This window comes from Canis lupus, chromosome 22 (assembly GCF_003254725.2).
Source record: "Canis lupus dingo isolate Sandy chromosome 22, ASM325472v2, whole genome shotgun sequence".
In the NCBI taxonomy this organism is placed as follows: Eukaryota; Metazoa; Chordata; class Mammalia; order Carnivora; family Canidae; genus Canis; species Canis lupus.
In genome coordinates this window covers 3,475,957-3,548,045 of record NC_064264.1, presented here as the reverse complement: position 1 = coordinate 3,548,045, position 72,089 = coordinate 3,475,957, and the positions used below count along the sequence as shown (strand labels likewise).

The 72,089-nt window shown below is 42.3% G+C and overlaps 1 protein-coding gene and 2 long non-coding RNA genes across 3 annotated transcripts; 2 read left to right on the top strand and 1 right to left on the bottom strand.

Moving 5' to 3' along the window:
- Window positions 1–23,507: 23,507 nt before the first annotated feature.
- LOC112678891 (proline-rich nuclear receptor coactivator 2-like) lies at window positions 23,508–25,282 on the top strand. Its single transcript, XM_049099234.1, has one exon. It carries the CDS (start codon window positions 23,660–23,662, stop codon window positions 24,077–24,079), a length of 420 nt encoding a protein of 139 aa, XP_048955191.1. The 5' UTR covers window positions 23,508–23,659; the 3' UTR covers window positions 24,080–25,282.
- An 18,016-nt stretch (window positions 25,283–43,298) lies between these two features.
- Window positions 43,299–48,321, bottom strand: LOC112678892 (uncharacterized). Its single transcript, XR_007404844.1, has 3 exons — window positions 46,769–48,321; window positions 44,106–45,928; window positions 43,299–43,864 (listed from the first exon to the last, which is right to left on the bottom strand). It is a non-coding gene; the product is annotated as an uncharacterized LOC112678892 (long non-coding RNA).
- Window positions 48,322–49,782: 1,461 nt separating this feature from the next.
- Window positions 49,783–62,296, top strand: LOC125753312 (uncharacterized). Its single transcript, XR_007404843.1, has 2 exons — window positions 49,783–50,497; window positions 61,038–62,296. It is a non-coding gene; the product is annotated as an uncharacterized LOC125753312 (long non-coding RNA).
- The last annotated feature ends 9,793 nt before the right edge of the window (window positions 62,297–72,089 follow it).

Sequence of the window (72,089 nt, the reverse complement as noted above, 5' to 3'; positions counted from 1 at the left end):
TGAGCCAGAGGTTGTGAAGGATTTAGAAAATATAACTTCCCCTCTCTTAATAAATTGATGGTCTAATCATTTTAGTGTAAAATTTGATGATGTAAAGAATAACTGTAATGGGCAGTGAAATTTACTTGTTCCTGTCAGGTAACATCAAAAGCAAAAAGCAAGAAACTGACAAACAGTATAGACCAAAGATAGACCAAAAGCAACAATTCTGTAAAAACAGAATAATAAGTCAACACAAGGTACAGATGACTGAAGAGAAGCTAAAATCATAGTCATGAACCAAAATATAACACTGTTTAAAAAAAATAGGAGTTAAGATGACAGAGTAGTAAGGAGACCCTGAGCTTACCTTTTCCCTTAAACACAGCTAGATCAACATCAAATTATTTTGAACTAGGAAGTCCATATGGGGATTAAGAAAACAATCTGCACAATTGGAACGAAAGAACATGACAGATGCAAGTCTTATCTTATCAAACAAATCAAAGCTCACCTAGTTAAAGTTCCAAACACACCCCACCGTAAGCAAGAAGGAAATCTGTAGAGGACTGATCTGTGGGAAAGAGCAGCCAAAACACAACAGCAGAGTGCATACAACATACACGAGAAACACAACCTGAAGCACTTCCCCGGACAGTGTAAGACCCCTTCTTAATATGGTATTACTCTTAGGAGCAAGAAATAAAACAAGCTTTCATAATATGCAAAACAGAAACCTAGACTTAATGACAAGACAGAGGAGTTCTCCACCCGCCCCCCCCCACACACACACACACACAAAGATCAAAAAGAAATCACAGCCAGGGATTTGCTTAAAACAGAGATAAGGAATATATCTGAACAGAAATTTAGAACAACAGTTATAAGATACTATCTGGGCTTGAAAGAAGCATAGAAGACACCAGAGCAACCCTGGCTGCAGAGATAAAAGTCCTAAAAATTAGTCAGGCTGAAATAAAAAAAAAAATGCTGTAACCAAGATACAAAGTGACTGGATGTAATCACAATGAGGATTGAAGAAGCAGAGGATAGAATAGGTGATATAGAAGATAAAATTATGGGGAAGAAATGAAGCTGAAGAGGGAAAGGAAACTATTCAATCACAAATACAGACTTACGAAACTCAATGATTCCACATAGCACAATAGTATCTGTATCATAGGAGTCCAGAAAGAAGAGTGGGGAAAAGGAGCAGAAGGCTTATTTGAACAAACTATAGCTGAGAATTTCCCTAATCTGGGGAAAGAAATAGGCATTGATATCCAAGAGGCACAGAGAATCCCCTCAAAATCAATAAAAACAGGTCAACACCAAGACATACCATAGTGAAATTTGCAAAATACAAAGATAAAGAGAGAATCGTGAAAATAGTCAGGGACAAAATGTCCTTAAGCTATAAGGGTAGACACATGAGGTTAGCAGAAGATCTGCACAGAAACTTAGCAAGCTAGAGAAAGTGGCATGATATATTCAACATGCTAAATGTAAAAATACTCAGCCAGGGCTTTCATTCATAATAGAAGGAGAGACAAGAGTTTCTAAGACAAGCAAAAACTAAAGGAGTTCGTGAACACTCACTCAGCTCTGCAAGAAATACTAAAGGGAACCCTTTGAGTAGGAAAGACCAAAAGCAACAAAGAATAGAAAGGAGCAGAGATGATCTACTGGAACAGGGACTTTACAGGTATTACAATGGCACTAAATTCATACCTATCAATAATTATTCTGAATGTAAATTGACTTAATGCTCCAAGTAAAAGACATAGGGTATCAGAATGGATTTAAAAACAAGACTCATCAATATGCTGCTTATAAGAGATTCATTTAGACCCAAAGTCACCTCCAGATTGAAAGTAGGGGGTGGAGAACCATTTATCATGCCAATGGACATCAAAAGAAAGCTGAAGTAGCCATCCATATCAGAAAAACTATATTTTATTTTCTTAAATAACTGTGTCTTTTTAAGATTTTATTTATTTGAGAAAGTATGTGTGTGTGTGTGTGCGTGCATGCATGCGTGTATGAGGGGAAGAGCAGAGGGAGAGGAACAACCAGACCCTGTGTTGATACGGACTCATTCCCATGACCCCAAGACCATGATCCAAGATAAAAATCAAGAGTGGGACACTAAATCAACTGGACCACCCAGGTACACCAGACAAACAAGATTTTAAACCAAACACTAAAATAAGAGATAAGGGCACTGCATCACAATAAAGGGATCTATCCAACAAGATCTAACAACTGCAAATATTTATACCTCTAACTTGGGAGCAGCCAAATATATAAATCAATTAATAACAAACTTAAGGAAATTCATTTATAATATTATAATGATAGTTGAGGACTTTAACAACCTACTTACAGCAATGGACAGATAATCTAGGCAGAAGATCAACAAAAAAACAATAACTTTGAATGATATGCTGGACCAGATGGGCTTAACAAATATATTCAGAGCATTTCATCCTAAAGCAGCAGAATACACATTCTCCTCCAGTGCACATGGAACATTCTCCAGAATAGATCACAGACTGGGTCACAAATCAGTCCTCAACAAGTAGAAAAAGATCAAGATCATACCATGTGTCTCTTCTGAGCACAATGCTATGAAACTAGAAGTCAACCACAAGAAAAAAATTGGAAAGACAACAAATACAAGGAGACTAAAGGATATCCTACTAAAGATGAATGAGTTAACCAGAAAATTGAAGAAGAAATTAAAAATACATGGAAGCAAATGAAAATGAAAATATGACAATCCAAAACCTTTGGGATGCAGCAAAGGAAGTCCTAAGAGGGAAGTATATAGCAATTCAGGCCCTCTTCATGAGGCAAGATAAGTCTCAAATATACGACCTAATCTTACACCTGGAGGAGGTGAAAAAAGAACAGCAAATAAAGCCTAAAACCAGCATAATACGGGAAATAATTAAGATTAGAGCAGAAATCAATGATATAGAAATTTTTTTAAAAGACGAGATCAACAAAACTAGGAGCTGGTTCTTTGAAAGAATTCACAAAATTGATAAATCCCTAGCCAGACTTATCAAAAAGAAAAGAGAAAGGACCCAAATAAATAAAATCACCAATGAAAGAGGGGAGATTACAATCAACACTGAAAAAATACAAATAAATATAAGAGAATGTTATATACGCAATTATATACGCAAAAGTGGGAACATCTGGAAGAAATGGATAAATTCCTAGAAACGTATAAACTACCAAAACTAAAATAAGAAGAAATAGAAAATTTGAAGAGACCCGTAACCATCAAAGAAATTGAATCAGTAATCAAAAATCTCCCCAACAAGGGGTACCTGAGTGGGTCAGTAGGTTGACCATCTGACTCTTAATTTCAGCTCAGGTCTCGATCTTGAGGTTGTGAGAGCCACATCAGGCTCTGCACTCAGCAGGGAGTTTGCCTGAGATTCTCTCTCTCTCCCTCTGCCTTTCCCACCCTGTTCTCTCTCCCTCTCTCTCTATCACTCTCTCATAAATAAATAAATGAATAAATAAATAAATAAATAAATAAATAAATAAATCTATCTTTTTAAAAAATCTCCCAAAACACAAGAGTACAGGGCCAGATGGCCTCTCAGGGGAATCCCACCAAATATTTAAAGAAGAATTAATATCTATTCTTCTGAAGATGATCCAAAAAATAGAAATGGAAGGAAAACTTCCAAATTCATTCTATGAGGCCAGATTACCTTTATCCCAAACCAGACAAAGACTCCACTAAAAAGAAGAATTACAGACCAATATCCTCAATGAACATGGATGCAAAAATTCTCACCAAGATACTAGCTAATAGGATCCAACAGTACATTAAAAGAATTATTCACCACAACCAAGTGGAATTTATTTCTGGGCTGCATGGGTGGTTCAATATTTACATATCAATCAACATGATACACCACATAAATAAAAGGATAAGAACCATGTGATTCTCTGAATAGATGCAGAAAAAGGAATTTGACAAAATACAGCATCCTTTCTTCATAAAAATCCTCCATCATGTAGGGATAAGGGTAATATGTCTCAACATCATAAAAACACATGTGAAAGAACCACAGTGATTATCATTCTCAACAGGGAAAAACTGAGAGCCTTTCCCCTAAGATCAGGAACATGACAGGGATGTCCACTCTCACCACTGTTATTCAACATAGTCCTAGAAGTCCTGGCCTCAGCAATCAGGCAACAAAAAGAAATAAAAGGCATCCAAATCACCAAAGAAGAAGTCAAACTTTCACTCTTTGCAGACATCATGATACTCACTGTAGAAAACCCAAAGACTCCACCAAAAAATTGCTAGAACTGGTACAGGAATTCAGCAAAGTGGAAGATATAAAATCATTGCACAGAAATCAGTTGCATTTCTATACATTAACAATGAATTAGCAGAAAAAGAATTCAAGGAATCGACCTTATTTACAATTGCGCCAAAAACCCATAAGACATCTAGGAATAAACCTAACCAAGAGATGAGGATCTATACTCTGAAAACTATACCACATTTATGAAAGAAATTGAGGAAGACACAAAGAAATGGAAAAACATTCCATGCTCTTGGATTGGAAGAACAAATATTGTTAAAATGTCAATACTACCCAAAGCAATCTACACATTGAGTGCAATCCCTATCAAAATATCACCAGCATCTTTCACAGAGCTGGAACAAACTATTCTAAAACTTGCATGGAACCAGAGAAGACCCTGAATAGTGAAAGGAATGTTGAAAAAGAAAACCAAAGCTGATGGCACCACGATTCTTGACTTCAAGCTGTATTACAAAGCTGTAATCATCAAGACAGTATGGGACTGGCATAAAAATGACACATAGATCAATGGAAAGGAATAGAGAACCCAGAAGTGGACCCACAACTCTATGGTCAACTCATCTTCAACAAAGTAGGAAAGAAATCCACTGGAAAAAATACAGTCTCCCCAACAAATGGTGTCTGTTGGGAAAACTGAACACAAACAGGCAGCAGAATGAAACTGGACCACTTTCTTACACTATACACAAAAATAAATTCAAAATGGATGAAAGACCTAGATGTAGGACAGAAAACTATCAAAATCCTAGAGAACACAGGCAGAAACTCTTTGACCTCAGCTGTAGCTATTTCTTACTAGATACATCTCTGGAAGAAAGGGAACCAAAACAAAAATGAACTATTGGGACTTCATCAAGATAAAAAGCTTCTACAAAGCAAAGGAAACAATCAACAAAATGAAAAGTCAACAGGAATGGGAGAAGATATTTGCAAATGACATATCAAAGGTTAGTATCCAAAATCTATAAAGAATTTATCAAATTCAGTACCCAAAAAAACAAATAAACCAGCTAAGAAATGGGCAGAAGACATGAAAAGACACTTTTCCTAAGAAGACATCCAGATGGCCAACAGACACAAGAAGATGCTCAACATCACTCATCATCAGGGACATACAAATCAAAACCACAATGAGATATCACCTGGGCTCTTTCCATCGTTTGGTTATTGTGGACATTGTTCCTATAAACATTGGGGTGCACATGCCCCTTCAAATCACTACGTATGTGTGTATCCTTTGGATAAATACCTCGGAGTGCAATGGCTGGGTCCTAGGGTAGCCCTATTTTTAACTTTTTGAGGAAACTTCACACTGTTTTCCATAGTGGCTGCACCAGTTTGCTTTCCCACTCAAAGTGTGAGAGGGTTCCCCTTTCTCTGCGTCCTCACCAACACCTGTCCTTTCCTGAGTTGTTCATTCTAGGTGTGAAGGTCTAAGAGGATATCTCATTGTGGGTTTAATTTGTGTTTCCCTCATGCTGATTGATGCTAAGCATGTTTTCATGTGTCTGTTAGCCATTTGTATGTCTGCTTTGGAGAAGTGTCTGTTCATGCCTTCTTCCCATTTCTTGACTTCAGTTTTTGTTTTTTGGATGTTGAATTCCACCTTGTAAGTTTTGGATACTAGCCCTTTTTCCTAATATGTCATTTGTGAATATCTTCTCCCATTCCATAGGTTGTATTTTAGTTTTGTTGTTTCCTTTACGGCGCAAAAACTTTTTATCCGGATGAAGTCCTAATAGTTTCTTTTTGCTTTTGTTTCACTTTACGTAGATTTTGCCAAGAGGAAGTTGTCAATTAAGTTTCAAATACGGTATCTTCCAACTTGCAAAATTTGGTGTTTCCATGAAGCTGTCTTATTCCTGCCCCTACTGACTATGGAAGCCTCCCACTCTCCCTTCTGTATTTGCCACAATCCAAACTCAACAACTTTCATGCCTATCAAAAGCCAGTGCATGCTTTCTTAATAAATATCTTACAAAGGTACACAAGTTGTTACCTAAAATTAGAGATAAAAGGTAAAAAAGTAACCTCTTCAAATCCCAATGATCTCTCTTACCATCCCTAGGTAAATAACTAGATATGCCATCAGCTTTTAGAGCAAACCCCAATTGCCAAGGAAGGACTGAATTTTTCGGCCTTTATCTTTGTGTTTGTCTTCTACTTGCCCAAAGGTACAGGACCAATTCTTTAAGCATTACCAGCTAAAATATTATCAAAGAAGGGCCAGAAAGTTATCAATAACCAAGAAATATTCAATAGAAAATTCAAATGCAGTTGACCCTTGAACAACATGGGGGTAGGGACTCTGGACCCTACACAGTCAAAAATCAGTATATAATTTCTGACTCTCTCACAACTTAACCGCTAATAGCCTACTTTTTTTTTTTTTTTTTATTGGTGTTCAATTTACTAACATACAGAATAACACCCAGTGCCCGTCACCCATTCACTCCCACCCCCCGCCCTCCTCCCCTTCTACCACCCCTAGTTCGTTTCCCAGAGTTAGCAGTCTTTACGTTCTGTCTCCCTTTCTGATATTTCCCACACATTTCAATAGCCTACTTTTGACAAGAAAACTTACTGATAACATAAACAGTTGGCTAACATATTTTATATGTTACATGTATTATGTAACTGTACTGTTACAATAAAAAGAAAATGTTATTAAGAAAATCATAAGGAAAATACATACTATATGCATAATAGTACTGCACTCTATTTATCCAAAAAAAATCTACGTACATATATCCACTTATAAGTGGATCTTCATAGTTCAAAACATCTGTTGTTCAAGGGTCAACTGTAATTGAGTAAATTTTTGAGCTGGTAAGACAAATGAAAACTTGCTAAAAGATAAGGATTTTCCATGCTAGAGGCTAATGTGAAGTTGATGATCACATTACTGAATTTTTCATACTATACCAATTTTTGACTCTGGCCATTTTTTTTTTTTTTTGAAGTTTAAGTAGAATACAGAATTGATGCAATTTAAAGTTTAAGAAGTATCGTCAATTTTTAACTTAAATGTATAATGTTAAAAGCATTTGTATTTTTTAAGAATGGTCTTTATTTTTTTGTACTGTTGTTGCCATAATCAGGCGGCACAATTTGATTAATATTCAAAGAAAAATGTAGAAGCAAAAACTGAAAAATTTGGTCCAAGTTATTTAATTTGCGGGAAGGCAGAAAAATAGTGGATTTCCAAATGTATTGCCATGCAAATAAAATTAAGTAATTGAAAAAGTATATTTCCTCTTCAATACAGCTTCCAGAATTGGCTAATTTCTCATGCCATCACTGTGTAATAAATCAATGTATTATGCCACGGTCTACAAAATGCAAATTTTCAAAAGACTCACCATTACCCTATACCTTTCCCTACCAGATTTGAGATTCCTAAGTATTCCAAATATTCCTAGTGTGAGAACAAAATCCTGTCTTTGATATCTATTAGTAAAGATAGATTATAGAAAAATATGTGCATGTATGTGTACCATAAGAGACGCAAACATGCATAACCCAAGGAAATTATTTGATTTAAGGAAATGAAACACAGGCTGTGATGTAGGAAATCTGAATTCCAGATGCAGCCAATCCATAAAAGCCCACCAGGCTCTCTACAACATTTGTCCTCATTGTGAATAGTAGACCCTACATTATTATCTGTCAGAACCCTGGTTACTTTCTTCAGAGCACTTATCCAGAGTTGATAACATTTGGTTTCTTCATTTGTCCCCTTATTTGCCCACCTCCTGTTATTAGGATATAAGGTGGTCTTCCTTTGCTCATTGTCAGAGCCCCAGCACTGAAAACAATTCCCAGTCACAGATTCCAAACAAAAACCTTTGTTGATTGAATAAACGAGGGGAGACTTTGTCCCAAAAAGTTGGCTAGGATCTCATTCGACTCTGCATGGGAGAAAGAGGTGGTATTTATTCAAATAATTGAAATATTTCTTCAGGATTCTAGTTATAATGATTGAGAAAGAAGGAAGAGTAGCCCCTGACATGGAGAAGCTGGCCTGGGGCTCACAGCTAGACTATGTGACTCTCCCAGAAGACATAAACAATCTTACAGAATATCAACCTCAGACAAAGCTACTCTGAGACCATGATAAAATGGAACAAAGTCAGGCCATTTCATGATGTTGGCAAAGCTAAGGAAAAAAAAAAAAAAACAGGTCACTGTGCCACCCACAAAATGCCAAGCATCTCATCTCTCTTAGCCAAAATGGGTGGCTGCTACCTCTTTACCACGTACAGCTTTATCCTCATTCCAGCTTCCCCTTCCTGTAGATGAGATTCACTGAGATACCCAATCACTTTCCAACAGCACCCAATCTAGAGGCAATTCCTGCTTCCTTAGACCCTCCCCTAAGTCACCCAATGGAAGTGCAAAGCCTCCAAAGTTTCCCTCTGACACCCTCTTACTGAGACACCCATCATTTCCCATGGTGAGTGTCTTCCTTCTCTGCTACAAGTAACTAATCCAACTTGCTCAACTATAGGCATGGTCTTGGTGGCCTCTGGGTAAGGGGCATTAGCAGGGCATGGCAAAAAAAAACAAAAAAAAATGAGAAAAGAGTAAGAAGTTAGAATTTAAGAGTGGACATAAAATACCAGCTACTGCTGGATATTTTATTCATAATAGAATAATAATAGCTAACATCACTGGAGCCACGATGCTATGCCAGGCACTGCTATATCTCATTTAATTTCCACTACAACTCTATGAGGCAGATTCTAGTACCTCTCCACTCTGCAGACATGGAAACTGAGGCTTCGTGAAGTAATTTGCTCATATCCACAGAGCTAATAAGTGATAAAATCCGCAATCAAACTCAGAATCCAAAACATTATCCTGACTGCTGTGCTAGTGGCTTATTTTCAGAGGCGGTTAAATTTTAAAGTATTGTCTTTCTAAACTCACTTGACAAAGAGAGTGTTCAGTGTGAGAAAGGACTCTAGTAAGGATAAGGATTTCAGCATCTGTTCAGAATATCCTGGGGAGGGGGGCGGGCTCCAAGCCTCTGCCAAGCCACCCTGTGACTTCTGTACTTCCAAGTAGCTTAGTCATTGGCACTACATTTGCATCACAAAACTAGCTTTCAACTGGTATATTTTTTTAGAGCTAAAGTGACTGTCTTTCTGACGACATAAGTGTTTCTCTGCTAGATAGAATACAGGTTTTGTTCCTGCCAAAGGAAAGATCATCCTTTCAATAAAAGCAACAGACTATTTTTCCAACTGTGCAAGACTGTTCTGCAGCCAGCCCTGAGTGGAGTGACTCGACGGACCACCTCTTTCCTCTCTGAACTAATAATGACTGGAACAATTGCATCCCCCGCTAAAACGGGGCAGAAAGTTGCAGGATCTGTACCCTGAAGGAAATCAAAAGAAGTGTCAACAATGTAATATCTACTCAAAACGTTAATTCTTTTTCTTCTCTCCTCTTTGTAAGGAAATCTGCATATCTTGTTGAAGTTCAATTATTGCTCTCAAACGCCAACCTGAGTGAGGCCCTGGCTAGATTATGAAGATATTTCTGATGCACTCAGGCCTGCATGTAACAATAAAAACAGGACCTGCAGAAAGCCAGTCAATAGGCTCTTTTTTTTTTTTTTTTTTTTTAAGAGAGAGAGAGCACTCAAGGGGGTTGGGGATAGGGAGCCTGACACAGGGCTTCATCTCACGATCCTGAGATCCTGAGCCAAAATCAAGGATGCTTAACCAATTGAGTCACCCAGGCACCACGAGACCCCTTTCCATGTCACCCATTTGGCTTAATTCTATTGGGACAAAGTAGGTATTTACCATAAAACAAAGGAAGAAATCACAGAGCAGAGATAGTTTCCTGCTCAGGCCTGACATGAGTGGCCAGAGTAAGACAAACTGGCAAAACAAGAAGGCTGGTAAAGTTCCTGAGATAACCAGACTCAAAGAAGTTTCCAGGAGTAGGAAGATTCCTGAGGAGGAGGAGATTTTCTACACTCAGAGTCCATCTTTGCAAGTTGCTTGCTCTTCTCTAATAATTAAGTAGCTGAAGCCCAGCCTATAGACCGAAGTCAAGTAATTATTCCACAGAACACACTAATCTGTCTTCATACAAACTATAGGCTAGGTAAAAGAAGCCACTATTATCTGAGGAGCCTGTCGCATCATTTTACATCATGAAGAGGTCTTGTCCTTGGTAAAGGTTGGGAACCACTGGTCTCCACCATTATTTCCCTACTCTAACAATTTCATGCAAAACAAAACTTAAAAGCTTATTAAAATCAATGCTTGTTGAGCTGCAATTTAATTTCTCCAAATCTGCAGCTCTCTAAGGAAGGTCCAGGTCACTGAAATATGGAAAAAATGTAATGAAACAGGAACAATTAAATTCATTTTAGACAAGGACCATTAGACACCTAAAGTAAAAGTAATCTACTGAGTGTTTCTTAACATGATTCCAACTACAGTCAAGAACAAAGGTGTTCATATATTTATAGTCATTTTTACTTGTCCCTGGCTCTGGTGCATTAGTTCCTATTTGTTAATTTTTTCGATAATGAGTCTTCTCTGATAGGAGTCTTAAAACAGTAGGAGAAGATGAGGACCTAGAAGACATTTGCACTCCACTTTTCATTATAATATAAATTAAAATAACAAAATATACAAACCAGTCCTTCAGATGTATTCCAAACAGCATTTCTGAGATTCTGAGGTTCATCTCTGAGTATCTCATGCATTATAGTTACTCTCTTATCTCCTATTTTGTCTTACGTTCTTCTTAAATTCAGATTCTATTTTGTCTTCTTAAAATTCTACTTAAATTTGTAGACATTCTCAGAAACTCCTGAGGCTTCTTGAGATTTCCTTTAAAGAAATTACAGGAGGGGAGCATTACAGGAGGGGTGGCTCACTGGTTGAGCATCTGCCTTTGGCTCAGGTCATGACCCCGGGGTCCTGGGATCATATCCCACATCAGGCTCCCTGCATGGAGCCTGCTTCTCCCTCTCCCTGTGTCTCTGTCTCTCTCTGTGTCTCTCATGAATAAATAAATTTTAAAATCTTAAAAAAAAAAAGGAAATTACAGAAGGAAAAATACTTAAGAACAGTGATTGCCCTGGATGCTGAGATTTTTATTCCTTCATTTTACAATGGGTATGTGTTTCTGATAATCAGAAAAAAAAAATATTAAAAGTGAAATGTGGAAATAAGAACACTCTTTCCATAGTAACTTGCAAACACCACCGCTTTCACTAACCTTCCCCCCTCATCAGGCATTCAGATCTCACTGCCTTCGCACAATGTTTGTAAGAAAGTATTTGTACTGACATTTGGTAACAATGGAAAATCCAAGGTCTGTCCTTGTTGCAGAGATCACAGAGAACTGGTCCTTCCACACGTCTTCCTTGTTGTTCTCCACAATCAACAAGGGTGGGGTTTCTTTTTTTACTTTTTCTGCTTCATGTCCTTTCTTTACCATTAGAAAGCAGGACTTAGCCTTCAGAGGCAGAAGAGTGACCCTGGATCTGCATCCTCCAGGCTTGGTCCTTGCCTGCTAGATCAATCTGGGCATTTCTCTCCCATACACATCTATTTCTAAAACCTCTTAGCTGTGCTAGAGAGACAGAAGGCTACAAGGGGAATCTTAGTTTAAAAGAAATATTTAAAAGCTTCTGGTTCTTATTTGTAAATATATTATCCCTGTTGCACATTTTTCCTTTTCTTTTGTGATCAATATTTTGAATATTTACATATTATTAACAAGGCTTCCAGGAATAGAGCCCTAATTTATAACATTGCTTTTAGAGGAAATAAGGATTTAATGCAACCATCATACAGAATCAATTAACTAGCAAGTTTGAGGCATAAAACCCAGTTTCATTCTCCCATTTCCATCTCTTTTTACTTTTTATTTTAACCCTTCTTACAGCAATGACTTGCTGTCATTCCTCGGCCAGCCTCTGCTATCCTTTTGTGCAAGACAAACATGGAGCAGTGCAGTTCTGGTTTTTTATGAAAAGGCTAGTACAGAGGTAAAAGACAACTGACACTGTGCCTCACTCTGGGGGAAGAAATACAATTAACACAAGCATGCCCAGGCAGGCCTCTCCTTCTTATATTGATAAGAAATTAGACGCTCTAACATTAAACTCCAAAGCAGTGGTGATCCCATCACAGATAGAGCCGGCCATACAGAAGAAGTGACAATGCAGGTCCAGGATCTGAATATCATCAAGCATCTTGAAAGCTGCTTTTCCCTTTCTCTGTTTGATGCCAAGTAGAATAATTCTCCCTCCCCCGGGAATTTGCTCAGACTGTGAAGGGCTTATAAAATCCGGTGACAACCTAGCATCCCCGGTAACTCCAGCCAATTTCATTGCTTAGGTACTCTGCATCTGCCTTGAAAAGCTGGCCACTCCCTCCCACGCTGCTATTCTAAACCTCAGGCTTTCACAGTACACAGCACTCTGGTGCACACGTAGACAGGACTACTGTTATTTCTAACTTGCTTCTCTGCAGTTCAAAGCTCTCCATCTCAGCAGGACTTCATAACGTAAGAGTAGAGCACTAAAAAAAAACCTAAAAAAAAAAAGAAACTAAAAAAAAAGAGTAGAGCACTAATGATCTTTGTTCAATCTCTGTTCTTATAATAATCAGGAATAACTGGGCCTGGCTGCTGACCTTTCTAGGTCCCACCTTCCTTCCCACCTCCTTGGCCTTACCCAAGCCCCGCTTTGTGAGTATTATTGGTCCTATTGACCTGCCTCCATTCAGCTCTCTATGGTGCTTGGAAACATGCCACAAGCATTACTGTGTGTTGTAAGGAAGACGCTTTTCTATGGGTGGTGTGTTTGATTCCCGCAATTCCTGACATTTCTTTTCTTTGAAAAAATGACTTTTTGTGATCTTTCATATTAGAATATTGACAAAATCAGAGGGAGACAAAATGCAGGCTAAGAAATATCAGTAGAGTCCTTTACTGGGTTGGTGTGAAAGAAGTTAGTAATTATTTGTGAAAAGAGGAAAACAAGAACATGGCTCTAAGGACCACTAAATGATGTAGGTATATATTTAAAACATTGTAAGATGCTAAGAAATATTTAAAGGTTAAAGAAAATAAGAAAATATTCTATATAATTAAGATAGCAAATGCCCTCACATGCACCATCATGTTTATAGCAACAATGTCCACATTAGACAAAATATGGAAAGAGCCCAAATGTCCATCAACAGATAAATGGATAAAGAAGATGTGGGATATATATAAAAAGTGGAATATTACTCAGCCATTAAAAAGAATGAACTAGGGTGGTGGAAGGGGAGGAGGGTGGGGGGTGGGGGTGAATGGGTGACGGGCACTCAGGGGGGCACTTGACGGGATGAACACTGGGTGTTATTCTGTATGTTGGTCAATTGAACACCAATAAAAAATAAATTTATTAAAAAAAAAGAATGAAATCTTGCCATTTGCAATGACATGGTTAGAACCTGAAGGTATTATGTTAAGCAAAATAAGTCAGTTACAGAGAGAAAAATACCATATGATTTCACTTCACTCACATGTGAAATTTAAGAAACAAAACAGATAAACATAGGGGAAAGGAAGGAAAAATCAAATGAAGTAAAAAATAGAGAGGGAGACAAACCATAAGAGACTCTTAACTGTAGGGAACAAACCAAGGGTTACTGGAGGGGAGACAGTGGGGGGAAGGGATAACTGGGTGATGGGCCTTAAGGAGGGCACTTGATGTCATGAGCACTGGGTGTTACATGCAACTGATGAATCACTATGCTCTACTCCCGAAACTAATAATACGCTATATGTTAACTAAATTGAATTTAAATAAAAAATATTCTTAAAAGAAATAGCAAATGCCCCTTACAGATATGGGGCACTTCATTTTGCAAGTTACTGAGGGAAGGCATAGCACTATCAGTTAGGATATGCTGAACTGTAAGTAGCAGAAACTTTGATTCTACTGCTAAATAAATAAGGAAGTTTATCAGGCAACATAAGAGAAAGTCCGTAGATCTCTGCAGCCACAAAATGAGTAGAGTTCTGGTTCTGGGTGCCTGTTAACCATTCATTCATTTGACTCTGATGTCTTCTATGTCCTCAGGTTAACTTCCCTCATAGTCACAAGATGACCACCCACAACAATGGTAACCATAGGCTGCCTTGTTTATTTCTTGCTGGAGAGAGACAGACAGACAGACAGACAGAGAATCTCTCACCTAGTCATGGAATACAAGGCCATGTTTGGACCTACTTAGGTCTCATACCCCCACCCAGATCCATAATAGTGACAAAGAAACCACTACATGTTTCTTGGCTTGGACTAAGTAGAACCCACCCAGAGCTGGGGCTGGGGTTGATTCCCCTAACCCACAGGACTAAATGGAGGAAGGCTGGTACCTGAACCAGATCAGGTCCTTCCCCATTAGGAAAGGAGGAAGGAGAGAGTAGACAGCCCATAACCTCCACTGCAATTTTATATGATTACAAGTGTAGGCTTGTAGGCGTCCTACAGACCAGCATTCACATTCTAGCCTCAGAGTTTAAACTTAATTACTTTACTTCTTGGTGCCTCGGTTTTTACATCTATAAAATAGATGGTTTATTCGTTTTGTGAAGATTCAGTGAGCTTACATATAAAGAAGTGGGCACAATACTGGGAAGTAGTATGTACCTAATAAATGACAGTAGTGGTGAATGTTCTTACAACTACTATTATTAATCTCATTGGTGATGTTACTATGGTCATCACCATCATTATTCATGATTAAAGTCCTCATTAGCAGCTCCAATTCTTGGCCTAATTTGTAGACTGGAAGCTGGGTGCCGGGAGTGGGGAAGCAGGGGGGGTCTGGGCAGTTGAGAAACAAAGGCCGATAAGCTGAACAAGTTTCTCCCACTCCCAGCTTGAAAAGATTTGTCTAAGTCAGTAAAAGCTGCTGTCCCCACCCTCCCAGGGAAACCACAGCCCAGACCTTCCACCTTTTAAGAATCCTCCAGGTGCTTCTGCCCACATTAAGCTCCCTGCAGACCAGGACCACCCAGTGCTCTGGAAAGGTACAGACCCAGTCCTGGGAGGGTCTGCTCAGAGGTACACCTGCACCTTTCCTAGCAGCTCCTGAGGAATATCATCTATTGATCGAGATGGTTTCTGTTCCCCTCTACTTTTTATTACGCTTCTGTCTTTCCCATGGAAAATGTGAGCCAGTGAATCCTAAGAATATTTGTTCTGATGCGATATTTTGGAGCTAAACCATCTACCATCCCTTGTATACAGTTCTGACTGTGTACAGATGGACTACAGACTGGTCACAGAGTTAAGAATAGCACCTGATTCTAACATGAGTTACTGTCAGCTTCTGGGCTTCCCAAGAAGACCAGCCAATGTCTCCCCATCCCAACCATCATGCCACGTTATCCCCATCATTCCAAGATCACCTTTCTGGGTCCTGTCATGACCCTCCTCCAAGGAGTTCTATCGCCCTATTAACCTATGTAGACCTGTAGGCCCTGAGAGGGCCCGAGGTGTTCATTTTAGTCCCCTATCTGCCTCTCCCTTCCTACTCTCCCAAAATTCTTTCCTCACCACACCTCTCCATCCCCAGAGCCCCCATCTTATCTTTTTTTTTTAAGATTTTATTTATTTATTCATGAGAGAGACAGAGAGAGAGAGACAGAGACACAGGCAGAGGGAGAAGCAGGCTCCATGGACTCAATCCCAGGACTCTAGGATCACGCCCTGAGATGAAGGCAGGTGCTAAACCACTGAGCCACCCAGGGATCCACCCCCCCCCCATCTATCTTTAATATCAGTTCCTGAGATCCTTTCTGTTCTTTCATATCAGTCAGTCCTGGTGCTTTCCAAGAGAAACAGCAAGATCAAAAATGATTTTTAAATGAACAATGACATGACTGGCAGGATAGAAGGAATCGGGGATTTGGGTGCTCTAACAGATCTGGTTTGGAACCCAGCTGTGTGGCTTTAGGGGAAATTACTGATCCTCTCTGAACCCCGATGTATTCGTCTGTCGTCTTTAAAAGGGCTAAATATGACATAAATGGAAAGTGCCAGACTTAGGATCTGGCCCAACAAATGGCAGCTTGGAATTGTGATACTTATAGCACCAGTAGGAGGAAACAGATAGGGAGATTTTATCTTAGGGGAATTCTCAGCCAAGGACGAGGGGCATTCCCTTCTCTTTGCAAGCTCTAATTCAATAAGCAAATTATTTTATAAGACTGTGAGGAAAAGATTAGAACATCAAGAAGCTGGATATCAACCAGAAGGATTTTTGCACCAAGCTCTTTCATCTTCTACTCCGCCCTGGGCTGCTGAGTTTTCCTTCTTGAAAGCTCTCAGAAGTTCTTTTAGTGAGGACTCCTCTGCCTTTAGTGGGTCAAGAATAAAAAGGTTATTTTACTGTCAGCCTCCATAGACCATCCCTGCTCGATCTTCCTGATAATAAGGTAATCTCATCCTGCTTTCAGGGGCCATGTCTTTCATGCCTGAATAATTGGCAGTGATATCATCCAGTTACCTCTTTTCAGGTCCCATTTGGAGCAATGAGCAGTAGATTTCCTCTATTCTCCAATAGTAATACTAGAGAATTGCTAACAGGCAGAAATTCTCATCACAAGATACAGTCAGAGGCAGAGATTTGGGAAGTATGGCTTATATTTTCATTCTAAGGGTTTGACTTGAATAAAATATCTCTTGTGAAAAAAAAAATAAAATAAAAAAAAATAAAAAAAAAATATCTCTTGTGATGCAAGGCTCTTTTCGTGACAGCTTGATCAACGGTATCCTTCCCCAACTACAATGCTACAGTATGTCTATCAGTGTCCAACTAGGACACAGCAACTACTTAATATTTTGATTGGGGATGGTTGATTATAAAGAATTACTGACAATAACAGGGATTGGCATAATAGGATTGGCTGGTGTCTCAGTCTGCTTGGGCTCTATTACCATAGACTGGGTGACTTCAACAACAAGCATTTATTTCTCATAGTTCTGGAGGCTAGAAGTCTGAGGCCAAGGTGCTGGCCAATTTGGTCCTTGATGAGAGCCTGCTTCCTGGTTTGCAGATGGCATGCTCTCGTGTCCTCGTATGGCAGACAGCAGAGAGGTGAAGCAAGCTCTCTCCTCTCCTCTGGTCTCTTCTTACAAGGGCACTAATCCCATTCACGAGGGCCCCACTCTCACAATCTCATTACCTACCAAAAGCTCCACCTCCTAACACCATCACACCAGGAGTTAGGTTTTGCATTTGGGAGGACACATTCTACCGACAGCAGCTACTAAGAACTAGAGAGAACTCTAAAGAATAAAGAACTTACACGAGGCACAGCTGCTATTCCAAGGTTGAAACAACACCCAAGGAAGAGGTCTTCTCCCCTCTGGCTGAGATCCAGACCTTCCAGAGAGGTCACACTAGATGATGGAGAAATTGTCCAGGTTCTGCAGGTGTGGAACTTGCTGGAAATACTCCTCCTGGGGGTACCAGAGAAATCTGTCACAAGTGCCTCACTTTGGACCCCACTCCAAAGGCAAATGAGGGGTGTGTGGAAGCCATTCCCTGAAAGGCACCTGGATGGCAGCACTCAGCTCTGAAACTGTCCAAAGGAGCTGAGGAAGTTGGTGCCTGCCATGCTGTAAGAGTTGGGTGCTGGGAAAGCCAACCACTGCTGGGTGCTGGAGAAACTGAGAGAAGTCCAGAACTAGAAAGTACAGAAAACCCCTTGAGTTGGAACCCAGAGTTGGCAAAGAATAGTGAAACATCCTTAGATGGCAGAAGGAGCCAGAGGGCATCGGTGCAGGGATGGAGCACACCTCTCATGCATCTCCTGGAGAGGGAGCACGCCTCTGGGACTGCACTGTCCAGTAGGGTAGCCACTGGCCACATGTACGCATTTTGATTCAAATTTTTAAAAACTAAAATTAAATTAAATTAAATTAAATTAAATTAAATTCTAAAAATCAGCTCCTCACTGGGTGTTATTCTTTATGTTGGCAAATTGGACACCAGTAAAAAATAAATTTTAAAAAATTTTAAAAAATAAAAATCAGCTCCTCAGTTGTACTAGCCACATTTCAAATGCTCACCGGTCATATGAGACTATCAGTTCACCCCAGGGACAGCCCAGCTCCAGGGTGCTATGCCCATGGCCCCACACATCTGGTCTGGGAGCCACAGTGTGATGTTGGCCATGTTTGACCCTAAGGCAATGTTTCTGGCTTCTCACAATCTTCATGACACATGCAGGAGATCCAGAACATCCAAAGTGCAACTGGTGAGAGGACCCAGGGGTTCTAGAAGAGCCTAGTTTTATTTCCTTTAGGCTTCTTGTATACTACATTATATTTGTGACCCTATTACCCCTACACTTCCCAGACTGGAGTCCCACAGCACGTGTGTAAGTTGCCAAGAAGCAAGTGTTTTATGCTCAATTAGGATTCTGAAAATTCTAGGCTAAACTAAATTAGACAGGGTTGTTTCCTGCACGGCAGGCAATGCCCATGCTCTATATTCCTCCAACAGACTTCCAATGGCCATTGCATCTCTTTGCCTGAGGGATTTCTCCGAAGCCTGCGAGGCTGCTTTGTCAGTGACAGATTGGAAGTGCAAGAAATTGGGAGCAGCCCTCCAGGATGACTGACGGAAGATGATGTATAAATAGTTCAGATCCTTTATCCCTCAGATGAGACGATTCTGAGGCTTGCACGCTACACTGTCTCCCAGAGTCTCCCCTCAAGTGCAAGCTCCGGTCACACGCAGCAGAGGCTGCCCTAATTATATACCCTTTCCTGGCGTCCTTACCATTCTCCTACTGCCTTCTCACTTCTTTCTTGTTGTTCCCCAGATCCCCCAAATAAATGACCTGTCTTTGAATCCTTACTGCAGCCTCTGCTTCTAGGAAAACCCAAACCGACCTTCTAAGTGACTCCTTAGCTATTAATACACATTACCAATCCCCAAGAGAGGAAGAGCATACACAACAGTTCCCAGACTCTGACATCGAGTCCACCTTCATATGGCGTTCCTGTCACCTCTCCCTTAAACAGTGCTCCAGAAAAAACAGCTAGGAAAATGCTAGTCTGAGTCATAAAGAACAGGCTCCAAGCTCCTAACCCTCAAAAGGAATCTGAAAGTCGCTGTAAACTAGAGTTTAAAGACATCAGTCCACTGGGCTGCAGAGGCCTTGGCCTTATCTTTATAGAAGAAGTTCTCTAGGGACACCTGGGTGGCTCAGCGGTTGGGCGTCTGCCTTCAGCTCAGGTCATGATCCTGGAATTTCGGGATCGAGTCCCACACTGGGGTCCCCGCGGGGAGCCTGTTTCTTCCTCTGCCTGTGTCTCTGCCTCTCTCTGTGTCTCTCATGAATAAATTAATAAAATCTTAAAAAAAAAAAAAAGTTCTCTGAAATCAGAATGGAAACTAAAGAGAAATGTCTGCCTGCCTTATCCAAAGCCAAAATGCATTCATGATAGGAACTCTGTGAAGTCCGTGGCATCATGGTAGTGAGAGAGTGCAGAGAAGGCCAGACAAGAGGACAGAGGAAGCAAGAGGTTTGCCACTTGAGGGTAGATGAACAGTTAGGATCTTCCAGTGGGGGGTGGAGGGGAAAAGACAAAAGTGACAAATGAGGCCTAGACCATGAATAAATAGCATACATGGGATGAATGTCTTTCCCGTCCTCATTTCAGAATATCAGGTTTAGAGCGTAGCTTTTAGTGTTGGAGAGAAATAAGTTGGATGTAAAATGAGCAATTACTACTATATTCAAATTATACCGTTTGTACAATCATGGAATCTCCCTCCACTTCCTCACTCAAGACTCAAAAGCTGAATATGAAAATACAGTCTATGAAAGGTTAAGCAAGTTCCTGGTCACCAGAGTCAACAGAGAAGCAGCGTTGCATAGTGTAGGCCTCGGAGTCAGACGGGGTTTGAATAGCAGCCCTGCTGAGCAACCAAGGACATGCCCACAGCTGGGTGACTGTCCACACTTCAGGCCCCTCATCTGGAAGTGCAGAGTACCCGCCTCAGAGAGTTGCCCTAAGGATGAACACCAATGTGTATCAAAAGCCCAGGATAGGGCCTCCCCGGGCACTGGTTCAGCAGGAACTGTCAGTACCTAATAATCCACCAAGGCATCTACCATGTCCTGTGGCCTTATTTCCATAATCTGCTGTGACCAGTGGCAGGGAAAACAATTGAACCCTGTACCCATGGGGCCTTAGCATCCTTGTTAAAGATGAGCCCCAGGGGATCCCTGGGTGGCTCAGTGGCTTAGCACCTGCCTTCAGCCCAGGGCATGACCCCGGGGTCCTGGGATCGAGTCCCACGCTCCCCACATGGAGCCTGCTTCTCCCTCTGCCTGGGTCTCTACCCTCCCCTCTCTCTCTGTCTCTCGTGAATAAATAAATAAATAATCCTTTAAAAAAATAAAATAAAAAATAAAGATGAGGCCCAGGGTCAGAAGGGCAGCAGAGGCGCGTGGCCATCAGGACACAGGTCCCCTCTGCTCTCTCCTTACCTGGGGAAGACCAGGTGCGCCGCTGCAGAAATGCCTCTAGGCTTAGGGACATTTCCATCAATGTTCCTATTTCCCAATCACACTTCCCGCTCCCACCCCACCAATCCCCCGCAAAGACAATTCTCTTGACCCCACTTCTCCTTCCAGCGACCTCCCAACGTCCCCACTCTCCTAGGCAGAAGCCCCTGCAGGAGTCCCTTAGGTCGCTGTGTCTGGTCCCCTCCTCCCGCTGTCTGTTGACCGCACTGCCCCTCACGGCTCTGGCCCAACTGACCCCCACGTCACCAAATCCAATGCTCATTTGTCAGTTCTAGCTTTTCCTGACCCTCTGCAGTGCGTGACTGTCACAGTCCCTGTCCTCCTCCTCTCAATTGTGTATTCACTTCAGGACTCTGTACCCCCTGGTCCTCCTCTGCTGGCCCTGCTTTTCGGTCCAGGGGCCCCCGGTCCTGCTGAGTGCTCAGGCCCAGCCGTGGCCCTCAATTCCCCCACATGTGTCTCCTCCTTCAGTGAACTCCTCCCTGGCTTGAAATAACACCTATAAGCTACCGACCCTCACCCTTCTCTTCTCCAGCAGGGACCCCTTCCCTGAAAATAATCAAAACTCCCTCTCTTGTCCCCAACCCCAAGCACTGCTTCCTTTTGTTAGAGACAAAACATTTTCCAATGGCCAGTTCCTCCTTCGGGTCAAGTATGGACAGTGACAAGAGTCCCAAATAGATGCATCTATAACTTCTGGAATGTCCTTTTTCCTCCCCGATGTGTCAGCCATATACCCATGTTGCATTCCATTCTCATGTGTTGCACAACTCCTGGACCTTGCTCAGGCTTGTCCCAGCTCAGGCTTGTCCCTTGCTCAGGCTTGTCCCAGCTCCGGATTCTCGTCGATACCTCGGTTTGTCAACACTTCACCTACATCCCAGTATATAGTTCTATTAAGAACATTTTAGTCACTTCAAAGGATAGGAGATATAATCCAAGAACATAATGACTTCTTTGAAAATGGTGAGGCATAGTGCAGGAAGTACGCATTTTAAGACCATCTTATCGTGTCATATAATCCAAGATTTGTTAGAGAAACACTGTTCTGGCAGTGGAGGGGATGGACATGAAGCTGGTTGGGAGCCTAGAGGGGAGCCCAATCAAGAAATAATGAGGCCTGAGGGTAGGACAGCCACTACACATTTAGAGTAGGTGCCAGAGCTAAAATCTGAGCTTACACGGCCAAAAAGATAAGAGTGAGATTAAAACAAAACAAGATGAACTTGGGTAAATGGCCTCGTGGAATAAAAGTGGGAGTATAGAATGAGAAGCAGCAGATAGGCGCCTAATTAATGGGTCCTTGCGATCCTACGTTCCTCTTGCTTGAGAAGACAGTCCCCCTCCCTCTAGCTCACAGGGAGAAGGAATAATAGTAAAAACCGGGACCACCCAGAACTGATCACCTCTATTCCTGCCTTCCCGCCGCTGGATGGGGACTCTCCTGACTGTATGGGACAAGGTTCAGAGCTCAAGCAGGACAACGCTGTGCTCTAAGGCAAGGCCACATAAGCCCAGTCCACACCTGCGCAGCTTTGGGCCAATCCCGCGGGCACGACACTTTTAAAGGAATAAAAGAACTCATCAGAGCTGAGGAGTTAGCCTGGCAGCACTATTGATGGACAAGGAGACATCCTACTCGGTGAAGACGTGGGAAATGGCAGAAGGAAGTGGTGAGCTTGACCCCACAGCCAGGGGGCCCGCCTGGGACAGCCTGCCACGCGTTAGTCTGGCTCACGGGTGGGGAAGGGGAATGTTCCTCCCCTCGTCTATCTCTTCATGCTCTCTGTTGCTCCGAACTATTCCTGCCCTTCCGTTTTCAGACTCGAGGGCAGATCGGTGCAATTGAAATGACACTAAACTCAGGGACAGGAGGAAGGTGTGTTAGCCGGTCATTCATTCCACGAACGTTTTCAGCTTCTACGATTGTGGACCCAACCCCAATGGGATGGTGTCGCTGTGCCCAGCCAGGGCTTCCAGATTAGTAGGCATAGCTGCAAACAACTTAGTGCACACCCCTTGCCAGGCACCATCCCAGGTGCTTTACTTATATCAACCCGTTTAAAATTTTTAAAATGGGGAAACTGAGAGATTAAGGAACTTGTCCAACGCTACACAGAGTTAAGTGGCAGATCTGGGATCTCAAACCAGGCAGTCTGGCTTCAGGAGCTGTGTGTGCTCTTAACCAATGTAAGATCTATGGGATGAACTATAAATAATTGAAATGGAGCGTTTCTGGTATTAGGTATTAGTAGTTGAACATACTACTACTGCACAGGGCCAACTTGCAAGGGGAAAGTTCGGGAAAGACAGCTAAGCCCTTGAGCAAGGTCTTGCCAGATGACCGGAGATTCCCTCCCCAGGTTGGGGGTGTGAGCTCCAGACAGAGCGAACCTTGTGAGCAGAGACAGGAAACAGGAAGCTGAAAGGAGGTGGATCAGAGTGGCTAGAATTAAGACTTGGGGGTAGAGGCGGAAGGAGGAGGTCGAGTCCGGACGCCGAGGACTTCTCTCAAGCTTGTGTGCTGAGGAGACTCCGATGTTGGCCTCAGCTCCTAGGCTGAACTCGGCTGATCGGCCCATGAAAACTTCTGTATTGAGACAAAGGAAAGGATCCAGCAGAAAGCAACATCTCTTACCCTGGGCTTGGCAGCAAGGAAGGGGACAGGTGGTGGAAATCCTGCGATCCGAAAAGCAGACTGAAAGGTGACAAAGAAGCTGAAGATGGGTGGCAGAGAGAGGTATAACATTCCAGCCCCTCAGTCGAGAAATGTTAGTAAGAACCAGCAACAGCTTAACAGACAGAAGACCAAGGATCAGAATTCCCAAATGAAGGTTGTTCACAAGAAAAAAGAAAGAGGACACACTTACACCTCCTCAGCAGCTGCACGGCAGGCCATGCAAAATGGGGGGAAGAACAAAAATTTTCCAAATAATCAAAACTGGAACTCTAGCTTATCAAGTCCCACTTTACTTTTTAAGTCTCAAACTAATCAGAACTACGCTGGAGCCAAGTTTAGTGAGCCACCATCACCAAGTGTTCTTCCTAAACCACCAAGCCACTGGGTTCCAGTTTCCTTTAATCCTTCTGATAAGGAAATAATGACATTTCAACTTAAAACCTTACTTAAAGTACAGGTATAAAATAAGATAAAATACTAATGTTTAAATTTAGTTCTATTTAAGGGTAGTTGTCAGTTGTTTCAGACCAAATTCACTAGGGAATTAATCTGTAAAATTGCTAATTAATGTAGAAAACATTAGATTTCATCTTAACTGTTTTACGTATAGTGTGCACTGTGATGTAATGGTAGTATCAGTGCAACTTGAAATAACTAAATTATTGAGAATTGTACTGGATATTGTGTTCTCAATTGAGTAACTCTTAAATGAAACCTGTCAAATTTAGATTTGGGGAATGGTAATCAACTATTCCTATGGTCTGCTGGGCACAAATACTAATTTAAGATTATCATTCATGGATCAGTAGTTTTACTTGTTGGAAGCTAGTGAATCTGATTATAAGCATCCAGTTAAGACCTACAGGGATTGGAGTAGTTGAATATTTAACAGTTTAAAGTCCTAGAAACACCCAAACCAGGAATATGACAACAACCCAATGCACTGCCAAAAAGAAAATATGAGTTTTTCTTAGAGAATAGTTGCATTTTTGTAAAACTATGCTGGTGAAATGTGGAAAAGGGCACTAGGGGCTATCTAATTTAGATGAGACCATATATCCCAATGGCCGTTTGTTTCATGCAGTGGGTGTCTGCCAACTAATGCACCAAAACCATTTCTTACAGAAACAGTATTTGGTGGTCATTGAGTAGCTTTCAAAATACGTTTTTGTATTACAGCACTGCATAAGCTATTCTGACAGTGATCTGGTCTCAAATCATTCCCTGCAAAGCTTACTTGAAGTGGGGAGCTGTATAATGTGAAAGTTTTAAGTACCTTAGGAAAGAGCCATGTAAATATATGTAATAAACTTGTAGCATATGTAAAGTTTTGTTGGCATTTATCCTACAAAAATAGAATATTTTAGTATGAATTTGCTGAATGTAAGACCATGGACTCTGTTTTTATACTATGGCCTGATTTTAAAGGTCCAAAACAAATTGTTTTTAAAAGTTTGCCCTTGTGCTAAAGTGCCAGTGTATGTATAATTGATCTGGTTGTAAACTATATTTCAAAGTAAATCCTAGTGTAATAAGTTTTATATAACTAAAGGTTTTAAGCTGCTAAAACACTTCCTATTTTTAAGAGATGTGAGATGCAGTATGGGACTAATTTTTCTTTCTTAAGCCCAAAGATTAAACTATTAAAGGTCCCTCCAACCCTAAAGATTCATTCTGGCTTTCAATAATTTTTGTAATCTATAATATGAATATAGTTTAGTGTATGATGTCAGTATATATTTTGTTACTAGTCCAAGTGCAACCCAGGGGACCATTAATGCAAAAGATGTAATTTCTTGCATAATATCTTGATAACGTGTTTTACCTAAATATAAATTAATCCAACATTAACTTACAAATCTGTATGGGAGACTCAATTTAAAAATTATTAAGTGCCCTATTCTAATTTGGCTTTTTGACATTTTAAAGCAGAATGGCCAAATTGTATTTCCCCAGTTAAACTTAGATTGAGGTGATATTGCTCAAGTCAAATAATGCTATCCTAAAGTTTACATAGTACTTCATGTACATTTGTGAATTTCAAGCATGAAATTAAAAAATAAAATTGCCTCTTCCCCCCCCCAAAAAAAAAAAAAAAGAATTAAGACTTGGGGGGAGAGGGGGAGGGGGCAAGGCAAGGGGAAAAGCTAAAAAGTTGCCCATGTGCCTGAGGCCTTCTAAGTCATGCAAAAAAATAAATAAATAAACCAAGATATCTTTCTTCTAGGTGATACTCTCTCACTCAATTCCTCTTAGATCAGCATTTGAAGTCACTGGAAAATGAGAGAGCCACAGCTCCTGTGTGCCCAAATGCAATGACACTGTCTCCTACTAGCTCAGAATTGCTTTTGTTCAAGGCTTCTTAAGTGTCTCCTGTGCTACAATGAGCACATATGGTTAAACACAGCAGTTCAACCCCCACCAAACTGCTTAATGGGTGACACAAAGCCACCTCCCTAGTTGTGCCCAGGGAGGGACTCTATTTTCAGCTCCAATGCCAATCAGAAGGGACCCTCTTCATGGCCAAAGGACGTCTACAACCCCTTTGACCTTGCAAAGCATTTAGACAAACGAGTTAGAGCGCAGAGAAAACTTAGGTTCGGAAAGCAAAGCTGCAACATCAAACAAACAAGAAACCATTCCAGGGAAATAGATGAAAAGTAAAGCAAGGAGCCAGCGTGCTTTTTAATGTGTTTCCGAGAGAAAAAAAAAACTAAACAAGTAAACAAAATGCCCCTGTAGCATGTTTGTGATATACAAGACACTTAAGGGAAACCCAAAGCAAGTGCCACTGCAGAGGCAGAGCTGCGTGCCTGCCTCTGAAAAACCCCGTCCTGTGAAGATGGGCTTGGGGAGCAGAGCATGCGGCACATGGAAGAGCGCCTAGGGAACTCAGACGCCCCATGTAAAGTCCAGCCCCAAACAGGAGCAATTCTCTGACTGTACATAAGAGAGGGGACTTTCATCAGTTCCTAGAAGGAGAAAACCAGGACACCTACCTTAGTGTGCACTCTCTCGCAGCGGCGTTTACCCTTCCTTCCCCTCAGCCCACCCCAATTCAGGTCCATCCCCAGAGTAGGAAACTCAAGCCCCACTCCCACCCCCCACACATGGGAATGGCCTCTCACCAAGAGCATCTACCCAGTTGAGTAACCACAAGTCCCAGTCTTTGGTATGTGCCTCTCAAATCTGATGTGCAGGACCGAGTCTTTGGTTCCTACCATTGCTGCCGATCTAGAAGGGAAGGTGTAGAGACACGGGCATAGTGGGAGTCCATGACAACCTTGCCTTTCCTATTCTTCCATCCACACGGGGTCCTGAAGACCTCGAAAATAAAAGGGGTGAGTACAAGCTCCAGATTGTTCACCTCTTTGGGGGAGGTGGATGCATCCTGTCCTCCAGCACCTCAACAATGACTCAATCTTGAAGGTACTGAGGTGCTCCCTGACGCGTCCCTATGGGGGAGAAACAAAGCCCTTGTTTTAATCTCTGATAAGATATATCAGACACACATTAGCTGTGTACTAAAATGTATATGGTTCCCTTTCCACGGGGTGAGCCAAGTTCCAGAACTACTTCAGATCAACATAGATTCTCCTGGGTTGGATGGTCTCTCGTGACAAATTCAGTCACAACTCTGGTGTCCAGAGGAGGTACCAGACAAGCAGCCCCTTTACTGAATGTCACCTGACCTAAATTCTTTTCTGCTGGATGTGTCATCTCATTCAAATTTATCCAAGCACAGAAAAACAAAGATGGGCCCAAACGTGAAATGGAATATGGATGAGCTATCTGGTTCGTCTAAGAGGCAGAGCTGATATCTAAGTATCTAGGCTGACTCTGGGTATCACCATGGCCTGTGTGTGTGCATGCATGCACATAGAGAGAGAGAGAGAGAGAGAGAGAGAGAGAGAGAGAGAGAGAGATTTGCCTGAAAGAGTTGGACTGACCCCATAGCAAGAACCACCCAACCCCTTACCCTGTCCTCTCCCAAGACTTGCTTCCCGAAATCTTACAAAGTACAGCGCTGATTGGAGTCCGTGATACAACTAGTGCCCTAAAATTCAGTGCATCAGCTTTGAGATTTATCCCTTAGGATCCCAGGATTGAGTGGTTGGCTTCCAGAGGTCACAATTCAGAATTTGCTTTTATTTGGCTTGGGATGCAACACCTCCCACGCACATGGAAATTCTAACCCACACACAAATATTTACCCAAGCATCGGTGAAGGAGAAGGCTCATTAGGAAACAGTACACAGCTTTGTCACACGTGTCCAGATCCAGTTTCATACAAGCTAAGCAGCATCCCAGGGCAGCCACTAACTTTCTCTCCGGTGGCAGCCATAGCAAGCAATGAACATGCCACCCCAAAATGTAATTGTCACACTACCAATTTTAAAAACCCATGGAACTCAAAAATTTTAAGAATATAGAGCCCATGTTTTATTCAGGTCTCAGAACTGTATGTGCTCTTTAAAATTATATTTAGTTATTTTTTTAAATTTTTTTTTGTAAAGAAGACAGTGTATTCCCTAGAAAATAAACAAACTGAATTTTGAGGCAAAGCAGGTCCCGATGGAAATACAACTGAGAAAGGATATTACAGACTCTCTTACATATTTATCTTCTGTACACAGTTTCCTCTAAAAGGACCAAGAGCATACATTGGGATTAAGGTGCATTTCCTTTCTTTGTGGAGTGAATATAGTAATGCCAGAAAATGAGAAAAAATGAGAACCATTACCACACAGAAGACTCTACTTCAAAACCAAAAATAAAGGCAAAGGATGGCTGATGACATACAGAAGCAGAAATAGGACACCTTGTCTTATAATATCTTCCACACTCTCCACGAATCCCTACTCTGGATATTCCTGAAGGATGCTTCCACTCACACATATCAAAGCCCCATCAGGGGAAGCACCCCTGCTCTTTACCTCCCGCTTTTAATCAAGACCCCCTCTCTACCCAGCCGGCTGCCATTGACGGATCAAGCACTTACTCAGCCCATTTTACCTTCCCGTCCACAGGGTGAACAGAGCGGATCTGAAGCGCATCCGAGACCAGCCTCAGCTGAAGCCACTGTTCTACCGCAGAAAGCGAGTGGGACAGGTACATTCTGTCCACACCCGGGTCATCAGAGAGCCGTACAAACCCCAAAATGGCCTTAGTGGGCAAGGAGCTCACTCCAGAGAGCTGGGCCTTCTCTCCACCCCCACCTTAGGGAGCCCCCCCCCTTCCAGCCTCCAGCCTCCACACCCTCCTATTGTCACTGGAGCTTTGTATTGAACATTGGGGTTTGTAAGACACGCAGACGGGAGTCCTAAAGTGAAGCGAGAACAACTTAGAGCATCCCAAAGAACCGTGCAGTACCTCTGACCTCCAGAACAATCCAGATCTCAATAGGCTACACATTAAGGAAATCCTGCTCACTCTACTCTTGGAGATTCAGACACTAAACGGATTGATGGTTCTAAGAGACCCTGAAGCCAAGACATGGTATCCACTTTCTTTAACTAGGGGCAGAGCCGACGTCACTGACCTATGCAGTCACGCAGGCCCCATGTTTAGAGGAGCCCATACATGGCCTGATGCTCTGTGGTCACCACCTTGAAATTCCTAAACATTTTTTAGCAAGAGGCCCCACATCTTCACTTTGTACAGGCCTCTGCAAGTTCCACGGCCAACCCTAGCCAGGTGGGTTGCTCTTGTATTGGCAACACCTCTAAACAACCAGAGGACATAGTCTGTGTGCAGTGTTAAGATGAAAAGTACTGGAATCAGGAAACTCTAAGGAATAGATTACCTCTCTCGTGGCTACTGGCCCATCAAGGTTTCCCTCCAAGTTGCCTGAATTTTTTCACTTCACTTCGTCAAATGGCCTAAAGGTTTCTTTGCATTGGGGAAAAAGAGTAGTGAAGGAGGAAGAGGTGGGAGAGAAGAAAAGAATCTCTTAAAAAATAAAATAGCTTGGACAGCCCCGGTGGCTCAGCAGTTTAGGGCCGCCTTCAGCCCAGGGTGTGATCCTGGAGACCCGGGATCGAGTCCCACGTCGGGCTCCTGCATGGAGCCTGCTTCTCCCTCTGCCTGTGTCTCCGCCTCTCTCTCTCTCTCTCTGTATCTCTCATAAATAAATAAATAAAATCTTTTTTAAAAAATACAAATTAAAAAATAAAATAAAATAAAATAAAATAGCCTTAGAAACCTGCCAGGATATCAATCATTCACATGAGAGTATGAATTAATTGACTCTTTCTGCTTCTCTCAGAGGGAGGAGGGAGGAGTGGTCTGTAGCAGGGGTCCTGGTGAGAAAGATGCCTTGGCGGTGGGCTCTGGGCAGCACTGAGGACACTGAGGTCCAGGAAGGAGAGGACGGGAGCACCCGTCCTCCAGAGGTAGCTGAGGGGTGCAGAAAAGGAGCAACCATATGATAATGGTAAATTTCTCTGCCTCTTCCAGAGGTTTCCCTGGCACAGGTCAGTGCCAAAGAAAAGCCAAGTCCTTTTCTCCTTTCTGGACATCACGAATCCTAGTCCACAATAAACCTTGCAATTAATCAACATCATTAATTTAGCCCCATCACATCCCAAAGACATCTGCAAACTGGCTTAGCACGCCACACACAAGACAGGTTTTCTGAGGGAAAATGCCCTTAGAATTCCAAATCTCATTTTTACAAGCGAGTTTTCAGGACATCCCCTACCCAAAGGTTAAATACAACCTGAATCCTATTCTGCAGGTGCACAGAACCAACAGAAATGCCAGGAACTACATTCCTACAAATGAGTTTTTTTTTTTTTAATGTGCATTAGCCCTTTCCCCAGTACATTCAATTAGTAAAAATAAACAAAACGATGACTGAGTCCAGTATTTGCCAAGAGTATTGGCGGTTGAAATTGAATGATCTGATATTTTTTACTTAAATAGAAAGGGCACTTTTCTTCCAGAGATTCTAAATTCCTAATTCACCTTTATGGGAAGTGAAATATGGATCGATTTCCACATATCCATGGAAACCAGCAAAAACCACTTGCCCATCTGACAGAGAGGTACAAGCCCATGGTGGGACCCCGTTCCCAGCTTTGCACTTTTCTCCCTCTGCTGGCCCAGATTTCGACAATCCGGGCACACGCCCGCATGACCCACAGAGCCTTTCTCCCCAAACGCCAGCCTGGAACAGGTAAAACTTACACAGCACCTACCAGGGGTCACTTTAATTTTTTTATATAAATTTATTTTTTATTGGTGTTCAATTAGCCAACATATAGCATAACACCCAGTGCTCATCCCGTCAAGTGCTGCCCTCAGTGCCCACCACCCAGTCACCCCCACCCCCCGCCCACCTCCCTTTCCACCACCCCTAGTTCGTTTCCCAGAGTTAGGAGTCTCTCATGGTCTGTCTCCCTCTCTGATATTTCCCACACATTTTCTCTCCTTTCCCCTTTATTCTCTTTCACTATTGTTTATGTTCAAGGGGCCACTTTAAATGTCTTTCCTCTAGTCTCAGTGACAGTCTCTGAAAGAGGGGCTATTGGCCCCCTTTTAGAGATGGGAGAAACTGAGGTTCAGAGAAATAAGGGCTTTACCCAAAGTCACGTGGCAAGCAGGGTCATATTGGGCTTAGGACCACTTGTCCTCCACTGACACTGGGCCCCCCCCTAGGGCCCACGATTAGGACAGCAGGACACTCTGGGTAGGTGGAAGGAGTGGGAAGAAAGTGGAGAGGAGCATGGGTGTTGAGCGCTCACTGTCCCCTCTACAGCTTACCTGTCAGTCAGGCTGCTAACCAGCCCCAGGAGGAAGAAGAAGGCTCCCACCCCCCAGTGATGATGATCGCAGCCCCGACCCCCACCTGTGTCTCACCTCAGTGTGGGCTTTGTCCCACCCTCACCACCATGCCTAGAATCCGTCATTGCGCCTCCAACCCCGACATCACCAGAGACTTCTCCCCAGACTTAAAGAAGCGAGATTGGGATGATGTGACAGGAACAGCAGCTGCTCCTGGTGCCATGAAAATTATGCAGCGTGTGGTCATGAGCAGAGGGCGAGAGAGGGGTCTTGCTCTTCGGTGCCTTCTTCTTTATCATTTTGCTCAAGCCCCGGTAGCTCTTACAATATCCGCCCTCCCCCCCCAAAAAAATATCTCCTTAGATCATGTCTTATGGAAATGTCAATATTATTTCTTTTATGGCCTTTTTCATTCTAATAAATCTCAACATGCTGGAGTCTTCATTTGACTGAGCTTTATCATAAGAATGATGTAGAATGTGTCGTCAAGGTATAAATCGCAAATATGTAAATCGCTGATACATATGTATGTCCTCAATTTTACCTTTCTAACTCTTTTTCCTAAAAATGACTTGTATTTTCTCCTTTGGGGTTGCTACCCAAAGTGTCATGTGAGACAGTGGTTCTCCTCCCTGGGTGTATATTCACAGCCTATGGGGATGTTTCATACGACATTATGGCCTGAGCCCCAATCCAGAAACAAGGGACGGAGTCTCAGCTGGGCCTGGGCGTTGCTTGAAAAGTCCCTAGAGAGACAGAACACAAAGACTCCTAACTCTGGGAAACGAACCAGGGGTGGTGGAAGGGGAGGTGGGCGAGGGGTGGGGGAGACTGGGTGACAGGCACTGAGGGGGGCACTTGACGGGATGAGCACTGGGTGTTATTCTATATGTTGGCAAATTGAACACCAATAAAAAATAAATTTATAAAAAAAAAAAAGAAAAGTCCCTAGATGGTTCAAAGGGGTTTCTTTTTTTTTTAATTTATTTTGTATTGGTGTTCAATTTACAGAATAACCCCCAGTGCCCGTCACCCATTCACTCCCACCCCCCGCCCTCCTCCCCTTCCACCACCCCTAGTTCGTTTCCCAGAGTTAGGAGTCTTTATCTTCTGTCTCCCTTTCTGATATTTCCCACACATTTCTTCTCCCTTCCCTTCTATTCCCTTTCACTATTATTTATATTCCCCAAATGAATGAGAACATACATGTTTGTCCTTCTCCGACTGACTTACTTCACTCAGCATAATACCCTCCAGTTCCATCCACGTTGAAGCAAATGGTGGGTATTTGTCGTTTCTAATGGCTGAGGAATATTCCATTGTATACAGAGACCACATCTTCTTTATCCATTCATCTTTCGTTGAGGAGCCTAATTTAGGGCAGTGATGCATGTTGGCAACAACAGGGAAGATTTTTTAAAGAACCAGTGCCCGGTCCCACTCCCATGATTTCCTCATAACTGGCCTGGAGCGAGCTTGGGAATCACGACTGGAAGCCCCCCAAGGGACTCGAAAGGGCAGCTCAGTCTTTGAACCACCGCAAAGCCCATAAGGAAATTATCATCCAACCAAAAACGATGGCAAACCAAGAGACGAAGAGTAGGGAACAAAACTATCCATGCTCTTCAGAAGAGTTGGAACCCAACACCTGTGCCCCCACCCGGTCCCCTTCCAAATGTGCCATCAGTGGTCTCCCCCTCGTACCCCCTGCTGAGTGGTAGTGAGCACACCCAAAGGTGACAATGCAGGTAAAGTGATTAGCAACACACTCAACACTGCAACTGTGCTATTTTAGTTACCGGTAGCTTTTTTTATTCTCTTTTTGGCAATAATTCCTGGTGATGACTAACGCTTCCACAGGCTTATATTCCCCGCACTATTCAAGTGTTTAACATAGGCTAACTCATTTCGATTGTCACCATGACCTCATAAAAGAATCAAATTATAAGTCCCATTTTATAGATGAGTAAATTGAGGCACAGAGTGGTTGGGTGACCTGCCCGAGGTCCCGTACGCAGTGAGTGGGGCTCCCTGGGGCTCCAGAGCCCAGGCTCTTCCAGTATGGACGCTCACTTGTTGTCCTGGCCGTCAGACCACCCTACCTGGCAGCAGGCTCACCCCTCCAGTTACCTCCACTTGCCCTCATTTCTAGACGCCGTCGTACGGAGTAGGGGTCTAAGCAACTCCTGGGATTTGACAGACACTAAAGAGCCCGTGGATCATCCCAAAGTCCAGTCACCAGCCCCTGTTCCTGCCGTCAGGGAGAGCTCAGTGCTCCCTTCTCTTTGGCCCTCCGACACCCTCTTTGCAGGTTTAACACCTGCTCAGGGAAGTTTACCTCCGTCTTCTGTTTGTTGAGAGCCTTCAACAGAATAACGCGGGTGTAGGTCCAGGCACAGCATCTAGGACCCAGTACTCTCAGCCAGGACTATGTCCCTGCTGCCCTTGATCAGTCTGACTTCTCAAATCTCTTGGGAATTATTTCCTCCCGAGCAACAGGCCTCCGAGTCCCTCAGCCCAGGGAACAGCTGTATCTTTCCTGTTGGCCCACACGTCTGCCTGTTGGGCTGCCCTCAGATCCGGTGCTGGCCAGTGGCGGCAGGTGCCAGAGGGGGAGTCTGGGGAAGGGAACACGGCCCCATAGCGACAGCCACTCCTCCAGCAGGCTGCCATCTGAGCGGCATTGCCCACCTCCCCATGGGCCCACTGGCCCTACACAGAAGCTAACTTACTTCCTCCCCCATTTATCCACACAGAGTCTGCAGAGAGCTCGGCTCCCCTGACTGCGCCCAACCAAGACTCACATCCCAAACCCTTCCTCCCAGCCTCCTGGGCCTGCCGTTTAGATTTGTTGGTTCAATGTAAGCGTTTTTCCCAAGATGGCCCTACTGCAACATTCATCGATGCCAAGAATTACTTCTCGGTTGCCAAAACCTTTTATTCAGCTTCCTAGATGCCAACTTTTAAGGCCCCAGTCAGTAACATCGCCTCTTCTGAATCATCCATTAAGTTCCCTCTAATGGCTCTGCAGTCTGGTATTTCTTCCTCCCTGGGCATCATTTTGGAAGTTTTCCTGGCCCCTTATTTTTTTAAGCCACAGAGCCTACAAAGCCCATCAGTCTAAGTACGGGTAACAACTATTCTCATCTTCTAGAAGTCACTTGTGGATGCCAGGAGGAGCTAGACGGCGGAAGAGTAGGGTCCCCAAATCACCTGTCTCCACCAAACTACCTAGAAAACCTTCAAATTATCCTGAAAATCTATGAATTCGGCCTGAGATTTAAAGAGAGACCAGCTGGAATGCAACAGTGAGAAGAGTTTGAGCTTCTATCAAGGTAGGAAGACGGGGAAAAAGAAATAAAGGAACAAAGGCCTCCAAGGGGGAGGGGCCCGCGAGGAGCCGGGCTGAGGCCGGGGCGAGTGTCCCCAGGACAGGAGAGCCCCGTCCCGGAGGAGCAGGAGCTGCACCGACCTTCCCGGGGGAAAGGGGCTCCAGGGAGGTGGAGCAGGACCCAGGAGGGCGGGGATGCCCTCGGGCTCCCGGGGACAGTAACAGCAACTGCGCGCCCAGGAGAGTGCGCCGAGCTCCCTAAGGGCTGCAGCGCGCACGGCGGGACCGGCGGGACCCGGAGCAGCTGAAGGGGCTCGGGCGGCGGCTCCGCGGAGGGGGCTGCGCGGCCCCGGGAGCAGCTCGGGGGGCTCGGGCAGAGGAAGAGGCTCCGTGCGGAGGGGGCTGCGCGGTTCCAGGAGCAGCTCGGAGGGGCTCGGGCGGCGGCTCCGCGGAGGGGGCTGCGGGGCGGGAGCGCGAATCCACCAGCGCAGGCTCCGGAGCACAGGGCGCCGGGACACAGCCCAGGATCCGGCGTCCCCCGGGACAGGCAGAGGCCGGGAGGGCCCAGGACAGCAAGGACGCTCCTGCCCCGAGCAGATCAGCGGCCCCGCCCCGGAGCCTCCAGGCCCTGCAGACGGAGTTCCTGCCGGAGCTGAATCCAGGTTTCCAGAGCTGCCCCGCCACTGGGGCTGTTCCTCCTGCGGCCTCACGGGGTAAACAACCCCCACCGAGCCCTGCACCAGGCAGGGGCACAGCAGCTCCCCCAAGTGCTAACACCTGAGAATCAGCACAACAGGCCCCTCCCCGAGAACACCAGCTAGACTGACAACTTCCAGGAGAAGCCAAGGGACTTAAAGAACACAGAATCAGAAGATACTCCCCGGTGGTTCTTTTGTTTTGTTTTGTTTTGCTTTTTGATTTGTTTCCTTCCCCCACCCCCTTTTTTTCTCCTTTCTTTTTCTTTCTCTTTTTCTTCTTCTTTTTTTTTTTTCTTTTTTTTTTCGTTTTTTTTTTTTCTTTTTCTTCCCTTTTTTTTTCTCTTTCTCTTTTCTTTCCTTCTTTCTCTCCTCTCTTTTTCTCTTTTTCCCAATACAACTTGCTTTTGGCCACTCTGCACTGAGCAAAATGACTAGAAGGAAAACCTCACCTCAAAAGAAAGAATCAGAAACAGTCCTCTCTCCCACAGAGTTACAAAATCTGGATTACAATTCAATGTCAGAAAGCCAATTCAGAAGCACTATTATACAGCTACTGGTGGCTCTAGAAAAAAGTACAAAGGACTCAAGAGACTTCATGACTGCAGAATTTAGAGCTAATCAGGCAGAAATTAAAAATCAATTGAATGAGATGCAATCCAAACTAGAAGTCCTAACGACGAGGGTTAACGAGGTGGAAGAACGAGTGAGTGACCTAGAAGACAAGTTGATAGCAAAGAGGGAAACTGAGGAAAAAAGAGACAAACAATTAAAAGACCATGAAGATAGATTAAGGGAAATAAACGACAGCCTAAGGAAGAAAAACCTACGTTTAATTGGGGTTCCTGAGGGCGCCGAAAGGGACAGAGGGCCAGAATATGTATTTGAACAAATTCTAGCTGAAAACTTTCCTAATCTGGGAAGGGAAACAGGCATCCAGATCCAGGAAATAGAGAGATCCCCCCCTAAAATCAATAAAAACCGTTCAACACCTCGACATTTAATTGTGAAGCTTGCAAATTCCAAAGATAAAGAGAAGATCCTTAAAGCAGCAAGAGACAAGAAATCCCTGACTTTTATGGGGAGGAGTATTAGGGTAACAGCAGACCTCTCCACAGAGACCTGGCAGGCCAGAAAGGGCTGGCAGGATATATTCAGGGTCCTAAATGAGAAGAACATGCAACCAAGAATACTTTATCCAGCAAGGCTCTCATTCAAAATGGAAGGAGAGATAAAGAGCTTCCAAGACAGGCAGCAACTAAAAGAATATGTGACCTCCAAACCAGCTCTGCAAGAAATTTTAAGGGGGACTCTTAAAATTCCCCTTTAAGAAGAAGTTCAGTGGAACAGTCCACAAAAACAAAGACTGAATAGATATCATGATGACACTAAACTCATATCTCTCAATAGTAACTCTGAATGTGAACGGGCTTAATGACCCCATCAAAAGGCGCAGGGTTTCAGACTGGATAAAAAAGCAGGACCCATCTATTTGCTGTCTACAAGAGACTCATTTTAGACAGAAGGACACCTACAGCCTGAAAATAAAAGGTTGGAGAACCATTTACCATTCGAATGGTCCTCAAAAGAAAGCAGGGGTAGCCATCCTTATATCAGATAAACTAAAATTTACCCCAAAGACTGTAGTGAGAGATGAAGAGGGACACTATATCATACTTAAAGGATCTATTCAACAAGAGGACTTAACAATCCTCAATATATATGCTCCGAATGTGGGAGCTGCCAAATATATAAATCAATTATTAACCAAAGTGAAGAAATACTTAGATAATAATACACTTGGTGACTTCAATCTAGCTCTTTCTATACTCGATAGGTCTTCTAAGCAAAACATCTCCAAAGAAACGAGAGCTTTAAATGATACACTGGACCAGATGGATTTCACAGATATCTACAGAACTTTACATCCAAACTCAACTGAATACACATTCTTCTCAAGCGCACATGGAACTTTCTCCAGAATAGACCACATATTGGGTCACAAATCGGGTCTGAACCGATACCAAAAGATTGGGATTGTCCCCTGCATATTCTCGGACCATAATGCCTTGAAATTAGAACTAAATCACAACAAGAAGTTTGGAAGGACCTCAAACACATGGAGGTTAAGGACCATCCTGCTAAAAGATGAAAGGGTCAACCAGGAAATTAAGGAAGAATTAAAAAGATTCATGGAAACTAATGAGAATGAAGATACAACCGTTCAAAATCTTTGGGATGCAGCACAAGCAGTCCTAAGGGGGAAATACATCGCAATACAAGCATCCATTCAAAAACTGGAAAGAACTCAAATACAAAAGCTAACCTTACACATAAAGGAGCTAGAGAAAAAACAGCAAATAGATCCTACACCCAAGAGAAGAAGGGAGTTAATAAAGATTCGAGCAGAACTCAACGAAATCGAGACCAGAAGAACTGTGGAACAGATCAACAGAACCAGGAGTTGGTTCTTTGAAAGAATTAATAAGATAGATAAACCATTAGCCAGCCTTATTAAAAAGAAGAGAGAGAAGACTCAAATTAATAAAATCATGAATGAGAAAGGAGAGATCACTACCAACACCAAGGAAATACAAACGATTTTAAAAACATATTATGAACAGCTATACGCCAATAAATTAGGCAATCTAGAAGAAATGGACGCATTCCTGGAAAGCCACAAACTACCAAAACTGGAACAGGAAGAAATAGAAAACCTGAACAGGCCAATAACCAGGGAGGAAATTGAAGCAGTCATCAAAAACCTCCCAAGACACAAGAGTCCAGGGCCAGATGGCTTCCCAGGAGAATTTTATCAAACGTTTAAAGAAGAAATCATACCTATTCTCCTAAAGCTGTTTGGAAAGATAGAAAGAGATGGAGTACTTCCAAATTTGTTCTATGAAGCCAGCATCACCTTAATTCCAAAGCCAGACAAAGACCCCGCCAAAAAGGAGAATTACAGACCAATATCCCTGATGAACATGGATGCAAAAATTCTCAACAAGATACTGGCCAATAGGATCCAACAGTACATTAAGAAAATTATTCACCATGACCAAGTAGGATTTATCCCTGGGACACAAGGCTGGTTCAACACCCGTAAAACAATCAATGTGATTCATCATATCAGCAAGAGAAAAACCAAGAACCATATGATCCTCTCATTGGATGCAGAGAAAGCATTTGACAAAATACAGCATCCATTCCTGATCAAAACTCTTCAGAGTGTAGGGATAGAGGGAACATTCCTCGACATCTTAAAAGCCATCTATGAAAAGCCCACAGCAAATATCATTCTCAATGGGGAAGCACTGGGAGCCTTTCCCCTAAGATCAGGAACAAGACAGGGATGTCCACTCTCACCACTACTATTCAACATAGTACTGGAAGTCCTAGCCTCAGCAATCAGACAACAAAAAGACATTAAAGGCATTCAAATTGGCAAAGAAGAAGTCAAACTCTCCCTCTTCGCCGATGACATGATACTGTACATAGAAAACCCAAAAGTCTCCACCCCAAGATTGCTAGAACTCATACAGCAATTCGGTAGCGTGGCAGGATACAAAATCAATGCCCAGAAGTCAGTGGCATTTCTATACACTAACAATGAGACTGAAGAAAGAGAAATTAAGGAGTCAATCCCATTTACAATTGCACCCAAAAGCATAAGATACCTAGGAATAAACCTCACCAAAGATGTAAAGGATCTATACCCTCAAAACTATAGAACACTTCTGAAAGAAATTGAGGAAGACACAAAGAGATGGAAAAATATTCCATGCTCATGGATTGGCAGAATTAATATTGTGAAAATGTCAATGTTACCCAGGGCAATATACACGTTTAATGCAATCCCTATCAAAATACCATGGACTTTCTTCAGAGAGTTAGAACAAATTATTTTAAGATTTGTGTGGAATCAGAAAAGACCCCGAATAGCCAGGGGAATTTTAAAAAAGAAAACCATATCTGGGGGCATCACAATGCCAGATTTCAGGTTGTACTACAAAGCTGTGGTCATCAAGACAGTGTGGTACTAGCACAAAAACAGACACATAGATCAGTGGAACAGAATAGAGAATCCAGAAGTGGACCCTGAACTTTATGGGCAACTAATATTCGATAAAGGAGGAAAGACTATCCATTGGAAGAAAGACAGTCTCTTCAATAAATGGTGCTGGGAAAATTGGACATCCACATGCAGAAGAATAAAACTAGACCACTCTCTTTCACCAGACACAAAGATAAACTCACAATGGATGAAAGATCTAAATGTGAGACAAGAGTCCATCAAAATCCTAGAGAAGAACACAGGCAACACCCTTTTTGAACTCGGCCATAGTAACCTCTTGCAAGATACATCCACGAAGGCAAAAGAAACAAAAGCAAAAATGAACTATTGGGACTTCATCAAGATAAGAAGCTTTTGCACAGCAAAGGATACAGTCAACAAAACTCAAAGACAACCTACAGAATGGGAGAAGAAATTTGCAAATGACATATCAGATAAAGGGCTAGTTTCCAAGATCTATAAAGAACTTATTAAACTCAACACCAAAGAAACAAACAATCCAATCATGAAATGGGCAAAAGACATGAACAGAAATCTCACAGAGGAAGACATAGACATGGCCAACATGCATATGAGAAAATGCTCTGCATCACTTGCCATCAGGGAAATACAAATCAAAACTACAATGAGATACCACCTCACACCAGTGAGAATGGGGAAAATTAACAAGGCAGGAAACAACAAATGTTGGAGAGGATGCGGAGAAAAGGGAACCCTCTTACACTGTTGGTGGGAATGTGAACTGGTGCAGCCACTCTGGAAAACTGTGTGGAGGTTCCTCAAACAGTTAAAAATATACCTGCCCTACGACCCAGCAATTGCACTGTTGGGGATTTACCCCAAAGATACAAATGCAATGAAACGCCGGGACACCTGCACCCCGATGTTTCTAGCAGCAATGGCCACGATAGCCAAACTGTGGAAGGAGCCTCGGTGTCCAACGAAAGATGAATGGATAAAGAAGATGTGGTCTCTGTATACAATGGAATATTACTCAGCTATTAGAAATGACAAATACCCACCATTTGCTTCAATGTGGATGGAACTGGAGGGTATTATGCTGAGTGAAGTAAGTCAGTCGGAGAAGGACAAACATTATATGTTCTCATTCATTTGGGGAATATAAATAATAGTGAAAGGGAAAATAAGGGAAGGGAGAAGAAATGTGTGGGAAATATCAGAAAGGGAGACAGAACGTAAAGACTGCTAACTCTGGGAAACGAACTAGGGGTGGTGGAAGGGGAGGAGGGCGGGGGGTGGGAGTGAATGGGTGACGGGCACTGGGTGTTATTCTGTATGTTAGTAAATTGAACACCAATAAAAAAAATAAATTGAAACTAAAAAAAAAAAAAAAAATAGAAGTCACTTGTGGAGAGGAAAGTTCACGTAGGAACCCTTCCTGATCTAGGCTACGTGCGTTTCTGAAGGTGTGGAATGCTGTTTACCTATGGTTCCCAGGACAGTGTCAGGAAATCCTTCTCTGTAGGACAATCGAAGGTAGCCCAGCTCTGTCGGCAGGATTACCACACAGCGGGCGGAATGCACTCTCTGGAGCCCAGCTGTGGGGTCTGGAAATCTAAACTCCATTAGCTTGCTGGGTAACACTGAGCTGTGTTTTACTTTCCTGACCTCAGTTTCTCCATCTGAAAAATGGGGATGGCAATGGGATTTGTGTGGGAATTAAAGGAGACGATGCATTTCTCATAGTTGGCTTGGAGAAGATGCTCAAGAAATTACTGCTGCAGTTACCATTACCATTTTCATTATACTTATTGATGAAGCGACGGTATTCTCTTCTCCTGAAAGCATCATCAAGGGCGAAAGGCTGGATGGGGATCCCTGGCGGCGGGGGGGGGGGGGGGGGGGGGGGGGGGTGCTCAGTGGTTTAGCACCTGCTTTCAGCCCAGGGCATGATCCTGGAGACCCAGAATCGAGTCCTACATCGGGCTCCCTGCATGGGGCCTGCTTCTCTCTGTGTCTCTCATGAATAAAGAAATAAAATCTTTAAAAATAATAATAAATGAATAAATAGAAATAAATTTTAAAAAAACAAATATTTTAACCCCATTCATGTCTTTTGGAGATTAAAATGACTAAATAAATAAATAAATAAACAAACAAACCGATAAAGATTTATCATTCCAATTAAATGAATTTTGCCCTGATTCAGAAATTTCACAGCAGTAAAACTCACTTTACTGTTTAATGACTATCCCAAGGCTGGCAAGATGGCAATGAAAATTCACTGGGACCATGATATAAGCACAGAGGAAGTTTGAAAAGAGAGGTAAATGTGATCCTTCGAGAAAAAATAAGCGCCCAGCCAGGGCCAGAGGCCAGAGCCCAGTAAGCTCCTCACCCGCAGGCCTCCTGCCTTCCTTGTCTAACGCCACATGTTCTAGAAGACCCTGCACCCATTTGCTTCTAGCATATTTCTACAATCTGCTTTTGCAAGTGAGGGTATCATCATAAAGAAATTTCTTTTCTCTGTACTTGATACGCAGGCTTGCCTATTAGTGGTGGCTGCTGGAACACAGGCGCAGGCCAAGGCGGGCAATGCTCTGTGACGTGAGCACACTGATGAATATGGAGTTGTTCTGCGCTCAGCGGTAGGTACCATCAGTGCCAGGAGCGTGTGTATCTTCTTACGTCTGGGTTCAGGCCTAAAGTCAACTGCTTAAAAACCCAAGGCCTAAATTTACCTGCGTTGCCATGTGTTGCCAATCATTCTGCCCAGGGTGGCCACAGACACATTTATCTACATTCTCGATTTATTCCCATCAACCAAGAAACAGCATTGTCACCAGATTTAAATGGATGAGGGTCCAAACCAAGAATAAATTGGTAAGCCTTTCAGGAGGGCAATTTGTTGATACCTCCCGCAAAAATCACAATAAAATTGGTTTTACTTCCCTGAATTTACTTGCTTCAGTGTGTAGCAATGAAGGCACACACCTACATGTGCAGGCAGGTTTGTGACAGAAACATCAGGAACGACGTAACTGTACCTCCACACCGCGGTGTATACGCAGGCACTAAGAGGAATGAGGTATATCTCTAAATATTGACAAGGAAGATGTTCAAGACATACTTTCAAGGAGTCAAGAAACAGGTTCATTCATGTATGATAAACCTACTTCTGCAAACATTTGTATAGAAACAAATTACGTTTCCTATACATGTAGAAAATACCACATTTTATACAATAAATTTTTTTATATGTGGCTTACAATGTTCCAGGCATTGCTTTTTTTTTAAGATTTTATTTATTTATTCGTGAGAGACACAGAGAGAGGCAGAGACGCAGGCAGAGGAGAAGCAGGCTCCATGCAGGGAGCCCGATGTGGGATTCGATCCTGGGATCCTGGGGTCACACCCCGAGCGGAAGGCAGATGCTCAACCACTGAGCCCCCCAGGTGTCCCCTTAAGTTCTTTATAAATACTAACTCGTCTCATCCACATGATAGCCTCTGAGGTAGGTACTATTAGTGATCTGCATTTGAGATGAGGAAGAGGAGCTTCAGGGAGCCCAAGGTCATAACAAGAGTCCAACCAAGTCCAAGCACTTGGGCCCGGCATCGTCTTCACTATTACAGTATGCTCCTCTTTCCGGTACTGCTCTCATTGTTTTTTTTTTTTTAAACAGCAATTATTTCTTTTATTTTATTTTTTTATTATTTTTTTATTTCTTTTATTTTAAAATTTAAGAATTAAGAGGAAAGAAAAGAGTCTACACCATTTGGAGCACTATTGATTGTTGTCCTAAGGCACAAATACATGTTCCTGCTTCAGCGTTCCAGGGTTTAGGACAGAATTCAGAAATAAGAGCAGGTTATTTGCCTTTTAAGTGAAAGAAACAGCAGAATTGGTTTCAACTCTTGAAATCCAGCCCAAGAAAGTGAGTGGTTTTAGAGACCCTGCTTTTTTTTTTTATTTTTATTTTTTATTGGAGCTCAATTTGCCAACATATAGCATAACACCCAGTGAGACCCTGATTTTGGAGATGCGTCCATGAGGCCCTGAGAGAGGGGCCAGGAGTCGAGCTCCTGGCAAGGAGCTTGGCATGACGTCTCCGGTCAGCAAGGAGGCCAGGCGCAGGTGGGGAGCAGTGGGACTGCCCCGCGCGCTGCAACGCACAGCACTGGCTGGGGATGCCCAGGCCTCAAGCAGGTCTCAGTAATCTCAGAGTAATCGCCCTTCCCTCCAAGGTGGGCTTTTAAGTTATTAGAAATGAGTCACAGCTTCCTTCCCAGTGGTGGCTCTGGCATCTACAAGCTGGGGGACTATTACTGCTGTTCCACTTAACGGATGGCATCACACATGAAGGTCCGTTGGAGGTACCAAGGGCTGCGTAAGGGACTGGGGAGGAGAACAAACAAGAACACGTCCTCAGCGGGCAAACAAAAAGAGAGGGAGCTTCAGTCCAGAGGGGCCCCGAGATTCAGACTGAAGAAGGGAGCACCTCCAAGCCACACATACGGGGCCAAATGCGAGTGCATGAGTAGGGGAGGGGACCCCGGGTACACTTGGGTCTGGTGGGGAGGGGCCCCAAAATGGACAGGAACCTTGGTCGCAAACAACAAGAACCAAGGTAGCTTACAGAAAAGAGGGAGGGGGGCTACAGTATTGCAGACGGAAGCCAGGTAAGAGCCAAACTGGAAACTAGGAGTCCAGCAGGCACCCCGGTTGGAGAATTCCCAGACCTGCCGAAATTTCAGCCGGTGGGTCCTCTTCAATCCACCTACAAGGCAAAAGCAAGCAGTATCTCTATTTGGTCATCTTCCCCAGGCTTCCAAACATCAAGAGACTGTTCCAATATCTAAAGCAAGTTGGCAGTGTCCTTGGCTCCCCGAATTATTTTGCAATCTGCTGCTCACACCTCTTAGCCTCCTTGACAGGAGGAAAGGGAGAGACAGCATTTCCGTTTCTCTGTGTGATGCCAACTTCTTTCCTCTTCTCATTTCTATCTTCCCTCTTTCTTCTTCTATGACATTTCTTTGGCTGCCCAGAAAGTCATTTACAGTCTTCCTTATGGCATCTCTGGCCCCCTCCCACAGCCGCGAACCTTCCCTATGGTACATTTTTGTAATAGTTTAATTGATTGCTCAGAATGGAATCATTCCACAGTCTGCATTCAGGCTTGCCAGCACCCACAGCCGCAGCTCCCTGGGTCCCTGGGGCGATGTAGCCGCACTGTGGAGGCCAGTGACCAGAAACCTGAGTGCAAATCTCATCTCAGCAGTCCTAGTTTTCACCTTGGGATCCATCATAGTTAGGTTTCTTCTAGCAGCAGAGCCTGAGACAAGGGCTTGGTGTGGGTAGTTTATTTGGGAGGTGAGCCCAGGAAGCAGACATGAGGGGCAGGGTGTGGATTATGACAGAGGAGGCAAAAAGCTCAAGTTAGGGGTATGTTACCCAGACTGCTTCTGTAGGCAAGGGGGCCTCTGTTTTGCTGGGGACCTCTGGCACATGTTCAGATTCCTCCCAGAATTACCATCCTGAAGAGTGAGAGGCTGAGGTTGGAGCCACAGAGCCTGAGCCCCTTCTCCTGGGGGTCTAGAGCTATCCCCCACTTTCTAGCTGCTCCTGTGTACGGACCAAGAGGGCTCCCCCAATTTTGAAAGTCTTTGAGGCAGAAAGAAAAAGAAAAAAAAAAAAGCTAAGCTTGGGGCAAGACGCCTTTAGCAGGAGCAAAGTAAGAACTTGCAGGAAACTGCAGCTTTACAACCAAATTTAGGAGTGGGCTGATGGGAACGTGACACATCATAAGGCAGGGAATACCTGAACAGTAAAAAGCAGGAATTTCATACTCGCTCTCCCCGAACAAAGGCTCACTCCCCAGAGTCAACCACTTACAACCCTTACTGGCTTTTCTGACACTTAGTCCCCCGACCTCTATTTCTTAGTCTTCTGCAAAAGTAGCACATTGTAATCATCCGTCATCTCCAGGCCAAGGATTTCTCATGACATTTGGGGGGGTTGGGACGGGTTTCCTAATCTACCTTTTTGCCCAAGGATAAGGATGAGAAAGCATGAGAGGGATCTGACCCAGCTTAGCTTTTGGCACGCAGGTATTTACGCCTCACCAGGGTTAGGAGGTACTTGGATTCACGGTTTCCTTTCCACGCCTGAGAGGACCGCAGAAAACAGGCCTAGCCGTAGTAGCAAAGGCAGCATCCTGGAGCAGGAAATGCATGGAATTACGTATCTGGACATGGGTGCCACGGACATGGCAAATCGCTTCGGGTGAGCGCTGATTCAAATAAGAATTGCATTTCTGAAAACACTCCAGCCCACACCAGGAGCCAGCGACCACATGGCAGGTTCTCTGCGAAGACTCCCATCTCCTCCTTCTCCAGGACGGAGAGCATCATTTTATTGTGTGGTGAAGGTGACGAGTCTGCGGCAGATGTATCGCCGGACCTGCTGGGACAAACACAATCCCAGACACTCTCTCCAGGTGGCTCCTCGGGGCCCTTGTTACACCACGTATATGGCGGCCTAAGACGTTGCCAACAAAAAGAAAGGTGAACCTCGCCCTAGAACCAGAGCAAAGCCCAGTGGCCGTATACTTGACTGTCTTGCCACCTCTCAGCATTGCCACGCTTAGCACACATTTATGATTCTGAGCAGTTCCCTCACCCTCAGCAAGTGTGCCTGGGATTACTCAGCAGTAAATGAAGGGTAATAGTAGTACCTACTTCAAAGGATCTACTTCAAAGGATCATTGTAAGGGTTAAATGAGATAGCACAGTGCTTCGCGCTATCCATCTGGGGTGAAAGAACATATTTCTAAAATCTTCAACCTGGTGTGGGCTGATATTCTTAAAAATGCAATATAAGGGCAGCCCGGGTGGCTCAGCAGTTTGGCGTCTCCCTTCCACCCAGGGCCTGATCCTGGAGACCCGGGATCGAGTCCCGCATCGAGCTCCCTGCATGGAGCCTGCTTCTCCCTCTGCCTGTGTCTCTGCTTTTCTCTCTCTCTCTCTCTCTCTCTCTGTCACTCATGAATAAATAATTTTTTTTTTAAAAAATGCAATAAAAATACCAACCAGATAGCAATGACGAATACCAATTGCTAAACACAGACACCCAGTTCCTATACTTCTCTCACGTTAAACTGGTAGCAAACTTATCGATCGTCACCAGTCTGAGGGCCACACTTAGGGTAACACTACAATCAATACCACATATAAAAGGGCTTGGCATGGTGTCTGGTACACAGTGTTTGATAAATGTTAGCTGATTTCTAACTATTATTACCTGAGATATGTCCAATTTTATGGTAAGGGCTTTCGCTGATGGGAACCAGGTTGCCAGAAGCCATCGGCGCCAAGTAGGAGGGAACCGAACTGCCTGAGTAGCAAATTAAAAACAATGAGCCAAAATGAAACAAGAGGGGAAGGCTTTAATCTTACTCACTGTGATAGTAAAAGCAAGAGGCTCGTCTGGAGAAAGCAGCCAACTGTCCCGTCCCCCAGAGAACAGTGTCCTGGTTGAAGAGACAGGAGAGTCAGCACCAATGTGGGGGTGAGGGTTCTCTCCCAGCCTGGGGAGCCCAGAACAAAAGGCTGCTGCAATTTAAAGGACCTGGAGGTCAGGGGAGAGGGGAGGACTGGAATTTGAAAAGAACAGGGTACTGCATCTGAGTGGGGGAAACTATATTAGAAGACCTCCAAATGCAAGTGCTGGCCTAGGAATGCAGGAATGCATAAGAGCATGGCTGGCCAGGGGGCCCTGAGGGATTCCTTTCAGGGACTGCAAAGCACTGGCTGTACACCAAGTCTGTGTGCAGGGGGATATATGTTAGGGTTCTCCAGAGAAACAGAACAGAATGGATATGTTCACTACACATGAATGTATGGCCAAAAAAAAAAAAAGTATGTGTGTGTGGAGGGGTTAATTTATATAAAGAGATTTATTATAAGGTGTTGACTCATACAATTATGGAGGCTGGAAAGCCCCATGGTCTGCCATCTGCAAGCTGGAGTCCCAAGCAGGCCAGCGGTGGAGGTTGAAGGCCTAAGAGGCGGAGAACCCATGGAATAGATCCCCATCCAAGTCTGAAGTCCAGACAACCAGGAGCATCCAAGGCAGGTAAAGATTGATGTCGGAACCTAACCAATCAAGCAGAGAGAGAACTCAGCCTTTCCCTACCTCAATGTTTCATTCAGGCCCGCAAGGGATTGGATGTTGCCCGCCCACACGTGGGAGGCCATCTGCTTTACTAACTCCTCCATTATTCAAATGCTCATCTCTTCTAGAAATATCTTTGCAGACATACCCAGAAATTATGTTTAAACTGATATCTGGGCATCCCATGGTCCAGTCATATTAACACATAAAATTAACCATCACAAAGGGTAATTTTCCTTCACAAAGCCTGCTAGATAAAGCCTTTGTAATTGCCTATTGGTCTGGCCTGGAAAAGAATCACACGTAGATTTTTCTTTTTTTTTTTTTGGCCTGGAACTGAACTCCTCATACGTGATCAAGGTGAGAAAGGGCAAAATTTGAATGACAAACACTTGCTCTTTGATGTAGCCTTTTCAGAAGAAATACTCTGACTCAACAAATGACCCTGCTTGAGGAAAAGTCTTTTGTAACACAGGTGTTTGAAAATCAACAGATAACACCATTTACGAATTTCAATTCAAAAAGAAATGCAAATTCTAAGGATAATTTGAACAAAATGAAGTGTTTTTTAATTATGATGGGAAGTAACATAACAAAACTCAGCTCTTCCTTTCTGAAGAGTATTTCTTAAAAATCATTCTGTGAACAACAGACTTGGTTATGATAACTTTCCACGTAATATTTCCAATTATAGGAGTAGGAAAATACCCACATAGCCACAGAATTCTCATTAGTGCTGCCCAGAAATTTATCAGCAGTGATTCTATCATTGCCTACTTCTTTCAGTCTTTTCTTATAATTAAGACATTCTTTAAAAAAAAAAAAAGAAAGAAAAGAAGAAGAAGATGTATTTGAGAGAGTGTAAGAGAGACTGAATGAGCATGGGGCAGGGGCAGAGGGAGAGTAGGAGAGAGAATTCTCAAGCAGACTCCCCATTGAGTGCAGAGCCCAAAGCAGGGCTCAATCGCAGGACCCTGAGATCATGACCTGAGCCAAAATCAAGAGTCCGACACCTAACTGACTGACTGAACTACCCAGGAGTCCAAGACATTATTTTTAAGAAGGACCTCACCAGGTTGGGTAGAGCCGAAATGTATGTGATAAAAGTAATAAAATGCAAAAATTAGGAATCTTTAGCAGGGAAAAGAAACTCAGAAGGGCAAGGAAATGATGGCATGATAGCTATCTTTAATATTTCCTATATTAGGGATGCCTTGCGGGGCTCAGTGGTTGAGTGTCTGCCTTTGACTCAGGTCGTGATCCTGGGGTCCGGGATTGAGTCCCGCATCAGGCTCCTTGCAGGGAGCCTGTTTCTCCCTCTGCCTATGTCTGTCTGTCTGTCTCTCTCTCTCTCTCTCTCTGTGTCTCATGAATAAATAAATAAAATCTTTTTTAAAAAAATATTTCCTGTATTAACTGGAACCAATGAATAAACGTAAAAGAGAAGCATATTTGAGCTACACATACACATACAAACACACAAACATTTTCACATAGGAACATTCAAAAGTTTTTAACAATGAGAAAACCACATATCTGCAGTTCCAAGAATTTGATTAATGATAAATTAATTGGTGATGGCTCGATTAAAGTATGAATACAATAGCAACAGACACCAAAAGTTTAAATCAAATTTATTCATTCAAAGTGCACGATAGTATTGATCAAGTTGATGAAATTAGTAGAACTAACAGAAACAAACTGGTCTCAAAACAGTTTAGATCTTATTCAATACACATATGTCTAAATTTGGACTCAGGATTTATCTCGTAGATAGCAGCTCTTACCTTGTATCTCAACTTGTACTGAACACTTTTGTGAAAAAAGAATATATTTTCATAAAGTTAGGTGGAAGCAAGTGTTAACCAAACTTTAGCTGTATAAATTTCATAACAGTTCTGGAGTAAATTACTGACTTTTAGCATTACAGAGATTCTGTATCACCTTGGAAGTCTTAATTATCCCCCCGCATAATCAAGTCCCCTCCAAACTAAGCCAAAGAATTCATCGCATCCTGAGGCTTGCATTTGAAAGACTATTGCAGAAACTTAATGTAAAATTCATATCCTTCCAACGTCTGTGAATTCCTTCTGAAATTGAGTCTTCATTTCCATAAAGTAACTCTGGAATTCTACAAAGCATGTGAGTCTACTGAGCTCAGGACAGTTCAGCAAGAGGAAATGAGCATAGTCTCCAATTACCATCTCCAAAAACCACTCACGAGCCACTTAGGATGTTTTCAGTAGCGAGAAAGAGAAAACTCAACTCAAACTGGCTCACACATTGAATAAGATTTACTGGCTCACATAATTAAAGTTCAAAGCTGGCACAGATCTTAGGCATGATTTGTTCAGGACTCCAGCTCAATATCTCTGTACTTTTCTTTATTGTTATCTCATGTGTGAACTTCTTCGGGATGGCTTCCCGATACCACACAGTCATGGCAGCAAGTTCAGGCTTTATATCTATATTCTTCATCATCCATAAAGAAGAGACCCAGAGAGAGAGATTTCCTATGTCCTGGAGCTCCTCGCAAGTATCATATTGATGAGACAACCTCTGAAACATCACCTGGGACTAATGGAATGTCGTGCACTGAATGGCTTAGAACTGGGTTGTCTGAAGCAACAATTGTGGGAGCAGAGGAGGCAGGGCAAGACCTGGATCTGTAGCATTTGCCAATGTCGGTGGTATAAATGATTCCACCACCGCCACCAATATGGCGAGAGGAAGAGAGAGAATTAAAAGAAACTATGAAGAATGCCAGTGATATTGTCAAAGACAGAGAAGGAAGAAGGAACGGTTTGAAGGCTCTGGGGGAAAAATAATGCCTTTTCCTGATTGTATGCTACGGAGGTAAGTCCAGTTGGCAAAATGATAAGACTGCCATAAAAGATACCTAAAATATTAACAGTTGTTATTTCTTGGTGGTGGAATTATAAGTGACCTTCTTATTTGTTTTCTTAAGTATATATATCCACATTATTTACTGGAATCCAATGCCTAATTTATATATATAGATATATAGGAATGTACAACATATGATTTTTATAATAGAAAACTGTGGTAAAGTCTTCATATTATTTGCTAAAAACAAAACCAAAGCACATCAAGGAACAGACACCAGAATTCAGCACTCCCACATAGTATTCTCTATTTAATTACGTAGAATCAATCAGCGAGCATATCTCTCATGCAAAGGAATAGAATTAAATTGTTTAGTAAAGGAAATGGCTGCTTTTCCATATTACAAATTTGCGTTTTCTGCAATAGTCATGCAAATATTTATTGATCATCCTTTATCTGCCATAAAAGTTATCATGAATTGTTCCAAAACAATTTTGTTGACATTCATCTTTTTAACAACATTCTAAAATTTTCATTGTAATAAAAAATCATCAAAATGAGGGTATGTGGTACAGATTAATCATCTCACTTACTCAGCTATCACTGTGGTGCTTACTTAGAGCTGCAAATCACAAAAGATCAGTAAAAAATGATGAAGTTGATGGACCAGCAAAACTACCTATTAATTATGTGAAGAACTTAAATTATCAAAAACTAAGTGATTCTCCTTGCTTAAAAAAATTATAATGTCTGAGTGGCAGATGAAATAAGACAGAAATTCATCTTTCTTCCTCTGCCCCTCATTCATAAACCTTTTTGTTAATTTTGAAATGGAAAGTATGAAAAATTAATGAGATTTTCTCCTAAAGCATATCCCTCTAAGCTTACATCTATTTAAATTAAAAATTCACCAAAATGGTGTGCACTTTTTTAGTGACTCTTGGAAAACAATTCAGTAACCTCCAAATAACAATTTCAAAAGATAAAGAAATCATACAAATATATTTAAGAAATAAGTATCTGAGTCTCTTTTCCTCTTGAGTCTTTTTTTTTAAATCAAAAGCTTCAGATGAAGTGGAGTTTTTTCAAGTCCATTCAAGTGTATGTGCTTATTTCTGTACCCAGCATAAGATCATATTATTTGGTCACATCAGAAAAGCAGCAATTATAGGACCTTGACACTGAAATTCATATGCCATAACACATATGTCTGAAGGATTTACAGTGGCATGACCCTGAGAATAGAAGATAATTTTTCTCCCCAGATATGTGTCTTCCATACTAGATTAGATATTTCTTGAAGCAAAGGATCCTTAAGGCAAAGGATCTTCTTTGTGTCATCAGCGCCTTTATGTCCTGATGGACGTATAATAGGTTGTCAGTCCATATATGTTGAATAAATAAGTCAGCAAATAAATGAAGCTCTGCTTTGCCCCATGTCTCAGCCTCACTGATCCAGAAACCACTTTAAATTTAAACAAGCAGAGATATACAGCTTAATGAGGGACGTAGTCACATGCTAGCTTCTCAAGTCCATACATTCTCAAAACCTCAAAGAGACCACTAAGTCAAGGAAACCATGGCATTTCCACATTATTTACTGGAATCCATTGCCTAATTCATGCATCCAGCGGCTCTCCCAACAAGCTATAAAGACAAATACCAGGTGTCCTTTTGGAGTCCTGAATTATGGGTGCCCTGCTGTCAATAAATTCTCCTCTATCCAGTATTACACTCATCCCTTCCCAGGACTAACATTCTCAAGATCTGCCCCCGCAGGTGTCCCCCCAGTTCCTCTAGATTCTCTTTACCAGATTCTGCAATCCCTTTGTGAGGACCATTTCTTCCTGAAGTCAAACCCATACTTCCCTATTCAGGCTTGAGCAGAGACCTGAATCTGATTATTGGCCTAAAGGCAATGAGGCAGTGAGGGAGGATGGGAGTTGCACTCAAAGAGAAGTTATCTACTTCACCTGAGTCTTTGCATGGTATGGGGGGGGGGGTTGCAGGGAGGGAGTTCCTTTGAAAAGGGAGAAGGAGCTGCTCCTGCCAGATAAGGATCCAGAGCAATTGGGAGTTTGATTACCTATCACTTGCCTCAAAATCCCCATTTTTTCCTATTAGGGTCCTAGCATTGACATAGGAGACCTATTGAGGTGGTGCATATAAACATCTTACACTTCTTAAAATTAAATCCTGAGGATGATGTTCAGCACTGTCTTTACAGCAGCTGTAACAAATGACACCTTTAAAGAAGCTTTAGTAACACAATGGCTTGCAGAATGTGTCTTCAGTGTGTCTATGATTCTGTTTATGAACCAATGCCATCAAAAGAAGATAGCCCATGCCACAATCCTCATAAATTTTCTTTCTCCCATAACAACCAAGTGCATTGGCAATACATCTTCTAACCACACTTATCAGTAAACCACAAGCAGAAATGTTAGTAATTGAGATGAACGTTAGGCAGAATAATGCCCCCCCACAAAGATGTCTATATCCCAATCCCAGGAACTATGAATGTTACTTTATATGTTAACAAAAGAGATCTTGCTGTTGTGAACAAAGTTAAGTATGTTGTGATGGGGAGATTATCCTCGATTACCAGATGGACCCAATCTGATCACATGATTCCTTAGAAACAGAACCTTTCCTATTTGGGTTAGACAGAGAGATGTGACAACGGAAGAAGGGTCAGAGAGATGCTGCATGGCTGGCCTTTGAATACAGAGGAAGGGTCCACAAGCCAAGGAATGCAGATAGCTTCTAGAAGCTGGAAAAGGCAAGGAAGCAGATTCTCCCCTATACCCTCCAAGGAACATAGTCCTATTGATGCCTTGATTTTAGCCCTGTTGGACCTACCAGACTTCAAGAAAAGAAATCAATATATTTGTGTTGTGTTAAGTCACTAGAATTATGGTAATTTGTCACAACAGCAATAAAAATCTAATTCAGGATGCTGCTGCATGCTGGGGTTATTAACAGTTTACTTACCACCAGCAATGGAGCTCCCATGGCTTTGAGACAGACAGGAAGGCAATTCTACTTCAAAATCAGTCCTGAGGCTCTGCTTTCTAGGTCCACTTCTGCTTCAATTACCTCCCCTAGAATACAGAGCCTATGGCAAAATTTATTTGCCAAGGCTTTATGGGAAAGGGCAACCCCAGGACAGCAAGATTAAAGGGGAATATTGGGTAGGGGATCCCTGATTGAGCCACAGCTTCACAAGAAAACAAGGTCAGTTGCTTGGTCATGTGGCATGACTTCCAGACAGGCCTTGTGAAACCACCTCGCCATAGGAGAGTCCATCAGAGGAGGAAAGGGAGATGATTTTATATTTTTATTTATTAGACCAGCCATAAGAAAACCCAGGTCCCACATGCCATGGTGGGTGCCTCACATGTGTCAGGAGTGGGGAGGAGGCCGGGCCTCCCAGGGTCTGGTGGCCAAATGCCAGATTGATGCAGCTCCTGCCAAGGCAAGCACAGTGAAGACCATGGCAGAAGCCAGCCCCCACCAAGGGGATGGAGAAAGGACCGAGACAGCCAGAGGGGGAAGGAGATGACACACAAACCAGGTCTGATACAACAGTTTGCCGGAGACCTCAAAAATTTTTTTTCCTGAAGTTACATTTAGCTTTTCCTTTTTTTTTTTTTTGTATTTTTTTATTGGTGTTCAATTTGCCAACATATAGAATAACACCCAGAGACCTCAAAAATTTGAAACCTAAGACAAATAGGCAAAAAAAGCAAAATTCCTGTAAGTTTCCTAAACACAAAATTTCATCAGTACACACATACACACCCATAATTCATAATTACTGTGTGTTAGTAAACAAACTGTACTCTTGATTAGCCATACTCAATGGATTTTTGGAGTGCCTTAGGGAAGTTCCATCTTTCTGAGTTCTTCTTACTAAAAACAGGAATGGAGGGACACCTGGGGGCTCAGTGGTTGAGCATCTGCCTTCGGCTCAGATGTGATCCCAGGATCCGGAATCAAGTTACACATCGGGCTCCCCGCAGGGAGCCTTCTTCTCCCTCTGCCTGTGTCTCTGTCTCTCCCTCTGTGTCTCTCGTGAATAAACTAATCTTTAAAAAAATAAAAATAAAAAATAAAAACAGGAATGGTATCTGTATTAGATTAGCACAGCTTGGGATCCCTGGGTGGTGCAGCGGTTTAGCGCCTGCCTTTGGCCCAGGGCGCCATCCTGGAGACCTGGGATCGAATCCCACATCGGGCTCCTGGTGCATGGAGCCTGCTTTTTCCTCTCTCTCTCTCTCTCTCTCTCTGTGTGACTATCATAAATAAATAAAAATTAAAAAAAAAGATTAGCACAGCTTTTGTTGGACAATCCTGATGTTGGACAAGACTAGATATCTTACCTAGGTGTTATTAAAAGGTCTGGGCCAGCAATCCATCATGCTTTTTGATTCCAGAATATCTTAGCAGGCAGTGGTGACACCAGTGATCTTAGGTCTGGCTCTGGGTAGCTCCCTCCGTGGAGCAACGTTCTCCAACAAACACACCCGTGAACATTCCTCCATGATTTCTGCCTGCATGCTTTCTCATGCACACATTCCTTTCCTTATTGACCTTTTAACTCTAAAATAGTTTCATGTCACAGATATACTTGTTATGACAATTAATATAGTATGTATAGCTATTAAAATCAAAATGAGTTCCGATTAAGTTCGCAGCACACCACTGCGTTTCTTTTCCTGCTAGGTTCTCACTGGGTTTGAATTGTAGGAAAAGAAATCCAGGGTAGACCAAAGGAATCAGTTCCATTCCTCATTTTGAGGCTTACAAACACTGGTACAGGCTGCTGAGGAAGGTTATGGGTCACCCCTTCTGTAAACATCCAACTGCCTAGAAGAATCAATCCACTGACGCCCTGCATAGGAAGTGTGAGAGTCACTGTAAGTCTCCAAACTGAAAACAAAAAACAACAGTGGATTAGTCCTCATAAATTGGTGACCATATGTCCTCATAAATTTAAAAGTCTGGGGACTTAATTCAAGGCCTCTTTGCACCCTTAGTTCAAATCTATGAAGCTGCCCAACAGTTTTCTCCATGAGCAGCTCTACCTCAGCGTGGTGGGCCATGTCCAGGGAATGGATCCCTGAAGCCACAGAGAGCTGGTCCTGTCCAGCTAACTTCATGGCTCCAGGAAAATTCATAAAAATAATAGATGACAACAAAACATGTTTTTATAAGAGCTATTGTTGTAAATGTTGTTAAATGTACTCAAGTATCAAAAGCAGCTTCAGTACCTTCATTTAAGTAAAATATAGTCATGGATTGAAATGGTAATAACCTGTCAGGATTCTTGAAATAAATGGAGGCTGGTAAATTGCTTTATGTAGAAATTACTTTAGAGTCTACTCTGATACACATTGTTTTTGAACATGTAGAGCAAGATTCAATAAAGTCAACTCTAATAGGCATCTGATATCCTATGTTTTCTTGGTGGTTCTTAAAGTTTAGTAGACTTAAGTATTGCCTGGGCTGATTGTTAAATAGGCCCATCCTGATTTCCATGCCAAGAGATTTTGAATTAATAGATCTGAGGTGGAAACCTGTCTTTTTATTTTTTTTTGGGGGGGGGAGGGAACCTGTCTTTTTAACAGGCATCCCCTCCCTTTAGATTATTCTGACACAAGTGGTTGACAAAGCGCTCTTTAAAGTAACCAGTGTGAGTATTGTTTGATGCCTACTCTGTGAGGAGATCTCAATGAGTTCAATGGCCCAGCAAAGAATACAAGGAGTAATGCGGTAGATTGTAAGTATTGTGTATCAGGCACTTCTTACTGATCCTCTTGGGTCACTTGTCACCAGTACCTTTGACCTAGCCCCTAGTGGCCCATTCTTCATGGACTTTGGCCAACTTGATGGGGTTAGAATCCATCAGGACTTCATCTTATGTCTGTGTTTCCCATCCTCACCTCCTGCCCCAGGGCTTCACCGCTAATAGAGGGTATATGATACATTGAGAGACTCACGGGCATCCACACATATACCCTATAAGTACTGTTATATGTGTTATACTTGTTGGGTATATGTGTGGAATTAATGTCCTATGAAGCAAAGCTTTGATCTAGGGAAATGGAGAGAGATTTCTATCCTCCCCTAATGGACAATCCCAAGAAGCATCCATTTATGTGGCATCTTGGAAGATGGTTCCATTGAGATCAAACAATTATCACACTTGATACATCAGATGGCTCTCTCTCTCCCTTTCTCTCCTTGTCCCTCACATGTACTTGAAGGTATTGCACTCATTGATAACAAGAGCACATAAGTCTTTGCCTCTAGCTCTACTTTCTGGGAAACTTGGGCAAAGATGTATTAAGTTATTTCAGTATATATATTATATATACATAATTAAGTTATTAATATATTATGTATAATATACATATAATTAGGTTATTTAACTGTAGTGTAGCAAAGAATTATGAATCCATGAGCTCCTGTGACCTGACATATTCTTCCTTCATTGAAGACTGCTTAGATCTCTGAACTTTAGACAAAATCTCTCCCAAAGGGACAAAAAGGGTACTGAAAAGCCATATCCACTTATACCAGCATGTATCCTTGATCTTGTGTGCATCCTTCATATTACTTGCTAGCTAGAACACTCGCCAAGCCTAATCTAAGTTGTCATTTCACCAGTCCCAAAGTCTGATCTGACCAATTTTTCGTAATCTAGCATGACTCAATTGGGCTACACAAAATTCAAATAGACTTAAAGATTTATCTATTCAATGGAGAATGCAATTTGGGTTAAGCGTTCGGAACCTTTATCCCGACAAAGCTAAGTTCCATTTCTCTGTTGCATCCTTTTTGTGACCCATGCTAGGACATCACATCCACCACATCTTATTCAGGAGAAGTGATCCCCCTGTGCAGCTCACATTCATAATCACATGGGATGAAATTAGCCTTCCCCTTTTGGATGGAAGAATATGAAAGAATCTGCAAACATACAGAAAACTACCACCTGGTTTTGCCCTGGAAACGTTCACTAGCACATTCAGAGTCCCGAGTCAAGCTGCTACTTCTCAAGGACAGAACCATAACCATCACTTCCTAGTGCAAAGCTATACGTGCTGTAGACCACAAATATATGCTAAATAAATAAGTTCAAAAGAAAAGGTCTTATCTTCATGGTTCCCTGCACTTTAGTTATTTCAATCATTACTAAAACTAGTATTTACTCACATTAAAGCGCTCAACTGACATACCAGGTGGAAAATTGAAACAATTAGATGAATAACTCGAGCAAAAAGCCCTTTTACTTCAATTACTTCAAAAGATGATGTAGGAATTTTTGCCTATAGTGAGATGCCTTTCTCCTAAAGTTTTTCTTCACTGTCAACTTCTAATTTCTCCCCAGTGGCTCTGAACAACTCATAGGAGCAATTTGTCACCAATCCTTTTTACTGAAGGTAGAAGGCACTGCTCTAGTCTAAACTAGTCCCAGGTGACCAGTATGTTAACAAGCACTAACTGCTTCATTAACTTCAAACAGGCTATCATTCCTGGAACTTCCATGGAGTTAGAACTACCTTGCCTCAACAATAGAATCAGGAACCCATTGAAAATTTACAACAAAGAAATCATCAAGCATAGGAAGCCAAATGTATATGCTTTAGGTATATAGTACCTGAGATCAAAAACAAAACTGAGAAAAGAAAGTCTCTCCATGGGTATTATGCTGAGTGAAATAAGTCAATCGGAGAAGGACAAACATTATATGGTCTCATTCATTTGGGGAATATAAAAAATAGTGAAAGGGGAATGAGGGGGGAAGGGAAAAATAATGAGTGGGAAATATCAGAAAGGGAGACAGAACATGAGAGACTCCTAACTCTGGGAAACGAACTAGGGGTGGTTGAAGGGGAGGTGGGCGGGGAGTGGGGGTGACTGGGTGACCGGCACTGAGGGGGGCACTTGACAGGATGAGCACTGGGTGTTATTCTATATGTTGGCAAATTGACACCAATAAAAAATAAATTTATTAAATTAAAAAAAAAGTCTCTCCATGCTTCCAGAGGAAGTGATGCATATTCCTAATTACATTTTAAAAAAAAAAGAAAGAAACTTCTGCCAAAATGCTTCCATTCACTCTGCTAAGATCAACCAAAAAAAAAAAAGTCAATATGCTCTCCAAAAGAAAACCTGAGGCATAATTTATCTAATTTGCACTATCTAGTTATAGCCAACATTCAAACTGACTTTCAAAAGATAGTAAACCTTTTATTATATATGGCAACAGTTCAAGAGTATAAATTCAGTCTCTTTGAAGAGACTTTTATTCTCCTTACCACAAACTCATCCTTTTCTGACTTAAGAATTATGCCATTTTAATTACAGAGGAAGCAACTGTGAAAAGTCAGGTTTTGCCTATTTTTGTAAACTGAAACCTCCTAGGACACAAATTGCCAGTGCGGCCCACATGTGCTATGCTAACAATAGACCTGGCCTAGCAGCAAGAGGGGAACATCATTGAGACACAGACATAGAGCAAAGATGATAGTGGTTACTAAGAAAGAAAGAAAATGCATCTGGCCCTTTCTTTTTTCCTTACAACTCCCACCACTGTGATACTTACAAGAGATGCTCTCATTTCTTTTATTAGCACCTAACATGAGTAGGTAACACATTACTGAATTTACCTGCTAGAATACAGGAGCCATTGTTTTAAAAGATGCTAAGACTATGCTCTAATGGCAAATGGGTAACTCTGGCTTTTTTAAGCCACACCTTATATGCTAGCCATCACAGCACTAATAAAATATACAGGTGCTTGTGCCCAGAGACTGAGATTAGATACGGATAGAATTGCAGGGGCCTAGGACATAAAGCAAAAGAGGAACAGGAGGCGGTGTAAGATGAGACTCCAGCTTAATGGCAAAAGTTGCCAAGTGCAGGAAGGGCTAATAGTCTGGGTTAGGCCAGACCCACAGAATTAACAAGGTCGAAGGAAAGGACAGTGGTGCCAGGCAATGCATCTTTGAGACAGATAAGTTTGCACCATACCATTCGGGTATAGATAGACTTCTTTTCAGCCTGAGCCCTGAAAAACTTGGAGAAATATTCTATGCCAGGGCATCTCAGAACACCAATCTTTACGTTTCTAAATTGTTACACATGCTTCATCACTCTACCACCGTAGAGGTTTCTATCCAGGGCTGTATAAAATTGCTATCAAAGACCCAGAGGTCTTTGAGAACAAGAAAAAAAACCCATCAGTCAAAAGGAAGTGGAAGTGACAAGATAAATTCACAGACCCCTCCAGGTTCCTGATAGGCCTCAAATGGAATAATCCCCTAAAACCACCACATGGGCTTTGCAATCTGGAAAGCCTTCTCAATTCAAAAAAAAAAAGCAAGCTGCAGATCCATTTCACCCAAGTGAAAAGTAAAGTAACCAAAGGACATCAGAAAGAAGGAAAGCACAGAGAATTAGAACTAGAAGCTTCCAAACTTAAATTAGGAGTGTTTAGGGATTCTTAGAAGATCAGTTTGAGATCTGTCAAGGATTCAATCATTTCTTGGCTACCACATCAAGAATAGACCTAGGGAGAAGAAAAGGTGAAATTCATTTATGATCTCCAGGAGCAGAAATAGAGACTTTACAACACAGTGGGTTACTTGTTATAACACTAAGCAGATGATGGAGGTACAAGGAGGGATAAATGCCTAGTGAAGTGCCAGTGGACTTCACGGTGGAGGCGGCCACCGAACTCAGTCTTAACTATCGAAGAGAAAATCCAACTAGGGGAAAATGGGTAATCCAGGAAGAAGAGCTGGCAGGTGATAAGTCTATCATAGTAAAAATTCTCCAACAAAGAAAGTCCTCTCTAAAAAAAGATTGCAGGTGGCAGCCAAGCAAGGTCAAGCTACCTTCCTGAAAGTGAACTAATTCAAAATAAGAATGAACCTCGGGGCTTTCAAACACTAACAGTTTCTGGCACACCAAAAGGATAAAAGAGATGGCCTCTCTTCTCCTTTAACATCTCCAGGCAGTAACGGTTGGGGAAATTTGCCTTTCAACTCATTAAATGCTGAAATTAGTATTTACACTTTTGTCAGTAAAAGGCTAATACTTGGTGTTTCTGTGATTGTAAGACATGGATAATTGTTAAACATGGATGATTGTGTTAATTGAGTTAATTTAGAATCTTAAAATAAATATGATTAATAATTAACATCAATAATATTGCTTCACAAAAATCACTTCTCAGTGAGGGTTCCCCGCCGTGGTGGGTCTCAGAGGAGCCGGCCTCCTTGCCTGTCTCTGGCAAATGTGAGCAATGACAAGCAGACACCATCTTCTCATCTCCCTGGAAGCCTTTTCCACCACCAAGACGGGGGGTGCTCAATCCTGACAGAATTTTTATTGAGTCTTCCAATAAAAAGCAACGGGAAACAGCATCCTTGCATGAGGGCATAAGACTCTTCTTTGTTAGCATTTGCTGCTATAAGCCAAAATAGGCAGTTCGAGACTCCCCACACTACTTTCCTTCCCTCTCTTTCTCCAGGTGTCAGACTTGCCTGTGATCTGAAGTCCAGCTCTGCTCCACCTGCCCCTGCTCCCTCTCCCAACAAATCTCTGAACGTCTAATCCTGTCCAGGCATCTCTTCTCAATAGACCAGAATGAATGCAGCAGTAAAACCAAAATGTGAACTCTAGCCTATGTGACCTCAAGCCTATGTGACTCAAATCTATGTTCTTTCCACTATTCTCCCAGGAATAGCTGTAGGTAGGAAAAAAGCAGTAATCCTAAGAAGGACAGACAAGACCCCACTCTTTTAGGTGGCAAAATAGAGGATAGATTTGTTCATAACAGTAAAAAAAAAAAAACACCTAGCAATGAAATTCATTTAAAAAAATAATAAAGAACAGTTAAGGGATAATTTTTATATTTTCCAAATTACAGGGACTGTTCTAAGTGCCAAGTTCCACTGGGCTGTTTGAAATCCATGGTGACTTAACCCTACTCTCCTGGCTGCTTGCCCAGTGGAAATTCTGTTCCTGTACCTGGGAACAGAGAAGGGACAGAGTCTTGATCTCTCTCCCCCGAACTAGCCTCCCAAACTGGAAAGTTACAAGAATCAAGCCCCGCTGAGGACAGAGAAGCAAAATAGCAGGTATAGGGCAGCCTCTGCCCTGCCGCCACTGTCAAGGTAGAGGCGAAAACTGTCTTCAGACAAACAGAACCAAAGTCCAACCAAACCCCAGTGAGAATATACCTGAGACATCGGTCAGAAAAACCCAATATAATTATAATTTAGCTCAGCAGTGTGAAAGCCCCCAGGGGAGAAAACTATCTTTTATTGGTCAACTGGGAACTACAATAAAATGAGACCATTTTAATTGGTCATGGCTTACCACAATATCTGTAAAAGATATTTTTATATAACTGCGCTGTGTTTGAGGAAAAATGAAGGTCCTCATAACCACAAAATAATCTAGAAGTCTTAGGGAAAAAAACTTGATTGAAATCAAGAACATTCTGGGGCACCTGGGGGGCTCAGTGGTTGAGCGTCTGCCTTCAGCTCAGGGCGTGATCCCAGGGTCCTGGGATGGAGTCCCACATCAGGCTCCCCACAAGAAGCCTGCTTCTCCCTCTGCCTGTGTTTGTGTCTCTGCCTCTCTCTCTGTGTCTCTCAGGAATAAATAAAATCTTAAAAAAAAAATCAATAACCTTCTATCCATCCATGTAGTAAATATTTATTGAATACTTCCTAAGTACATAGCTGCATGAAGACTCCTTTCTTTAAAAAAAAAAAGTTATAATTCAAATAAAGACGTTGGGAATGGTAAGTGGAACATTTGTTACATAGATACATGTGCCAGATATATAATGAAATACTTCACAGCAGTATAGAAAGAGAGGTCCCTTACTCCGAGACATTGACAATTAAGCACAAAACAAGGTACATGGATAGATGGGTCTTGAAGGATTGTACTGGGCTCAGCAGCAGCTGCAGCAGCAGTGCCTAGGAACTTGTCAGCAATGCAAGATCACCAGCACCACCCTGGGTCTCCCTGATACCCTCCAAAGCAAGACTCAGAAGCCTAAGTTTCATAAGCTCTCTGGGTGATTTTGGTGCACACTGAAGTTTGAGAACCACCAGTAAATAATAATAATAATGATGATGATGATGATGATGATGATGATGATGATTTTTTAAAATGACTCTGAGGTGGGGCTGGGCAAGATGGTGGAGGAGTAGAGGTCCTCAACTCACCTGCCCCACCAACAGCTGGAATGCTACTGAGAGAAGGGTTTTCACTTCTAACAAGATTCTTCTTTTTTGACTTTCATACTTCTACAATTACAGGTCCTAGATATATTTTCCACATCTAGATTCCCTTCAACATACTCAACTTAATTTGGGGAGATATACAAGATATGTTTTTTGTGTTTTGTGCTTTCTCTGCCTCATTTTGTTCTACAATGATGGAAGTTAATACCTTCTAAAACATGACCAGCAGGCACCCAGAACCAAGTGGTATACTGTGCTGGTTCATTCTGTGAGATTCCTCATTCCCATTCTGCCCCTCTCTTTTATCTCATTTATGTTTTGGTGGTCAATGTTGGGGCCCTCTACAAGTATTGCTGGTTTATATAAATTTGGGACTGAGCATCTTCTAACATACAAAACTTAATATACTCAGAACCAAGAGGAGCACCCTCTAGAATCCCTCAGATAGACTACATTCTCCCTCCACTACAACTTCGTCACCACCACCATCTCCCAGTGCCCCCTCCCCTTTTTTCTTCTCCTTTTTTTTCTTATTTTTTTCTCTTCTTCTTTGGGATTCTTGGCCTTTTATTTTTTACTATTTTGTTTTAAAATTTGTTTTTCACTTTAATAATCCTTTTGTTTTATTTCATTCTGATCTTTGTTTTCAATTTCTGGGCTCTGACCTCATCAGAATCATCTAGGGTGAAATTAACTTAGGTCGTGGTTGATATTCTTGACTCAGCCCGCTCATACAGCCACTCTGCCCTGAGAAAAATGACTAGAAAGAAGAACTCACCACAAAAAAAAAAAAAAGAATCAGAAATAGTACTCTCTGCCACAGAGTTACAGAATTTGGATTACAATTTGATGTCAGAAGGCCAATTCAGAAGCACAGTTATAAAGCTACTGGTGGCTCTGGAAAAAAGCATAAAGGAATCAAGAGACTTTATGACTGCAGAATTTAGATCTAATCAGGCCAAAATTAAATATCAATTAAATGAGATGCAATCCAAACTGGAGGTCCTAACAATGAGGGTTAATGAGGTAGAAGAAAGAGTGAGCGACATAGAAGACAAGTTGTTGACAAGGAAGGAAGCTGAGGAAAAGAGAGAAAAACAATTAAAAGACCATGAGGAAAGGTTAAGGGAAATAAATGACAGCCTCAGAAGGAAAAATCTATGTATAATTGGGTTCCAAGGAGCACCGAGAGGGACAGAGGGACAGAAAGTATATTTGAACAAATCATAGCTGAGAACTTCCCTAATTTGGGGAGAGAAACAGATATTCAGATCCAGGAGATAGAGAGGTTCACACACACACACACAAAATCAATAAAAACCGTTCAACACCTCAATATTTAATAGTGAAACTTGCAAATTCCAAAGATAAGAGAAAATCCTTAAAGCAGCAAGAGACAAGAGATCCCTAACTTATATAGGGAGAAGTATTAAGTTAACAGCAGATCTCTCCACGGAGACCTGGCAGGCCAGAAAGGGCTGGCAGGATATATTCAGGTTCCTAAATGAGAAGAACATGTAGCCAAGAAAACTCTATCCAGCAAGGCTCTCATTCAGATTAGAAGGAAAGATAAAGAGCTTCCAAGATAGGCAGAAACTGAAAGAATATGTGACCATCAAACCAGCTCTGCAGGAAACATTAAGGGGGACTCTGTAAAAGAAAGAGGACGCCCAGAGAAATAATCCACAAAAACCGGGACTGAATAGGTCCTATTCATATCTTTCAATACTAACTTTGAACGTGAATGGGCTAAGTGATCCCATCAAAATATGCAGGGTTTCAGACTGGATAAAAGGCAAGACCCATGTATTTGCTGTCCATAAGAGACTCATTTTAGACCTAAGGACACCTATAGCCTGAAAATGAAAGGCTGGAAACCATTTGCCATTCAAATGGTCCTCAAAAGAAAGCTGGGGTAGCCATCATCATATCAGATAAATTAAAGTTTATCCCAAAGACTGTAGTAAGAGATGAAAAGGGACACTATATCATACTTAGATAGTAAAGACATACTTAGATAATAATACACTTATACTGGGAGAGTCCAACATGGCACTTTCTGCAAATGACAGATCTTCTAAGCACAACATCACCGAAGAAACAAGAGCTTTAAATGATAACACTGGACCAGATGGATTTCACAGATATTTACAGAACCTTGCATCCAAACACAATTGAATACCCATTCTCAAGTGCACATGGAACTTTCTCCAGAATAAACCACATACTGGGTCATAAATCAGGTCTCAAATGATACCAAAAGATTGGGATTGTCCCCTGCATATTTTCAGATCATAATGCTTTGAAACTTGAACTCAATCATAAGAAAAAATTTGGAAGAAACTCAAACACTTGGAGGTTAAAGACCATCCTGCTAAAAGATGAAAGGGTCAACCAGGAATTAGAGAAGAATTATAAAGATTCATCGAAACTAATGAAAATGAAAATACAACCGCTCAAAATCTTTGGGATACAGCAAAAGCAGTCCAAAGAGGGAAATACATCACAATACAAGTAACCCTCAAAAAATTGGAAAAAAACTCAAATACACAAGCTAAACTCACACCTAAAGGAACTGGAGAAAGAACAGCAAATAAAACCTACACCAAGCAGAAGAAGAGAGTTAATAAAGATTCAAGCAGAAAAAAGTGAAATAGAAACCAGAAGAACTGTAGAACAGATCAACAAAACCAGGAGTTGGTTCTTTGAAAGAATTAATAAGATAGATAAACCATTAGCCAGCCTTATTAAAAACAAAAAAGACTCAAATTAATAAAATCATGAATGAAAAAGGAGAGATCACAATCAATACTAAAAAAATACAAACGATTTTAAAAACGTATTATGAATGGCTATATGCCAATAAATTAGGCAATCTAGAAGAAATGGATGCATTTCTGGAAAACCACAAATAGAAAACCTGAACAGGCCAATAACCAGGAAGGAAATTGAAGCAGTCATCAAGAACCTCCCAAGACACAAAAGTCCAGGGCCAGATGGCTTCCCAGGGGAATTCTATCAAATGTTTAAAGAAGAAACAATACCTATTATACTAAAGCTGTTCTGAAAGATAGAAAGGGATTGAGTACTTCCAAACTTGTTTTATGAGGCCAGCATCACCTTAAATCTAAAACCAGACAAAGATCCCACCAAAAAGAAGAATTATAGACCAATATCCCTGATGAACACAGACACAAAAATCTTCAACAAGTTATTAGCCAATAGGATCCAACAGTACATTAAGGAGATTATCCACCATGTCCAAGTGGGTTTCATCCCCAGGATGCAAGGCTGGTTCAACACTCGTAAAGCAATCAATGTGATTGAAAAAACAAGAACCATATGATCCTCTCAATAGGTGCAGAGAAAGCATTTGACAAAACACAGCATCCATTCCTGATCAAAACTCTTCAGAGTGTAGGGATAGAGGGAACATTCCTCAGCATCTTAAAAGCCATCTATGAAAAGCCTACAGCAAATATCATTCTCAATGGGGAAACACTGGGAGCCTTTCCCCTAAGATCAGGAACAAGACAGGGATGCCCACTCTCACCACTGCTATTCAACATAGTCCTGGAAGTCCTAGCCTCAGCAATCAGACAACAAAAAGAAATAAAAGGCATTCAAATTGGCAAAGAAGAAGTCAAACTCTCCCTCTTTGCAGATGCCATGACATTGTACATAGAAAACCCAAAAGACTCATGATTGCTAGAACTCATACAGCAATTTGGCAGTGTGGCAGGATATAAAATCAATGCTCAGAAGTCAGTGGTGTTTCTATACACTAACCATGAGACTGAAGAAAGAGAAATTAAAAAGTCAATCCCATTTACAAATGCACCCAAAAGCATAAGATACTTAGGAATAAACCTAACCAAAGAGGTAAAGGATCCATACCCTAAAAACTACAGAACACTTCTGAAAGAAATTGAGGAAGACACAAAGAGATGTAAAAACACTCCATGCTCATGGATTGGAAGAATTAATATTGTGAAAATGTCAGTGTTACCCAGGGCAATTTATGCATTCAATGCAATCCCTATCAAAATACCATGGACTTTCTTCAGAGATTTGGGACAAATCATCTTAAGATTTGTATGGAATCAGAAAAGACCTCAAGTAGCCAGGGGAATATTAAAAAAGAAAACCAGAGCCGGGGGCATCACAATGCCAGATTTCAGGTTGTACTACAAAGCTGTGGTCATCAAGACAGTGTGGTACTGGCACAAAGCAGACACATAGATCAATGAAACAGAATAGAGAACCCAGAAATGGGCCCTCAACTCTATGGTCAACTAATATTCGACAAAGGAGGAAAGACTATTCACTGGAAAAAGGACAGTCTCTTCAATAAATGGTGCTGGGAAAATTGGACATCCACATGCAGAAGAATGAAACTAGACCACTCTCTTTCACCAGACACAAAGATAAACTCACAATGGATGAAAGATCTAAATGTGAGACAAGAGTCCATCAAAATCCTAGAGGAGAACACAAGCAACACCGTTTTTGAACTCAGCCACAGTAACTTCTTGCAAAATACATCCACAAAGGCAAAAGAAACAAAAGCAAAAATGAACTATTGGGACTTCATCAAGATAAGAAGCTTTTGCACAGCAAAGGATACAGTCAACAAAACTCAAAGACAACCTACAGAATGGGAGAAGATATTTGCAAATGACGTATCAGATAAAGGGCTAGTTTCCAAGATCTATAAAGAACTTAATAAACTCAACACCCAAGAAACCAACAATCCAATCATGAAATGGGCAAAAGACATGAACAGAAATCTCACAGAGGAAGACATAGATATGGCCAACATGTCAGGGAAATACAAATCAAAACCACCATGAGATCCCACCTCACAACAGAGAGAATGGGAAAATTTAACAAGACAGGACACAACAGATGTTGGAGAGGATGTGGAGAAGGGGGAACCGTCTTACACTGTTGGTGGGAATGTGAACTGGTGCAGCCACTCTGGAAAACTGTGTGGAGGTTCCTCAAAGAGTTAAAAATAGACCTGCCCTACGACCCAGCAATTGCACTGCTGGGGATTTACCCCAAAGATACAGATGCAGTGAAATGCTGGGACACCTGCACCCCAATGTTTCTAGCAGCAATGGCCACAATAGCCAAACTGTGGAAGGAGCCTCCGTGTCCATCGACAGATGAATGGATAAAGCAGCTGTGGTCTATGTATATAAAGGAAAATTCCTCAGCCATTAGAAATGACAAATACCCACCATTTGCTTTGACGTGGTTGGAACTGGAGGGTATTAGGCTGAGTGAGGTAAGTCAATCAGAGAAGGACAAACATTATATGGTCTCATTCATTTGGGGAATATACAAAAATCCCTAAATAGGGATTAAAGGGGAAAGGAGAGATAATGAGTGGGAAATATCAGAAAGGGAGACATAACATGAGAGACTCCTAACTCCGGGAAACAAGCAAGGGGAAGTGGAAGGGGAGGTGGGCAGGGGGATGGGGTGACTGGGTGACCGGCACTGAGGGGGGCACTTGATGGGATGAGCACTGGGTGTTATACTATATGTTGGCAAATCGAACTCCAATAAAAAAATATACCAAAAAAATGACTCTGAGCCTCTGAGAAGGTGGACCTCGGAGGGCAGAATTGGTCAGAGAAGACATCTCAGGATTCCAGTCAGACCTGGGAAATGGGTTCAAGAGGGAAAAAAGAGGCACCAAAGCAAAGTGGTGTTGGACAGTACACGCGTTCGTCTCTACTGAATGCTTGACGTGGTTTCCTTCCTGGGTCTAGAAGGCTTCATGTGGATGATAGGAGCAAATCCTTTCACTTTAACTATGTAGGGTCTTATCCACTCAATAACACAGTCTAGTCTTGGGACCTGATACTTGATCCAATTTAACCTCCCGGTTTAAGCAGTTCAAGCAGTCTTTGGAGTCTTGACAAGATGACATTATTAATTCCTCACCCTACAGATGAAATCCTCTCCCCTGCCAGCCCCTTTCAGGCTATTGCTACCTTGGTTACAAACCTGTGTCAGCCTCTCTTACTCTCCTCAGTACAAACGCAAGTGAATTTTAAGAGGAAAATGTCCCAAGGTGTAGAAAATAGAGAGTATGAATTTTAATCTACCATTCCATACAGAATTGCACATTTTGAAGGATTATTTAAAACTCTGATGGCAGCTTGCTCCACAGTTGCAGCTGCAACTTAATAGCCAATCACAGCAAGCACTCTGTAGAAATTTCTAGCAGTTTTGCAAATAGTTCGAAAGCTCATCAACCTGCTTCTCAAAAATGCCTCTCTATTTTCCCAGCAAAATTTGCATTTCATCTGCCAATGCCCTACCCTCCTACACACCCATATTTCCTTCCAGCACTCCTCAACGTCCCAAGTATGGCGAGGATGAGTTATAGTTAAAACTGCATAGTTAAAACTATGCACTGTGACAGAAACAAGTCTTCCACTCCAAGTCACCCAGTGAAATCTGATAAAGACTGCCCACGTTAAGCACAGCACATGATTCTTCTCACTTATTCATTCAGCAAATACCTATGAATACTTCCTGTTGGGAGAGGCAACCCATCCTGGGGTCCTGAACATTCTGTGTGTGCTTGCTTACTGTGACAAGACTGCAAGGCTCCTCCATCTCCTGACACTGAAGAAGATGAAGGTGTAACCACGTGTAACTACGATGTGACTATTGCCCAGGGAGGGGAATTAGCTTGGTTCTTGCTGCAGTGTTTACCGCTTGCTCAGAAAGATGCTGGGCATTTGGTCCTGGTTCGTCCACTGCAAGGTACATAATGTGTAGCACCCATTAGAGTCATCATGGTCCACAAGGGATTCGGGGCTGGGGAACTGGTCCTACCTTACTAATGCTCCTGCAGTTTGCTCTGCTGTGAGTAGTAAACAAGGTTGCACTGGTCCCTTAAGACTTGTCTACTTTTGTATCTAGAGAGTGGCAACGGGTTTGCTCCTTGCCATCTCTCATGAGATTGGGGTCTGTCTCTGACATCCACTATGTGCCAGAACCTGTGAGAGTTGCTACTGCCCAGTATCCCAGCATAGAAGGATGATAAACCCTGCACTCTCAGCCCCACACAGCACTACCAGGGATGCTAGGACAGGACTTACACTAATAGAAAATATGTTCTGAATCTACAAGCAAGGTCTTATGACAATATAAACCCAAAAGAAGAAGAACTTGGTGTCTGGCCAATGGAAATGCCATCAGCACAGCGATCACTCACCATCTGGTAGGCCGCAAGGACTCAGTGGCTGATAGTGGGGCACAATCTGGCACAAAGTGGGGTCCAACTGTTAATACTTTCACTACTGATGAACTAGGAGTGTGTGCAGGAAATGTATTAGCAGGCAAGATGTATGAGGTATATAGGGAAATCTGAGATGTATAGTAAAAGTAATAGCCATAGGATAGGATAATAGCACTAGATGGTGATCAATCCACATCATTGGTGCTCTGCAGAAAGATAAAGAACACCTGAAAGCCAAGCATGACATCCAGAAGGACTTCTTGTCACACAGAGAGAACTCTCACGTCTTACAACAGAATAGTCTGAGTGCTGAACTTCAAAGATGGTCAAGGCCCAACCAAGCCAGGTCTGTTATGCCAGGGTCAGGCTCTGGTTGTAAAAACTTGGAATCCTAAACATGGGATAGGGGCATGTGGTTGGATTCCCCTGAGGATTTTCACTCCCCAGACTCCCCTTGAACCCTCTGAAAATGCAGTCATGGCCCCCACCCCCATTGATGGAAGACAATGCAGAAGCCTCTCCCCAGCTAGGCAACATGTACCTCCTCTCAGAGTCCACACTCATCCCGACCATTATTAATGTAGGAAGATGTGGGACTAGGTAAGAAAGTGAGTCCTGGGCCAAGATCCAGCTTATATTAGTTCCACTAATATAAGTCCATGAACCCATCCAATGGCTATTTCCCCAGGCCCAGCATACATATTTGGGATTGATATAGAGTTACTTTCCATTACTTGTAGTAGTTTTACTCTGTAAAGTCACTGCTAATGCTGAATTAGTGAATACCAAACCATCACTCCTCAGGGAAATATAGAACTATGTTCCCACAAGCCTCTGGTCACAATATTGTCATCAACCCACCAACTTACAACCTTGCTTTATGTGCGTTTCTGTTTAAAATGCCTTATTTCATATCTATTGTTTCATTAACATTGAACTCACAGTCAATGGCACTATAACTCATGTCTGGAGGAAGCTGATCCAACATGCATTTTCTCTGTAAGAGCCACCACAGCCTTCTTGCTCTTAGGAACACTACCCAGCACTTGAGCACTATGCCTGGGGATCATCTTAAACAGCAAAACCATCTCATAAAAGCACAACAATGCAAAACCATGGTACTTTACAGACCACAGAAAGAACCTTTACTTACAGTCTCAGAATTGAACCAAGAAGAGAGAGCATCACCTTGTTTAACCTCAGCTGTGACCATGCATGTTGGGTGACTCGTAGTTTTTACAGCTCTGCCAACGTCCACTAATGACTATGAAAGCACCATGAGTATTGATTTGGGGCTTAATAAATTTTAGCAGGTAGGTGAATTTGCAAATATGGAATCCATGAATAATGAAGATTGGCTGTGCATGATTAACAAATGGCATTATTTTTGTAACCAAATTTTAATTTGGTTAGCTGTGTGTTAACCCGTGCTTAACTAACCCTTGTCTGAAGAAATTCTTGACTCCACACAGTTCTGCTCTTATTTGTAAGGAGAAAGAATAAGGGGGTAGCAACCTCTGGACCAGGTGCTTGCCTTGCAAATCTAAATCCTGTATGACAGTGAAGACCCTTTCACCAGTCCAGATGTGAAAAACATGAAGCTGGTGGTGACTATCGCATACACCCACCCTAACTAGTGAGAACTCACAACAGGCTTAATCTCTTTTTTGCCTTCTCCACATCACTTACAACAGTTGGAGCATGTGAAGCACAGACGGTTTTAATCTTGGGACAGGATTTCCACCCTAGAAGAGTCAAGAACACAAGGAACTGCCAAAACTAACCTTGCATGTCGCCCAAGACAGGAGCATCAATCAAACAGCCTGCAAAGAAGGATGCTGTTTGATGCAGCCAGGAATTAAACCCAGGCACAGAAAGACCAGAAAAATCTAACCTATATCCTACCCAAAATATCTTACTGAGACAGAGATGAATTTTGGCCTCCAAAGCCTAAACTGTTTGCTATCTGGCCCTTTACAGAAAAAGTTTGCCAACCTCTATATTCGATTATGCAGCCAATGATTTGGCAAATGCATTCTTTTCTATCTGATCT

What these genes read in the sequence shown, in the direction of transcription:
- LOC112678891 (XM_049099234.1), top strand. Translation starts at nt 23,660, where the DNA reads ATGGGTGGCAGAGAGAGGTATAACATTCCAGCCCCTCAGTCGAGAAAT.